The sequence below is a fragment of the Cajanus cajan genome, chromosome 9 (genome assembly GCF_000230855.2).
Source record: "Cajanus cajan strain Asha chromosome 9, NIPB_CcT2T_4, whole genome shotgun sequence".
In the NCBI taxonomy this organism is placed as follows: Eukaryota; Viridiplantae; Streptophyta; class Magnoliopsida; order Fabales; family Fabaceae; genus Cajanus; species Cajanus cajan.
This window is the reverse complement of record NC_138525.1, coordinates 6,093,181-6,163,948: the sequence shown is the minus strand read 5'-3', so window position 1 is coordinate 6,163,948 and position 70,768 is coordinate 6,093,181. Positions and strand designations below refer to the sequence as shown.

The 70,768-nt window shown below is 30.6% G+C and overlaps 9 protein-coding genes, 1 long non-coding RNA gene and 2 other non-coding genes across 15 annotated transcripts in view; 4 read left to right on the top strand and 8 right to left on the bottom strand.

The window, feature by feature from the left end:
- The window catches only part of LOC109792647 (Outer membrane OMP85 family protein), a 6,394-nt gene extending 1,219 nt beyond the window's left edge, over positions 1-5,175 (bottom strand). Inside the window, exons 1-2 of the mRNA XM_020352074.3 lie at positions 4,495-5,175; positions 3,735-4,220 (exon numbers count right to left, since the gene is read on the bottom strand). Coding sequence (XP_020207663.1) covers positions 3,735-4,220; positions 4,495-5,004 — 996 coding nt within the window. The 5' untranslated portion in view covers positions 5,005-5,175. The remainder of the gene's footprint in view (positions 1-3,734; positions 4,221-4,494) is intronic.
- Positions 5,176-13,317: 8,142 nt separating this feature from the next.
- On the bottom strand, positions 13,318-17,905 carry LOC109793375 (putative inactive receptor-like protein kinase At3g56050). The gene is made up of 9 exons (XM_020352839.3): positions 17,512-17,905; positions 17,267-17,405; positions 16,867-16,938; positions 16,626-16,769; positions 16,397-16,537; positions 15,837-16,237; positions 15,064-15,254; positions 14,833-14,965; positions 13,318-14,400 (listed from the first exon to the last, which is right to left on the bottom strand). The coding sequence occupies exons 1-9, from the start codon at positions 17,624-17,626 to the stop codon at positions 13,814-13,816; spliced, it is 1,923 nt and encodes a 640-aa protein (XP_020208428.1). The 5' UTR covers positions 17,627-17,905; the 3' UTR covers positions 13,318-13,813.
- An 11,103-nt stretch (positions 17,906-29,008) lies between these two features.
- On the bottom strand, positions 29,009-29,902 carry LOC109794668 (uncharacterized protein At3g28850). The gene has a single exon (XM_083063352.1). The coding sequence runs from the start codon at positions 29,900-29,902 to the stop codon at positions 29,108-29,110; it is 795 nt and encodes a 264-aa protein (XP_082919478.1). The 3' UTR covers positions 29,009-29,107.
- Positions 29,903-29,940: 38 nt separating this feature from the next.
- SYN1 (Rad21/Rec8-like family protein) lies at positions 29,941-39,908 on the bottom strand. 3 transcript variants are annotated; one of them, XM_083063351.1, is made up of 21 exons: positions 39,770-39,908; positions 39,178-39,274; positions 38,743-38,811; positions 38,535-38,593; positions 38,392-38,436; positions 38,273-38,292; positions 38,106-38,182; positions 37,908-38,028; positions 37,747-37,825; positions 37,579-37,657; positions 37,391-37,497; positions 36,441-36,655; positions 35,958-36,123; positions 35,786-35,865; positions 35,556-35,697; positions 35,381-35,456; positions 35,079-35,197; positions 34,919-35,000; positions 34,716-34,828; positions 34,530-34,617; positions 29,941-30,074 (listed from the first exon to the last, which is right to left on the bottom strand). In XM_083063351.1, the coding sequence occupies exons 2-20, from the start codon at positions 39,228-39,230 to the stop codon at positions 34,535-34,537; spliced, it is 1,785 nt and encodes a 594-aa protein (XP_082919477.1). In that variant the 5' UTR covers positions 39,231-39,274; positions 39,770-39,908; the 3' UTR covers positions 29,941-30,074; positions 34,530-34,534. The 3 variants fall into 3 exon arrangements, with proteins under 3 accessions (XP_082919477.1, XP_020204411.1, XP_082919476.1); XM_020348822.3 differs by lacking the exon at positions 29,941-30,074 and having other exon boundaries at positions 33,158-34,617; XM_083063350.1 differs by lacking the exons at positions 29,941-30,074; positions 39,770-39,908 and adding an exon at positions 39,379-39,669 and having other exon boundaries at positions 33,158-34,617.
- Positions 39,788-41,152, top strand: LOC109789795 (protein VAPYRIN-LIKE). The gene is made up of 2 exons (XM_020348828.3): positions 39,788-40,445; positions 40,531-41,152. Exons 1-2 carry the CDS (start codon positions 39,816-39,818, stop codon positions 40,951-40,953), a joined length of 1,053 nt encoding a protein of 350 aa, XP_020204417.1. The 5' UTR covers positions 39,788-39,815; the 3' UTR covers positions 40,954-41,152.
- A 2,157-nt stretch (positions 41,153-43,309) lies between these two features.
- Positions 43,310-48,191, top strand: LOC109807702 (putative methyltransferase PMT23). Its single transcript, XM_020370289.3, has 8 exons — positions 43,310-44,110; positions 44,548-44,697; positions 45,287-45,557; positions 45,683-45,793; positions 46,374-46,545; positions 46,777-47,031; positions 47,450-47,644; positions 47,782-48,191. Exons 1-8 carry the CDS (start codon positions 43,634-43,636, stop codon positions 47,972-47,974), a joined length of 1,824 nt encoding a protein of 607 aa, XP_020225878.1. The 5' UTR covers positions 43,310-43,633; the 3' UTR covers positions 47,975-48,191.
- A 301-nt stretch (positions 48,192-48,492) lies between these two features.
- Positions 48,493-50,872, bottom strand: LOC109807710 (Peptide-N4-(N-acetyl-beta-glucosaminyl)asparagine amidase A protein). The gene has a single exon (XM_020370301.3). It carries the CDS (start codon positions 50,607-50,609, stop codon positions 48,801-48,803), a length of 1,809 nt encoding a protein of 602 aa, XP_020225890.1. The 5' UTR covers positions 50,610-50,872; the 3' UTR covers positions 48,493-48,800.
- Positions 50,873-53,150: 2,278 nt separating this feature from the next.
- Positions 53,151-53,223, bottom strand: TRNAK-CUU (transfer RNA lysine (anticodon CUU)). Its single transcript has one exon. It is a non-coding gene; the product is annotated as a tRNA-Lys (tRNA).
- Positions 53,224-54,658, bottom strand: LOC109795145 (uncharacterized). The gene is made up of 2 exons (XR_014429892.1): positions 54,483-54,658; positions 53,224-53,592 (listed from the first exon to the last, which is right to left on the bottom strand). It is a non-coding gene; the product is annotated as an uncharacterized LOC109795145 (long non-coding RNA).
- On the bottom strand, positions 54,631-54,703 carry TRNAK-CUU (transfer RNA lysine (anticodon CUU)). The gene has a single exon. It is a non-coding gene; the product is annotated as a tRNA-Lys (tRNA).
- Positions 54,704-57,394: 2,691 nt separating this feature from the next.
- LOC109793449 (cell number regulator 13) lies at positions 57,395-63,988 on the top strand. 2 transcript variants are annotated; one of them, XM_020352924.3, is made up of 7 exons: positions 57,400-57,952; positions 61,803-62,137; positions 62,220-62,332; positions 63,009-63,080; positions 63,256-63,362; positions 63,454-63,547; positions 63,753-63,988. In XM_020352924.3, exons 1-7 carry the CDS (start codon positions 57,572-57,574, stop codon positions 63,803-63,805), a joined length of 1,155 nt encoding a protein of 384 aa, XP_020208513.1. In that variant the 5' UTR covers positions 57,400-57,571; the 3' UTR covers positions 63,806-63,988. The 2 variants fall into 2 exon arrangements, 1 of the variants encoding a protein (XP_020208513.1); XR_003805763.2 differs by lacking the exon at positions 63,753-63,988 and having other exon boundaries at positions 57,395-57,952; positions 63,009-63,091.
- Positions 63,989-66,637: 2,649 nt separating this feature from the next.
- Positions 66,638-68,983, top strand: LOC109795488 (small ribosomal subunit protein eS4z). The gene is made up of 5 exons (XM_020355012.3): positions 66,638-66,793; positions 67,271-67,348; positions 67,433-67,613; positions 68,045-68,142; positions 68,386-68,983. Exons 1-5 carry the CDS (start codon positions 66,791-66,793, stop codon positions 68,818-68,820), a joined length of 795 nt encoding a protein of 264 aa, XP_020210601.1. The 5' UTR covers positions 66,638-66,790; the 3' UTR covers positions 68,821-68,983.
- Positions 68,984-70,768: the final 1,785 nt, after the last annotated feature.

Sequence of the window (70,768 nt, the reverse complement as noted above, 5' to 3'; positions counted from 1 at the left end):
TTAGAACTTATAAAAGTTAAATGAGTTACTCGAGAAAAAATACTTTGAAGAAACAGAGCAAACAAAAGAAATATTAAAATGTAGAAGAGTTTTCTAAAACAGTTTTTTTTTATAGTAAAACCCCATTTTCATCCTTGAAATTGTAAAGCAATGTCATAATAGTACCTAGATTTAACTTTGGCAAAGTCCCCTAAATTGAATTTTGTTAGCAAAGTCAGTCCTTGTTAGTCAGCCACTTTGATAACCCGCGTCTAATATGACATGTTACCTATCATTTTGGCAGCCATGTGGAAGCCCAATAATTCTCCTTGTCGCAACCCGAAAATTTCCGATCTTGCGACCTATGGTTTAGACATCCTTTCGAAGATCTCATCAATTAAGGAATGCTCGGACACCAGACTAATCCTTAATCAATGATTTTGAAAATAGGTTCTATGGAGTCGCCACCAATATTTTACTCAAAACATTGGAAAAAGAAAAGATTTTTTGAAAGATCCAATAATGGCCTTGATAACCAGAATTGGGTTCGGGGGTCGGTTACGTGTAAGGAAGGTATTAAACACCCTTACAACGCCCTAAATCGGTACCCTATGATGAAGTTAATGCGATAATAAATAATAAATTAAATATTATATCCCCTTTTATTGATGATTATTTACATGATTTAAAATTAAATTACACGGTAAACTCCTAAAATATCTACATAATTACGTTTATAATAATAATATGTAAAATAAAATAAGAGAAAGATAAAACGAGAGATTGATGAGTAATACCTTGGAACAAGCTTTATTGGATCTTCAACTATGGAGGTTTTAGGTGCTTTGTGGAAACCTTTCACACTACAATAAGCCTCACAAAACTCAAGAAGTACAATAGGAGAGAGAGAGAGAAAAAAAAAAGGGAGAAATTTCGAGCTCTATGGAGCTTTGGACGAAATTTTGGAGGTCCTCAGAAATGTGCCCAAGCTCTCTATTTATAGGCTTCAGACAGGGTCTAGAACGGCCCGTTCTGGATATGGCCGTTATGTAGTATTTTCGTACCCTAGAACGGCCCGTTCTGAAATCAGAACGGCCCGTTCCGGGGAACCAGAACGGCCCGTTCTGATTTCAGAACGGCCCGTTCTGGGATACACATTTTAGGCCATTTGATTGGTTTGGAACAGCCCGTTCTGGTCTAGAACGGCCCGTTCCAACCTATATCTTTTTAGGCATTTTAGAAACCCAGAACGGCCCGTTCTGATCGAGAACGGCCCGTTCCGGACGGGAACGGCCCGTTCCGGACGGGAACGGCCCGTTCCGGGCCACTAAAAAAATTGGTTTGGGCCTTTGGGCCCTCTGATGTCCTATCTTGCTGTTTGTTTGCCCCCTGGACGAAATTGGGTGTCTACACTCCTTATGTGGAAGCCCAATAATTCCTGCATAAGGAGGGACCTATTTGAAAGAAATTTGTAGTATCAGTTACTTTTTCTTCTATACCTTGTTAGTTGTTTGGTGTCAACATAAACTATCATGGTTCTTCTGCTCACATCAATAACGGCGATGAATTCAGACAGCCACATTCTGTTGTTACACAAACCATGAACACCGACACCGTCATCTTCACCAAGCAACCAACCCCAACAGACCCTCTTCCAACCTCATCAAGAGTATGCCACGTTCACTAGGGCCTCTGAAAATACTCAGAAGCCATTGTTTGTCCACCACAACAGTTACCATTCTTTCATCAAATCAAACTGATATGACAACCCACCATGACCACCATCTTGCTGAAAATCAAACCAACCAAACAACCACAAACCACAATCACTACAACAATACATAATGACTCTCACTGCACCACAATGTCATCCCCTCAGAGTCATTATCTAATGCTATCTGAACCACCACATCACCACCCCAACCTTGCTTCTATTGTCGCCTACCTCATGCCACCACTCCACAAGCCTCCTCTTCCCATCCATGCACGACCTCACCACACCACTCATAAAGAGACACAACACATTGCATTGATTAACTCCTACTTTTGTATCAAACCCAAGTAAACAAATTTTCTATTCCCATCGCGGTTTCTTCGTCCTTGGTCTCCATCCCCCTCTCTTTGCAACCATAAAGCTTAAAACCTGATCCCCACTTGCAATGCTTCTTTGATCACCATTTCTAAGACTCTTGGCAAGACTCGCCATTGGATTGCAGCCATTAAGGTTCTCATGCTTTAGGTTCATTTTACTGTAAGTGTATATATATCGTGCAAAATACACAAGCACTTTATGCAAACGTACAATACAATTTCATGTCACATCAATGGATGAGCCTTCTCGAATGTATATACACAACACAAAATATCATAAGAACTTTACGTACATATATACCACACAAACACTACAAGTTAACATGTAGTGACACCAACCAGCTTCTTTATGTATATCATGCTTCTTTCCCACATTTTGTTGCAATGACACTAGAAGATAACAAACATGTGTTGGGCCCGATTGTCCACCTTTTGCACCACCATAGTATGATATTGTCCGCTTTGGGCCCAAGCCCGCACGGTTTTGTTTTTGGGCTCCTTCCCAAAAGGCCTCATACTATGTGGAATGGTGGACACTTATAAACTAGCCAATGTTCCTTCATTTTACCGATGTGGGACTTGGGATGAATCCCAACAAACCTCCCCTCAGACCAAGGACCACATGTCTCGTGATCTCCTCCCCTCAAGCGATAATCCGTCACCATCTTGTACCGCCGTTAACTCTACGGGACACGCCGCCTGAACACCACAATATCAGGAAGACTTTCGACACAAGGCACCAAGTTCGAATCTCCATCGCGAGGCACAACACTGAGGGTCTTCCCGCATCAAACCCAGACGAACCTGGCTCTGATACCACCGATTGTCCACCTTTTGCACCACCATAGTATGATATTGTCCGCTTTGGGCCCAAGCCCGCACGGTTTTGTTTTTGGGCTCCTTCCCAAAAGGCCTCATACTATGTGGAATGGTGGACACTTATAAACTAGCCAATGTTCCTTCATTTTACCGATGTGGGACTTGGGATGAATCCCAACAACATGTTGCAGGACTGTGTATCTGATCAACATATGCTATGAGAACCTTAAAACTAGGTTTGATTTCTTTGAGAACACGCTATTAAATGACATAGCTTAGACATTGTGCTAGGACTCTTATTATCATCATGAAAGGCTGAATTTCTCTCAACCTTTTGCAAAGTACACCATCCTTTAGATTTGAAATTTGCAATTCTTGATGATCTTGACTTCATCAAAGATCCCGAAAAAACACTAAATTTAACAAAATAATCTCAATAGTTAAATAAATACCAAATCTTTTGTAACATATAGATCTATGTTTTTAGTCAAGATCTCCGAAAATTGCAAATTTGAAATCTAAGGGACAATTGGCAAAAGTAGTTTACTTCCAAATGCACAAACTACTGGATTCTCTTTTAAGGGAAGAGATCTTATTTGACAAAGTAGATGGAATCCTTCCACATAAAAAAATCTATTGTTGTAACAGTAATTTACTTAATAATAACATCAAATCATTTAAAAATTTCTGATCACACCAATTTGGAAATTATAGTCACTCTCAATATTATTTGAATAATTCTTACACTAAAAATCATTTAACATAAATGTTAATATTTTTATGCATTGCACATTTATTTGCTGAGTAACATGTTAATTGAAGGATAATAAATGAATTAATCGCACCTGACGCAGAAACCGCAAGCTCCTGTGATCCGGTGTAAGGCCACCAATGTGGGTGGTGGAAAGAAAAGCATATCCTTTTGTTGGCCTAATAGGAGAATTTCTCCTATCAATTTTATACGTATACTTCAAAGAAGACACTAAACCATGCCCAAGCTGCCTCCTTATTGACCTGGATGACATCTGTGATGGATCCGTTAAGGTACGCCATCCAAGAGTGTATGCTAAGTCATGGTGCTTTGTCGAGATCAAGTCAAGAGACGCGCCCAGCAACCGTTCCTTGTAAGAGGATGACTCTTGCCAATCTTGCGAAAGCATTGATATTCGTGCCACAATAGGAGTTAACAATCCTTTAACGCGAGGGGCATACACCCCTACACTCACCTCGGTCGCTTGGTTGGCACCATAGGCCAACGAAGCATCCCATAGATCACCATATCCCAGCAAGTTCTTATACTTAAGAGTACCTTCAGCAGTCCAAGAACTAGTCTACAAACATCACATAAATAAAAAAAATTAGATTCCCTTGTCCTTGTTATCACCGAGGAAAAACATTATGATGTAGCTTGAGACCATTCAATCTGCCATAGAGTGTCAAGGAGGTTAGTTTTACTCAAATCAAAGCTTGAGTATCTATGTAATCAGAGTTAAATTTCCGACTTCAGTTGCATATACGTTTCTGTACAATGTAATGCCTCAAACCAAAGTAACATGTATGCAGTTCGAGTCAATGTATTATCAATTTGAGGAGAAGAGAGTGTACCGAGGGCTTGGTATAAACGCCGCATTCGCCGGAAACTTTGTTATCGGATTCGACAACGTGGACGATGACATTGGCGGTGTTAGGGAGTTCTGGTGGTCCTGCCTCGAGGCGAACATTGCAGGAATCGAAGATTTCGAGCGCTTGAAGCCTGGCAATGGCGATTTGCGAAGCTTGCATAAGCTCCTGCATGGTGGTGGCGTCCTCGATGCCTTTGAGCTCAGCTTCAATCACCCAATCCTTTGTCTTCGTGTTGCCGCTTACAACCACGTCGTGGACGCGGATAGGAACCAGCTCCGACGACAACCGTCGCGATAGGGTTTCCACCTTGAAACGCTGCTCCCGCAACTTGGACTCTGCGGATTGGGGAATTCCGCGATTCGATTCCTGAACGACGTCGTCGTCGTCGTCGTTGTCATCTTCAATGTCGTCATCATCGCGGGGTTCCTCATCGCTGCTGAGGGAGTGTTGTTGACTGCGAATGTTAGGGTTCGGAGGAGACGGTTCTGTCATCGAAATTGAGTGAGTTGAAGGCAAAAAAAGCACTTGGATTCGATTCAGTTCAGTTTGTCACACGATTTATGCTTTGCCTTCGTAATTGACCTTTCCTTTCCTTGTGACTTCCACGCCGCTTACAGTTACAGACTTACAGGTCAGGATTTTCATGTCAAATGAAGCAAACAAATTATGTTAAATGTATATGAATGGATACAATATTATAAAGTAAATTAATTTGCAAAATCTCTTACTATTTTTTTTTAATAAAAATTGCAAAAAAGCAATTGATTTTATTTTCAACTTTTACGCACTATCATATATTTATAAGATTGTGTTGCGACAATGCCATGGAACGAAAATCACTCTGAAGTGATTTTTTCAAAAAATATTATATATATTTTTTTTTATTTTTTTTAAAATAAAATTTTTAGTTTTATTTATTTTATATATATATATATATAGATTTTTTGTCTTTATCATTTACTTTTATTAATGTTATTCGTGTTATGATAACTTGACCAATATTATTTCGAAGTAACATTTTTAATACTAATTTTTTATTTATTTATTGAAGTTACTTTATATTATATACTTATAAAATTATGTTGCGATGTGATGAAAATCACTCCCATGTGAATTTTTTTTTAAAATATTATATATAAATATATATAATTTTATTTACTTTTTATAGTTTTATTTACTTTTTTTAATTTTTATAATTTAAAATATTTTTTTTCTTATATATAATTTTTTTTAATCCTTATCATTTATTTTCATTAATATTATTTGTGTGGTGGGTGATGACTTCACAAAGATTACTTCAAAGTAATATTTTTAACCGTCTTTTTTTATTATTTGTTGAAGTTACTTAATATCATATATTTATAAAATTATGTTGAGATGGGATGAAAATCACTTCGATGTGATTTTTAAAAATATATATTATGTATATAATTTTATTTACTTTTTTTTTATTTTTTTTTATTTCTTAGTTTCTATAATTTAAACAAGTTCTTTTTTATATGGTTTCTTTAATCTTTATCATTTATTTTTATTGATGTTATTTGTGTTGTAATGTCTTAACAAATACTACTTTGAAATAACATTTTTAACATTATTTTTTCTTATTTGTTGAAGTTACTTTATATCGGGTTTAATTGTCTATGATAGCTTTATATTTGATTTTAAACTAGATGTGTGACAGTCATTGTTATATTTTGGTTGTTCCTTTATTTTAAAGAGGGAGTCATGTCAAAGTCAAAAGTGTTGATAAGTTAAATGTATAAAAGATTTGAGTTGTGATTAATATAAGCATACATTATTTTCCTTCAATAAAGGAAGAAGAAAATTCAATGAATAATAGTAAAAGATCTTCTTCAATGATCACTTATGTATGCAAAAAAAAGGGTGAGATTGTATATCAAGAACTCAAAAAGTTGACAAAAATCACTAATGTTTCCTAATTAAAGAGTAATGCAAATTTGATTTGTGTTTGATTCAAGTATTATTGTAAGTGTTTTTATATTTTGTTACTATTTTTTTATTTAGATTCTTGATGCAGGAAGTTTGAAGTTGAGGATGCTTTAAATGAGTGGATGGAGCAACATTTAAACATGTCTCTTGCATGTCATTTGACTTCAAATGACATGTATGAAGTATGTTCAGATGTCACCCTATCCACCCATTTCAAGCTTCTTCGATTCCATACTTTCTGCATCAAGAATCTTAATGAAAAAATAGTAACCAAAAATTGAAAAACATCTACAACAATACTTGAATCAAACACTAATCCAAATTATATTACTCTATAATTAGGAAACACTAGTTATTTTTGCCCAAAATTTTAAGTTCTTAATGTATACAATATCACCCTTTTCATATGTACCAAAAGTGACCCTTCAAGAAGACCTCTTATACTATTACTCACTGAATTTTCTTCCTTTGAAGAAAAATGACTCATGTTTATGTTCACCACAACAAACACCTTGTATACAAATTATCACCTCCTTTAATTTTGATAATGTCCTTCATTACAATAAAGAACAACCAAAAAGTTTTAAAGGAAGTGAAGTTATTTTGATTGTTCTTTATTGCAATGAAAGGCATTGTCGAAATTAAAGGAGGTGATAACTTGTATACAAATGCAAATAATGTTAATGGGAAAAAAATGATAGAGGCTAAAAGAGAGAAAAAAACTACATGTAAGAATTAAAAAAGAAATATTTTAAATTATAAGTACTAAAATGATAAGTAAATAAAATTATAGAGAATAAAAACATACATAAATGCTGCATTGGAATGATCTCGTCATCGTGACACAAATAAAATTAATAAAAAAATAAATTATAGAGATTAAAAATAAATAAAAATATGTATAAAAATTTAAAATAAATATTTTAAACTATATAAAAAAAAATATATAGGATAAAAATGTATTTCCCAAATGCACATATTCCTAGATTCTCTTTCAAGAGAATTGATCTTATTTAACAAGGGAGGTGAGCTCCTCCCATATAAAATAAAGAAGGCTTAATTATGTTTTTGATTCCTCAAGTATTGCAATTGTACAATTTTGATCTTCAAAATTTTAATTGAGTAATTTTAGTCATTAAAAGATTATAATTATGTGATTTTAGTCCCTTAATTTTTAATTGAACAGTTTTAGTCCCTCAACTATTATAATTGTGCAATTTTAGTCTTTTTTATTAAAAATTTAGTAATTTAAATATATATATATATATATATATAATATTTTAAAGTTATATAATTGTTTGCTTATTTAAGTTAACGTATATTATAAATTTTGTTAATATATCAAATGATATATATTTATTATTATTAAATAAATAAATTTATATATTATTAGTATTTTAATATTATTGATAAATTAATATCAATAATATTTTTAGTATATTTATAGATAAACTAATAATTTGATAAATATGACTTAGTATATATTAATATATTTTTATAAAAATATAAATATATAAAGATATGTATATTTCTAATTAATATTTTTGTAAAAGTATATTAAGATATAATAATATATATTTATCAGATTATTAGTTTATTTATAAATATACTAATAATATTATTGATATTAATTTATCAGTAATATTATAAAAATAATAATATATAAATTTATTTATTTATTAAAAATAAATATATATCATTTGATACATTGAAAAAAATTATAATATGCGTTAATTTGAATAAACAAATAATTGTATAATTTTAAAATATTATATATATATATATATATATATTAAAATTATTAAATTTTTAATGGGAGAGACTAAAATTGCACAATTATGATATTTGAGAGACTAAAATTGTTCAATTAAAAATTGAAAGATCAAAATTGTTCAATTAAAAATTGAAAGACCAAAATCGCACAATTACAATCTTTTAGAGACTAAAATTACCTGATTAAAACTTTGAAAATCAAAATTGCACAATTACAATACTTAAGGGATTAAAAATGCAATTAAACTAAAAATATATATATATATATATATATATATATATATATATATATATATATATATATATATATATATATATATATTAACTGTAATCTTCTTCTTAATTCCATCAAGTCATTTTAAAATAATATTGGAAATTCTAGCCACTCCCAATATTATTTCACACACCAAAATCGTTTAACGTAAAAGTTAAAACGTTTTATCCATTATTGCACATAAATTTGCAAAGTTACAGATTAATTGAAAGGATATATATAAAAGGATGAGTTGCACCTGACGAAAAATCGCATGCTCCATGTGAAGCAGATCCATTTGTTGGCCTAATACGATTATTCCAAAGATGACACTAAACGGTTTCCAAACTGTCTCCTTATTGACCTGGTTGACATAGAAAGCACGAGAGCATCTGCCATAGACTATCAAGGTTAGTTTTACGTAAATCAAAGTTTGACTATTTATGTAAGATCAAACAACATAGTTAAATTTCTCACTTCACTTGCCTGTACAATGCAATGCCTCAAATCGTAGTAACATATATTTAATTTAAGTGGATGTATTATCAATCTGAGAAGAATTAAGTTTACCGAGTATTTGGCATAAACATCACATTCTTGGAAAATTTGTTATCGATTTCAGCAACGTCGATCCATGATGAGAATTGGCAGTGTTTGGGAGTTTTCATGGTCCTGCATTGAGACAAATCTTGCATAAATAGAAGATTTCGAGCCTTTGAAGCCTGGTAATAGTGATTTGCAAAGCCATCAGTGTTGAGTGTGATTGTTAGGATTCTAACAAGACTGTGTTTTAGATTATAGATCGAGTGTGACTTATTATTTACATATGCATCTTTTATAATAAAATATTAGGAAGTTTTGTGGTAGTTTTCTCCGCCCCAAAGGATATTTTAGGTAATTCAATCATAGTTATATTATTTTTATTCATTTAATACACTATATTAATTAATGACATATTTATTATAAGTAAAATTTAAATGCATATGTATTATCAAGTATTAAAGATTAATTTTAATAGTGCTATTATATATTAATGAGTATTTAAATTAATTCACGTATTTATTTATTAAATATTAATGTAATTTCTATAAAAAAAATAATTATAATTTTTATTTTTAGTCTCTCAAATATGAAGTAAATTTAGTTTTGGTTCTTAACTTAAATTTAAATTTAATGTTTTTAATCTTATGATTTGAAAAAAAAAATATTTTAGTAATTTCTTCAAACATTAGTAAATATGTCAAATATTTTTTTACTAATATCTTTATTAATAAAAATTACATCATATTAAATTTAATTGATGTTACATAATTATTTAATTAATCATTATTAATTAAGCTATTGGTGGTTGGAATGATAATGTGTAGGGTGCCGGTAAGGTCATATGGCACAAATCTTCGTACTCACATTTTAAATAATACTTGAATCTAGTCTCATATTTGTATGGGTAGCAATTATGATATTAATATCGTACACTACTTATATATAAAATTAATAATAATAAATTAATAAAAAAAATTTAATTAAGAGCATTACTATAATTATATTAAATATTTATTCTTAAATAATTCAAACATAATCTTAAAAACAAAAATCAAATACACATAATATTAAAAAATAATCAAATATAACATTGATTTGTTTAAACTCAAAATAAAAATAAACATTATAATGATAATCATTCAACATAACAATTGTCAAAATTAATGTTCTAATATTTAACAAAAACTTTCATTAAACTTACACATTACGTGGTGACAATATTCTTTGATGCAAATGAAAAAAAAAATATTGAAATTGATTAACTTATATTATAAATTTTAAAAAAACTAATAGATAATTATCAAAAAAAATTATGCGTTGATTTAAATGTATATAACAATATATTATATGGTTTCAAATTTTTAAAAAAATTGTAAACTTAATCTCACTATAAGAAATATAACATATAATAACATACAAAAAGTGTCATTGTAACTTATACCTACACTTTTTAACAATATATCAATATATATTGTATCTATACTAGTATAGGTAAAAATAATTTTATTGACAAATATTATGTCATTATAGAGTGTACGTCATTATATGATTTTTTTTTTTGCAATATCTATACATGAAAAACTTATAATTTAATGATTAGATCATTTAAATTTGATGTCAAATATGGATTATTATAAAAATTAGATAATTAATTCTTAGTTATATCATTTTCATTTATTTATTTATTAATGATATATCTTTTTTTTTTTAAGTAAAATTTAAATGTACATTTATCTTTTATAAGAATATAGTAGGAAGTTTTGTCATACTTTTTTTCTATCTAACTTACATACACTACAAGAAATATTACATACAACAATATATAAAAGTATCACTATAGATATAAATTATGTAGATATATATCTATTTGACATATAATTGCATATAATTTTATTGTTGATTTTGAATAAGATTTTACATCATATTTTATGTGCCATTAAAGTTTATACCCGCAATTTTTAATAATATACCATTATACATTACATTTATTGTATAGGTAAAAGTGATTTTAAGTAACACCTATTATATCATTATAACGTGTGTGTCACCATACAATAATTTTCTTATAGTGATAAGTTTTTTCATTAATATTTTAGGTAATTCATTCTTAGTGGTATTATTTTTACTTATTTAATACACTGTATTAATTAATGAGATATTTAATAAAATATATAAAATTGAAATATAAATTTATCTTTTATAGTGACATATTAGGAAGTTTTGCCATATTTTTCTTCACCTAAATTGTATAGTTTTCTCTACCTAAAAATTTATTTTAGGTAATTCATTCTCGGTTATATTATTTTATTTATTTAATAATTATTCTAAATTGATATATAAGTAAAAAAGTACTTAAATTTTTTAGACTTAAACATAAATAAATTTTAACTAAGTTAACTTTATTTTACTTTTAATTCAAAAATATCTTTAAGATAATAAATGAGAGCATTATCTCAAATAATTTTTATTAAGGATATTTCATCAAATGTAGTATATTTTACTACCTCCATTCATTTATAATAGTTGTTTAAAATTATTTTACACATACAAAGAAATGTAAAAGAATTTCTTATTTTTCATAAAATGATATTGATATTTTCTATTATACCTTCTTTCATTTTTATTTCATAATAAATGTATATTAATTGGCATGTGTAAAATAATTAAAAATTTAGTGAGAAGTAAAGGTTTGATTGCTAACACAACAATTAATGTTGTCTTGAAACTTAAAAATGACAAATAAATAGAAATAAAATTTTATTAAAGATCTGACAGATAAAAAGGAATAGAGGAAGTATACGATATTGTAAAAATTAAATACATTTAACTATGTTTCTTTATCTATGTAAAATTTATTTTTTTTTCTTAGGCTAAATTACAATTTAAGTCCCTCTATTTTTATTAATCTACAATTTTTGTCTTTCTATTTTAAAATGGAGATATTTAGTCTCTTTATTTTTAAAAATATGAAAGTTTAGTCTTACCTTCAAGTTGATGTTCATTGATCGATAAATTTTGACTTTTTTGATAATTTATCATCACTTAAGTAACATAATATTTAGTAATGTAATATGTTGGAATAAATTTTTTAAAACAACATAAAATATTTTTTTCTTTTATTTATTTTAACAAGTGATTGATATTTATTTTATTATTAAACCTTATTTATATATTTTTATATATTTTTAAATATTATGTTACTAAATATCACATTACTTAAGTATGTATAAACATTAATACTTAACGATTAATGATTATCATGATTGTCAATTTGATAGGAGAGTCAAAATTTTGTACTTTTAAAATTAAAGGAAATAAATATTTTTATTTTAAAATAAAAGAACAAAAATTATGGATTGACAAAAAAAAATAAAAAAATAAATCAAAAGTACAATTTAATCTTTCTTTATGTATAGGTCTAGAAGAAGTACACTATATTAATTAATGAGATATTTAATAAAATAAATAAATTTAAAATGTACATTTATCTTTTATAGTAATATAGTACAAAGTTTTAACATAATTTTCTCCACCTAAATTGCATAGTTTTCTTTGTCAGGAAAGATATTTTAGGAAATTCATTCCCAACTATATTATTTATAGGTTAAATGACTAGTTGATATCTATAGTTTTATCAAATTTTTAATTAGGTTCTTATAGTTAAAAACACTTTATATAGATCCTTAAATTTTAAAAATCTTATAATTATATCAATCACATATTAGCATTGTTAAAATAACGTTAATTTATACTAACTCGATATTGTGACATGAGATTATCTTTTAATATAATAACTAATTAATTTTTTTATTTGTTTTAAATATTTTTAATTAAAATTCTAATTTTAATTACACCAAAACATAGCATTCATTTCATGTTTATTTTTAAATTATATTTTGGCTTTTTAAACTCTTTGATTTTTTTTTCTTCTTCATTTTACATCTATTCATAAATACTAAGAATAAATATAGTTTAATTTTGAATGTAGGATAACCTTTTAGATGAATTGCTTTGTTTGTATAAAATGAATGCATTAGATATATATTAGATCATCACTAATATTACAATTTTAATGATTAACAGATGAAAATTTAGCAAGAAAATTAAAATTGTGAATTTTATAAATTTAAGAGATTAAAATTACAAAATTAAAAATTAGAAACCTAGATTACGTATTTAATATTAAAGAAGGATAAAAATACAATTTAACATAAAATTTAAAAGTTAGGCTTGTCAACATCATGTTAATTTCACATAATTAACCCTTAAATGTCTAAGAAGTAATATGAGGCCAGAAATTCTTGTGCATTATTTTCTTTTTTATCCAAAGGTATACATCATAGATCTTGCATAGAATTCTCTTAACAAAATTACAAAACGGTGTTGTTGAACCCAAACATCAACATATATATCCTTCACGTTGCTCGATCATTTTATTTTTTCAAGCTAACTTATCAATTAATTTCTGCATTTTTCTATTCAGCAAACTGTTATTTTACATTTGAAGAAATGAGAGAAGACTTGAACTTGTCTGGATTCACCACATAAACTGACATGAAAAAGTAAGTGATATACGAAAGCTAGGTGCAATTCCATAAGCTACAATTAAACGAAGCACCCGAAAAAACATCACTCACGCCATTGCGAATTGCGACCATGTCCTACAACAATAGAGACGTTAAGTGAGAACTTTTTAGTGCTTTGACTTCACCTAAGGAAAAAGGATCAATCACAATGCTTAAACCTCTCGAACAAACTTAATTACAATCTGCTTCACTTGTTTTAACGTGCTTCTGAAGAAGCAATCTCAAGCTCTGCCCACCAAAGTGGAGAAAGTTTCGGAACTGCTGATTCAGGTGTTATTTTTGTTATCTCTCTGAGTCTCTCACTGACATCTTTCATTGTTGGTCTCTGCTCTGGATCAGGGTCCACACAAGTTTTAATCAAAGCAGAAACTTGTTCTAGTTGATCCTCTTGGTAAGATACTAGAATTGGATCCACCATTTCTTTGAGGGGCTGGTCCCCTTGTAAATAGTGCGATGCCCAGTTTTCAAGTGAGTCCCTTTGTTCCACTGAATAGGGGATGCGACCAGTAACCATTTCAAACAACAAAACACCAAAGCTATAGACATTGCTTTCTGGACTTGCTATTGGCATGTCATTTGCTTTTGTCTCAGCTGAGGCTGTGTCGTTTGAGAAACTCAAATCTGAGAGTTTGGCAGCATAGTCATCTGTTAAGTAAACAGCTGAAGAATTCAGCTTCATAAGGGCCATAGGAGGGTCCAACTCGTGCATCTGTTGAAGGCAATAAGCCATACCCACTGCAACTCTAAGTCTTGTTCCCCAATCCAAGTGCTCAGCTTCTTTTACTGGAATTCACAAGAAGATCAAATACATCAACCATGTAACAACTCAAACAGGGATAATAAAAAATCAAATCCTTATAAGGAGAGTATCATTCTAGCTTCCAAAGAAAAAGGAAACAGTACTTTTTGTCCATGAATATGATCCATGTAATATTTTAAAGTTGATAATTACAGATTAATCTGCGTTCACAAAATATGAATTCTACTAACCAAACATTATTTTAACACCACAAGAAGGAATATAATGAAAATCCAAATTGAAACGCCTGTTCAAGGAGGCTAACTTTTTGGTCACACTTTCACCAACTGTTTCCTCAATAATGAGTCCAATGCATTGACTTAAGCCATTTAAGCGTATTAGATGGTGGGTAGGATTAGACAATTGTTAATAGAAACACTTGGTGTAATAATTACTCTAAGATGATAAGTACTCACTGTGTAAATGTTCAAATAGTGTTCCATTTGGGGCATATTCAAAAACCAACATTCTGGTGAAAGGCTCCTCTTCTTCACAATATCCAATAAGATTGACAAAATTCTTGTGGTTCACTTTCGATAATGTATCTAGCTGAAACCATCAAGCTTAAAAATTAGTTATAATTAAAATGCTTAAATTGCAAGTCTGCTGATAAGTTTGATGGTCTTTTTTGTCATGATAATTGATACCTTCTTTCTAAATTGAGCTTCTAAAGTCTTTGACCAATTCTTGGATGATGTCACCGGAACACAAGCTACAGCTATTTCAACGCCACTAGACAAAGTTCCTTTGTACAGCGGACCAACGGCTGAAGTACCAATTACATTGCTAAAATCTTCACATGCTGCTTCAAGATCTGTTCTCTTTAGCTTTTGCACACCTACAAATTTAAAACTCTGTTATTCATGTACATAGGCAGAAAATATACATATGAGCACAAGGATTACAACTCAGAGATGTAAATACAGTCTTTCGAAGCCAGACACACAGGATGACCAAAAGATATTGTGAAAACAAGTTAAATAAGTTCCAATTCTTTGTCATGTTTTAGGAATCCCGAGTCAGTATGAAGTATGCGATTTAGATCTTCTGTTTTTTTTAATAAAAAGGCATGGTCCTTCTAGGTAAGAGAAACACAATTTTTTAATACAATTAGTTGAACATACAACTAATAATGTAGGTCATGTATCATAAAAAAAGATAAAACTTAAATGCAGTGTCTTAAGTGATTTTTGTGTTGTTCTCCAACCAAAACTAAAGTTTTACTTTGATAATCTGCTTAATGAATGTTTGGTTTGAAGGTCAACATATATTACAGAAGTAAAACTCTAATTTTGATTGGCCAATAGCACCAAAAATACTTATGAAACTGTATCTAAATTTTGTTCCAATAAAAATTGTATTTTGTTTATAGCCATGATTCTACTTCTGTTAAATTGAGGAAAGAAATTGCTTATATTACCAGTTACAAATGCCTTCTGAAGCTGTCCACTTAGTCCCGTGGCCCAAGGTCTGACATTAGCTACTTTGGTTTTACAAAGATATATGCCAATGCTTGAAATAAGGAGAAACACAACACCACCTATTACTCCAGCCAAAATATGAATATTTGATGAGGTGCTTTTAGTTTTAGAATGAAAAGCCTTTTCCCTAGGGGGAGCTGGCTTTGTTGGCACTGGTGGTTTTGCTGAGGCTGGTGCGGAAGCAGGAGAATGGCTCTCAACAACTGGATTCTTGGCACGATTAAAAGCCTCTTTTTTATTAGAATGAAGTGGATTAGGCACACGACTAGGATGGGGAGGAAAAAGTGCTGATTTATCATTTCCTAGTAGGCCACGAGTACCTTTACCTTGACCAATATGCCTTCAAAAAAGATAAAATTATGTAATTTTGCTTTTTAGAAGAAAGAAATAGGATCATATAACAATAGCATAAAGACACAACTTAGAATACAAAATACATGCGCATAAAAAGGCCTATAATTCCAGAGATGGACAACTTTTCAATTAATTAGTAACATACCATGTGATGGCTCTTTCTGGACAAGCTGGCATATTAGCAGCATTAGTTAGCTGATTTTCATCTACTTGGCATTCAGAAAGCATCCTCAGCTCATTGATTTCGGGAGAGAAACCAACAAGAAATTCATTGTTATCCAGCAAACTGCAACAAGAAGAAAATGAGTACATGGTGGCAGAATTAAAGAAAAAAAAAGAAGTGAAATTGAACGGTCCTAAGAGTATCATCCTACAGGATTGCCAGTGAGATATTACTCCCAAGATCCGCAGGTAGATGTCCACTGAAGTTGTTGTATCCCAAATCCAAAACCTCCAATTCTTTTAAGTCTACAAATCCTTCAGGGATGGTCCCATAGAAAGAGTTGTTTCGCAAAATACTGCACCATATTCATCGTCATGCTATTAGAATAAAAGCCAAAATAGAAATATTAAGGAAAGGAACAGCCATGGTCAATGTAACAAACAATTACTTACATAGACTTTATGTGAACAAGGTTCACAATCTCGGGCCCGAGAGTTCCTCCAAGGCATAGATCCTTCAAATTCCTGAGCAAAGAAATAACTTCTCTACATTAAAACCCTCTCAAAGATTTAACATAAGAGACGAATGTTCAAAAATTGATATGACTATAGCCACTGTCTGTGGAGTTGATCACTTGAGAATAAGATTTTGCCAACGGACAAAAAAGTAAAAAATTCAAAACTTGGATCTCTCATTTGATGACCCAGATAAAGAGACAAAGAGAGAGGGATTAAAAAAAACACATGTATGTTCCTCTTCTTTTCTAGTCCTGCCTGTACCCACAAATTATACCACAGAATTGCTGAAATATAATCAGTTTCTAAGGAAATGGATAACAGAATCAGCACTTACAAGGTCACAACTTTGCCATCTGAGCACTCAACTCCGAACCAATTACAAGGGTCAACAGAGACTTCATCCTGAATCCAATTTGACAAAGCACCAAAAGGGTCACTCACTATTCTCTGCCTCAACTTCAAAAGAGCATTACCTGCAAAGAGAAACCATGTTTCACTTTCAGCATCTTCCAAGCAGCAACATAAGAGAATAAAAGACTCCACAAACTCAAAATTCCACTTCCACTCTAAGTCTACTACCTTCTTCATTTAAAGAAGAGCACAAATCCAAGTCCTGAAACAAGAAAAAAACCGCCACAAAGCGCAAAGCCATCGAAAGATCCTTGAAGCGACTGAATTTCCTGTTCTTGCCCATTCTTGTTGCAAGAACACCGTTTTTTTTTGTTTGCAAGAACAAACTATGGCATGGATAGAGGTTAATATCCCAGAAGCAAAGTTTGAAAACGTATTAATAGAAGAAAGAGACAAGTTGAAGAAATGGAGCAAAGAGTGTAATATCTAATCTAGATTGTGAACTTTAAGCATGGACTGGTTCTAAGATGTTGTGACATTTGCAAGTGAGATTGGTGAATGGACCCAGAAGACTTGAAAGCGCGTTTGCTGTCTCTGAGCTAACTAGTCATTATAGTAACGGTGGAAGAACAACAATATATTGACACACACACACCCTTGTTACACGTTAGTGTGATTTTGAGTGAAAAAAAAGTCTCTGTTAATTCTTTGAAGATTTTAATATTCAAATTCATTTTTTAAATACTGTTTATTGCTTAGTATTATTTTATCATCTCTTATTATGTTTATAAATTAAATTCTCACTCCTAAAAATTTACAACTTCTCGCTTTTTAAGTATGCTAGTAAAAAAGACGAACTTTATGTCTCTGCTACAAAATTAAAAGAAAAAAATTGTTCGATTAATTTTAAAAGAGTGAAATAGTTGAATAAATTAGTTAAGAAGATAAAAATATTTAAAAGAATATACAAATTCAGATATCTTTTCAATAATGTTATAGATTTCTATTTTTAGGTATTCCTTATTAATGTTATGAATTTCTATTTTCGTATTAAATGTAGAAATAAAATAATTACAGTATATATTATTAACTTTCTTTCTCTATATAAGATTCAATTTTATAATCTATCATATTGATAATCATGAATTATCTTTTTTATGTTTTTTTCTTTCTAAAACTATCTTTATATTACTTTTATTTCCTAATTAACACTCATATATCTTCTAGTCAATTAGAATTTATGTCTTATATGATTTATTTCTCCTAATAATATTGATTTTTCACTTAACTAGTTAGAGTATATGCTCTTTAAAGAGCTTATAATTAGTGCATTTATCAAATTAAGATTACACTCTTTAATTAGGGATATTTTTGTAACGATCTGCCAAGGTTATTATACTATGTAAGATCACTACCAATAGCAAAAACTAGTCTACTAAAATTATACAAGTTTAACTAATAAATATATGGACATACATAGAATATGAATATAAAAGTGTCACCGTCATACTAATATAAATCATATACATGTATATACAATAATCCCAAAGATAAACTACATAGCCTAATTTCGGTCGAACACACCTATACAAGCTACATGAAGTAGCACTAACACCAACAAAAGGGTCCCTCCACCTAACAATAATCGCACATCCGACCTAGCCTTGATCTGTTCTAATGCAACGTATGATCATTGTAGTCCAAACTACATGGAAACAAAATGGTAAGTTAAAAGTTCAAAAACATATAAACATAGAAATTAATTATATATCATACAACGTCATACCACAACCATATATGAAAGTTAAACACTCCAAAGTCAACATATATTTCATCCAAAACATGTCACACAAGACATCCAACAATGCATATTAACACACCACAACATATATCATATGTATACACCTCAAATAATGTATCTTTATGCATTTACCTATGAAAATTTTCTAACAATATGAGTAGTCTAAGTGACTTTACCATATCGAACCAACCCAATCATTTTTGCACCTAAAACGCCGACTCAATCATAGCAAAATGAGATAACAATCTTTTCTCTAATTGTAAAAAATAAATCCTATTACTTTAGTTACTATTTAAGATTCAATTTTTTATTATTTTTATTTATTTCCTTTGACCTAGTCACAATATGATTTTGTGCACGAGGTTGTAGCCTTGCACAAGTTGCATCAACTCTATATATTTTGCCTTCATGAATCAATAGAGACACACAATACACAACACTTCATTCATTTTTCCTCCTTAAAAATTATTTTTTATTATTAAACATATTTTGGAGTAGTTTTTTTTTTCGAAGCGCATTACAAAATAATCTACCAATGTAGTGGAAACATTTTCTCATTGAGGATAGCGTCAAACATGTTTCAACCCAAACTTCACTGAATCTTCTTATTTTATTTTAGTCATTGTTATTTAATTTTATCATTTGTGTAATGTTGAGCTCGATGTAATTTTAGTGAAAAATTGTAATGTAGTTAGTAGACTGGAACGGGACGTTCCCAAATTAGAACGAACCATTCCAAACTACTAAAACAAGGGTGATTTAGTAGTCTAAAATGGGTCGTTCCCAAACTAGAACGGACAGTCCCAAACTACTAAATAGACCTATAAATCCTAGTTCAGAATGAGTCGTTCCAAACATGGTCGTTGTGAGTTAAACTCAACTCTAGAACGGGCCATTCTGGTTTAAGAACGAGTCTTTCTACATATGAGTTTTACACATGATGAAGGGGTGCAGAACGGGCCGTTCCGGATTCGAAACGGGCCATTCTGACCACTCTAGACTCCTATAAATAGACCACATGCATGCAGTTGAGAAAAAAAAGGAAAGGAACTTAGAGAGAAGTTAGAGAGAAGTTTTAGAGAGAAGGACTCTAGACTAGGAAACTTGCTTTTGGAAGATTTAAGTTCCCGGGTTGAGCTTTGGAAGGAAATTTCGCTTCTTCTTAGCTCTTGGCTATTCTAAGCCAATCTTCAGGTTAGGGAAACTTTATGCATTATTTTTTCTTGAAATGGTTGAGTTGTTGGTGTGGATTGAGTTAAAAAGGTTGCGGTTTTTGCAAGTTTTGACAAAGTAGATGATGGAATTAGGACTTGATGTCTTTGTAACAGTTGTAGGAAATCTTCTTATCTTTCATATGAGATAAGGATGAGGTTGATAGGATTAGTATAACTCTCAAAATGTATTTTATGTAAAGGTTTTCATTTCACAATAAGTGATTTGGTTAAGTTGAAAGTTGTTTGGGTGCTTAAGTTAATTTATGTTGTTTACATTGTGTAAGTTGGCATGATAGATGAACTTTAAATATGTTGGTTGATTTGTAATTTGTGTTGAATATGTTGTATTTTGTTGAAGTTTTTTATAAGGTTGTAAAGTTGTTAAGTTGCCTGATGAAGATGAGTTGAGTAGTTGTTGGCTTAAGTTGTTTATATGTTGTGTGTTTGATGAAACTAAGTTGTTTACATGTTGTCTATCATTGAATTATTAATAATTTAAGATGTATAAATTGAAGTAGATTATTGTTGCAAAGTTGTTTAAAGTTGTTAAGTTTCATTAAGTTGATTTAAAGTATCAAGATGACTATTGTTGTCAAGTTGAATGAAGGGTGTCTATAGTTGTGAAGTCGTAAAGTTGATATTGTGATGACTATAGTTGCTCAAGTTATTTATTCAAGTTGATATAAAGATGTTTATTGTTGTCAAGTTGTATAAAGATGCTTATTATTGTAAAGTTATATAAAGATGCTTATTGTTGTGAAGTTGTATAAAGTTTCCTATTATTGTAACGTTGTAAAGTTGCCTATTGTTGTAAAGTTGAAAAGCTGGGGACATATGGTGAAGATATATGTCCTATGTTAAGATACATAGTACTAAGGTGATAAGTTGAAGGTTGTTTTAAAATTGAATCCCTTACTACTGTGTGGGAGACATGGAAGTAGTCGATCCATGTCATGGTTGGATGACCAATTTGAGTAAGGTATCTAGTTAGAGATGTAGTCTTTGACTAGGTACTGGAGGGTGCGTGGTACTTGGAGGCCAGTGGGTGGGCTAACTCCATATGTGGATTGGTTATGCAAGCCAAGGTCGTGGTAGGCCTATACCCAAACCCTTCTGCCTTGACAGTAGTACTGGACCTCCAAGTCTAAGTGGCACACTTGAGCAATCGCCTATTATTGTCTATACCTGGTTCTCTTCGGAGCTCCTAACGATGTCTTATACCTGACCTGGTTGAGATAGGTCAAACGTTGGATTCGGTAGGGTTTATGCCACCTAGACTACTCAACCTCAGTTATTGGAGATCTCCAAGTTGTATATGCATGACGACACATTAGTTGATGTTGCATGGGTTTTTGCATTCAAGTTGTATATAATGTTGTATGAATAAGTTGATAGTGGAGCTATTGTGATAAATACTATGTGATTATGTGTGATGATGAGTTGTTGATCACTAGGACTAGAGGAGAAGTTTTCAAAGTTGCTCATCTCATTGTGCAGATTGAGATAGTTGTGGTGCATTGAGAACCCAATTTATTTAAAAACCCTCATTGGAAAGTTGTCCCTTGGAGTGGATGATGTGTTGTTCTCTTTTAGGACTTAGTTGGTCCCGTGTGTGGGTAAGGTTGAGGCACACGTGTATGAAGCGACCACGGTATAGGGATCAGACCAAGCTATACCGATTACAAGCGGCCAATTTAAGTAAAGTACGATGTGTTGAAAATGTTGTTGCTATTAGATAATGTTGTATATCTATTGTTATAGGTATGTTGTTGCTTTAAGTTGCAAGTTGAAAGTAGAATTCTATTGTTGTTTACTATATGTTGATGCTATTTTTTTATGATTATTGTTATGAGCTTACCCTAACATGTTTTCCCTTGTGGTTGGGACTGCAATGACCATACCTTGATATGCGAGCAGATCAGGATTAGGTGCTTCGCTGGATTGGGTGAACTTCTTTTTGGTTGGGACTTAAGAGAAGGGCTAACGTTGTATTTAGTTGATTGGTAGCTTTTGACTACCTAATTGTTGTATAGGGTATTATTCCCTATTTTCAGTTATATATATTATGGGACTTTTTAGTTGTGTATTCTCAATATATATATAATTGTTTAGAAGTGATATTTTATTTTATACTTGTATTTGGACGCTATAGACAGTGTGAGACCTGGCAGGTCGTTACACTAATATATCTTTTATTTTCTATTTCTATGGTTCCAATAAAAACATCATATTAAATACAACTAATATTACATAATTATCTCAAGTATCACTTTCATATATATTATTGGTGAACTGAGAGACTAAAACAAAAAATTTTAAAATTACAAAGACTAAAATTAATAATTTTAAATTTAAGGAAAAAAAATAAATTGATCCTAAATTTAAAAAATTATAAAACATATTTAAGTTTTTTTTTTTCAGCAGATTCGATAAGATACTTTATCTTTATTAGATATACTTATTTTCTTTTATAATCTAATATCTGACAATTTCTAGTTTATTGTGTATTAATGTCAAACTTTTGTAATGCCTAGAAAAATAGTGTCCAAAAGAGATTGTATAAATCATTTTCTACATTAGAGATTATGAGCCATGTAAGTAGCAGACGTTGAATTATCAACTCAGTAATGAATGACTGCGTTTTGATGATGATATGTGAGAGATATTAATGGTAAGTTTTGGTGCTATGTATGTTTATGCTTCGATGACTTGACTTAAATAAGTGATCATATCAAGTCATTGTGTCTCTGTCTCCCTCGTAGAATTGTGCAAAATACATCACTGTCAATTCTATAGACAAACAACTAGTATTAGTATAATACTTTTCTCAATATACTTTGTTATTAAAAAATATTTATGCGAATATTATAGAGAAGATAGTTGATTAACGAGTTCTTTGATAATTTTTTTATTTATATTACATACTTTGTGTTATAAAATTAAGTTTTAAACAAATTTTTAATCCTAGAAATATTAATTTAGTTTTAACCTTTAAGAAATGTTAATTATGATTCTCATAAATTTTATTTTTTAAATTCTCTTTATGTTTTGGTTGAATTAGAAGTGAAAATGAGATTATATGAATAGAGGAGAAATGAAATGGTTAAAATCCGTTGTTTGAATGAATGGAATTATGAAGGAATAAATAAGAGAAAATTATATCTGCTTGTTTGGATGAGTAGAAAAAAATGAAAAGAAATAATGAATTATATAAAAAAAATATACTAATTAAAAAATATTTTTAATATAATATTTTTTAACATAAAATTATTTATTATATTATGATTTAAAAATTAAAAAAAAATGAAAAAGTCATTCTTCTTCTATTTTAGGGGGAAATATTTTTTGTGAGATCCACGCTAATAATTTTTCTCCTTCCTAATTTTCTTCTCAAACAAATGATAAAAATTTAGTATTTTTATCATAGTCTTCTCCTCCCAATTTCTTTCCATAACATTTTTATCCGGACAAACAAGAGGTTAATAATGACATTAATTATAATACATTTTTTATGTATTGACTTTTAATTTTATGTTATTTATTTATTTGATATTTATGTTATCTAAGGATGGAAATAAATTGATTTACACTTAGCCTACATTAGGCCCAGACCAGATTAGACATTTTTTAAATAAAAAAAATTAGTCAAGATTTTTATTAAAACATTTTTTTTAAAAAGACAAAATCTAGGTCATTTAAAAATTCTTATAAGCCTAATAGATCGATGTATTTGAATAAAATAAATATTTATCATTATATAAAAAAAATTTAATGTAGTCTGATCTTTATATAATAATAATAATACTTATTATTATTATTATTATTATAATATTATTATTATATTATTATTATTATTATTATTGTAAAGTATAATCTAATCTATTTTTACTTCTAATATTAATATATTTATTTTATTAATATATTTATATGATATTCGCATTAGTGGTATTAATGATATGAGTTATATATGTATTAATATATGTGATTGTTGGTGTGAAAAATCGTCCACATTTGTGTAAGCTAATACTAAATTGATTTCCGAGTAAATTATTGACTCGAGGAAGGGATTTCCAAGTAAAATTACATACATTAGCATTCCGTTTATATTTTTATAGAGTATTAACGAGGGTACAAAATGTAATTAAGTCTAATATATAATACGATTAAATTAAGGCTAGTATATTTTATTAAAATTAATTAACCAACTTCTTCAATTAAATGTTTGGACTTAATAATATTGTTTGACCGATTAAAAGCTCTTACATTAAATATTTATGAAAATTGTTAACATATTCATTTATACTTTTAAAATAGATTTAAGTAATGAAATAAGTGCATAATTATGTTAACTCTATCATGTTTTTATATAGTAATCAATAAATCAATTTCCTATATTAATTAACTGGTATATTTTGTGATAATTAAATATTTTTATTTTTATTTATGTTTTTTGAATGAGTAATAAATAATTTTTTTTTGTTTAATAAATATCGTCTTAAATTATTTTTTATATATACTAAGAAAAATTAATATATAAATAAAAGAGAATAATGACTTTACAAAATTAATTTTATTATTAATCTTCTTTATTAAAAATAATTTTCTATGTAATATTATTGGGAGAATAAATATTTAAAAAAAAAAAGCTTAATGCTACATTGAAAAAGTTAAAATTGATTGTTTATTGATTGTTGATGTTATATGTGCTTGAATTCATTTAGATTTAGTTATGTGTGAATAGATTGGAATGCAAATATGTTTTGGTGAGCCTCGGACATTTTGATGGATGTTGAAGTGATTTTGGTGATTCTACCATATTTGTTATCATATGTTGTGATTCTAGTTGGACTTAGTTGTTTGAAGTGTCTATATATGCTAATACATATTGTATATTTAATTTTTTCTGAGTTTCAGGTGGAATCGAGCAAGTTTGTGAATCTATCAAATGTAGAATTCACTATCATGTTAAGCATGCCTTCATGACTCAAATTAAGGACCATTTGTCTTATTTGTGTTAGGTGCAAGATTGGTGACGTCAAGCATGAGAAAAGAAAATTATCTCTAACTTTGTCACATTAGATGTTAAGTTGAATAGTGTTAGATATAAGAAAAGAAAATCGACTTTGTCTAAATTGACATCAAATATACTCATTTTCTTGTATTTTTTCAATATATTATATGGATTTTATTTTTTATAACATTGTCTTAATCGCACTTTTTATTTCCAAAATTTATAATTTCTTAAATTTTGTTATAAAACTTCTTAAATTATATATTTTGTCATTAAAATTGTAAACTTTTATATATTTTGCTGTCCACATTATTGATCAGTTAATAAGTGACAAAAGTGTAAAAATTTAAAAGTTAAGTAATTAAATGTACAACTTTAAAAGTTATATAACAAAATTCACGAAATGATAAAATTTTAGTAGTAAAAAATATAATTAATCATATATTTTTTTAGAATTTTCAATAATTTAAAATTTTTCTTCAAATTTATCCTATCTTTTTAGCTTCTCAAGCTATAAATTTAAGTAAAACAAGATAAGATTATCTTATTATATCTTGCTTATCTTGATGGCTGAATTAAACTTCGAAAATTGTTGGCATACTATATGCAGGAAATTAGAAACAATTATAGTCTGACTATGACACGGGGAACAAGTATACAACTTGTGGCCCGCATGATGGAGTAATTAATTTGGATAATTTTACTTATTCAAATTGTTTAGCCTATCTGACACAACCTGATCTATGTACCTCTTATAATAAAATATTGTTTAAACTTTTTTTCTACCTTTACACTCGAGTTCTATGCATAATATAATTTTCTGATAATAAGAAAAATCAAAGGGAAAATAAAATAAACACTACGTGTTGCATGTACACTTGTAGTCTTTTAAACATTTTCTTCAAAAAAAAAATTAATATTATCATTTTTTATATAAAAAAGGTTTTGAAATAGTTAATTTAATATATGAACAATTGATTGATCGATCTTCTACGTCTATATGTACAAGTTTTGTAAGGCAAACACACATGTGGAGACACTAATTTGAATATTTGATGATTACGAGTGGATGTTTAATTTAAAACTTAATTAAAGGATGTTCTTTAGATAAGGAAAATCCAGGCCACCGCTAATGATGTTTACATACCTCTCTCTTGATTAGGACATAAGAACTACTAAGTATTAGACGGTGACCTTTTCATGTTCATGATTATTCCTATACATTATTGATTTGCATAAACTCTAAAGCATAAGTGGCTATTGACTAAAATAGTCAACTCCGGTGCATCTTAAAATGGTATACTTAAATTTTATATAAAATTGCATTATAATTTACGCAGAGTAATATATAACTTCGGAATGTAATCTATATTTTAAAACTAACTAAAGTTTTAGAATGAAAAATAAACATTTCATTTTTTTTATAAATAAAAAAAAAGAGGGTGAATGTCTTCTCATTTCTCTAACATCTCATCAAAATTAATTGGTTAAGATAACTTTGATCTTTTTCAAATTAACTTTTGCGCAAAATTAAACCATTTCATTCACAATCGACTTTTTTTTTAAGTAATCTAAACACTATAACAAGTATGAGAGAAAAATTATGTTTTAGGTTGGGTAGGTCAAATACCCTCTTATTAAATATGCATAACTTAAACTTTATATGTTTAACAGGTCAAACGAATACTTCTTAATCTAAAATAACACAGCTCGATGTAATTTTTGGAGCGTTTTTTTTTTCCGTAGAGTAATTTTCGTTACATTAATTGTCCTTATTTTTGCCCTATCTTTATCTATTTTTTTTCCACTTTATTAGGTAAAAATGATGATTAAAAATATATTTTAATCTAAATATTATTAAATATTAATTAGCATGTCATCTATTTAATGAATTGTGTATTTAATGTAAAATCATAATGTTACGATCTTATTAATCAACAAATAAACATTTATCTGTTAGATCAAAATTGCAGTTTTCACAAAATTATGGGATTAAAATTACAAAATTAAAAAGAAACCAAACTTGGAAATTAAATATTATAGAAGATAAAAGGTAAAATTTAACATTATGAAAAAAGTTGCAAGTGTTATGACTTATGCATGTAAACAGAAAAACATACTTTTATTCGATCAAAAAGGAATTTAAAACTACCATTCAATCTGCAGAAGACTAAGGTTTTTAAAATATCAAAGACTATGAAAAAGGGTTCTATTGGCCATGTTTTAAAGAGACCTTGTTTGCCAGTTATTATATCTAAGCTACTACTTTTATTTGAAAGTCTAAACACAAACGATGGCGAGATGTATCTACTACAATTCTATTAGGCCCATATAAATACATCGTAATTTTTACTTTTCCAATACCATATTTAAATGTGTTAGGAAAAGAAAAATACAAAACGTTGTGTTCACAAAACTATTTTAAACTAAATTTTTTAAATAACTAAATTAAACTAAACTAAAATAAACTAAATTATTTTTTAATAGTTTAAATTAAACTATTAGTTTTAATGTAGTTTATAAAGTTAAACTATTAAAATTAATAGTTCAGTTCACTAAAGAAAACTGAAGCACATTTGTGTTCGGACTTGCGGAGACCGGGATTGCATTTTATCTCTAATAGTCTGGCTAATAGTTTTGTTTTTATCATTGGTGGGCCTTTCATTTATTTTTCCAGTAGAGATGAGATTTTGGGCTTAAACAATATAAATAGAAGTTTTGGGCTCCTGGTCGAGTTATAACCCATGCATGCATAGCTTGTATATTATTAGGCTCCTTATGATAATTTAAAATTTGGCACTGTATATTTTAAATTTAATTTATAATTAATATCAATGATTTGGTAACTTAATTTAAAAATGATTTTAAATTTATTTTTTTAATGTAATTTAATTTAGTTTATAATTAATAATAGTTTAATTTAGTTGATATTATAGTTTAGTTCAAACTCCTAGAACTATAGTGTACTAATCTAGATAATAGTTTAGTTTAATCAATACATTATTTGACCTTTCTTTCTGTACTCCTCACCTCATTCTCTATTTGTAGATGCCAAGCCTAAGATTGTCCTCTTCAGTCATAAAATTAGTACACTCACAAGGAACTACAAGCATCTAATACATGTAAATTTTAGAATATAAAGATAAATAATACTTAAACAAAGACTAATTTTTTAAAACAAAAATGGATATATATTAAAGAAGTAAAATTATTTTAAGTGAGAAAATGAAGAGACAAAGGTAGGGTCATTGTTAACGTGAGCGACATGAGAAAGAAATTGGCGGTAGAAAAGAAGTGGGCCAAGCAATCAACAGCACCCCAGAAAAGCAGGAAAATAGAAAATGGGCCAGACCCAAAACGAGGTCCAATCCAACACACGCGGTTCCCACCTCCTAAGACAATTGTCCATGATCTGCCCCAACGCATGAGCAAGAACAAAAATTGAATCGAAAACGGTGGGAATAGTTTGGATCCTTTGGAATGGCATCAACCACCAGACAAAAATAATTTCAAATTTCGTGCCCTGCCCAAGGAACCTCCCACAAAGATCATAAGTGCAGTGTGTGCTGTCAGTACATGACGACTCCATGTGAATCATTAAATGTTGAGAAGCCATTACAACAAATCAAATCTCCCTCCTAACACCATATAATAAAATACTACTAGTAATACCAATGAATAATAGTACTAATATGAGACTATTCAAATCGGAACGGAATTAATATATGTAACATAGTTTAAATTAAATTAAACCGATAAACTCTTTATTTATCAACATAATTGATTAATTTAATTTCATCAGAGTTGTTTGTGAGCTGTAACTAACTGAGGAGGTAGCGATTTGGTGTGACGCGGAAGCACGAAGAAGCATGCAGGACACCTGATCAAGCCGTTGGCGTTGCAAGATGAACAGCTTCGGAAACCTGTTTTTTCAGTGAACACTTTGTGGCTTCCGTTGCACTCATCGCACATGAGGAATCTGAATCCACCGCAGCAATCGCAACCGATCTGATTCGACCGCGGAAGGCGTTCAATGAGGCGCTGCAGCTCGCCGCTCTCGTGGAGCTGCCGGACCTCGTCGGCGCCGCCGATGTAGACGCCGCCGATGAAGACGCGCGGCAGCGCAACGCTGCGGCGGCCGAGGATCCCGTGGAGCTCGTCGCGGAAGCGGTCGTCGATGGAGACGTCGCGCTCGTCGACGGCGACGCGGAGGCCGCGGAGGATGGATCGTACGGCGCGGCAGTCGTCGAAGGTGCGGCGGACGACGCGGAGGGAGGTGAAGTAGACGACGACGCCTTGGTCGAGGCCGGGCGGCAATGCGGCGGGGGAGGCGGCGCGTGAGGCGCCGAGGGCGCGGAGGACGGCGGTGGAGATCCGGACGCGGCGGAAGAGCGACGGGGATTTGGGAGCGGCGGGCTCGGGCTTGTCTTGGAGGAGGCTCTGGATGTCTTTGAAGGAGGAGCAAGAGAAGTTGAAGGAGCGAGATCGAGAATGTGACGGCGAATGTAACGGTAACGGAGACTGTGACGGCGAAGGTGACGGCGGTGGAGTGTTGCGGAACCGGTTGGGTGAATTGAGCCACGGTGGCCACATGAGGGAAAGGGGAAAGGGTTTTGAGGGTAGCGAAGAGGAGAGGGTGGTGGGCGAATAGAAGGAGGTGAAGCGAATGGGGGTGGGGTTATAAATGGAAAACGGGTTATTATTAAAGGTTATTGTTATCCATGATGCGTCATCATCAATTGGTCATCCCTCATCATAACCCTACCTAGAGGAGCATGTGCGCTTTTTTTTAATGCCTTTTTAAAAAATGTTTTTATTGGAAAAAATATTTTATAGGAATAAATAATTAATAAAGAATAATAAAAAAGAATAATGCTTTTAAAAAAAAAATAGTATATACATTGATTTACATTTTCATCGCGTTATATATTATTAATTATGATAGATTTATTAATTTTGATAATATTTGCGTTAAAAATTATACCAATCATGATTTCTAACTACTATTTTTATTTTAGTTTGTGCAACCTATTAATTAAATTATATTAAATAAATATTTTTATTATATATTTTATTATAATTAAAGTTTTCAATTAGTAAATAACTTTTAATATATAAATTATATTTTAATTGTATGATAAATAATTTATAATGTGATGTAAAATTATTTTTAATTATTGATAAAATTTTGAAAATATTAAAAAGAATAATAGATTTAAAGAGATAAAAGTTAAAAAATATTAACATAGATATAAAAATGATATATTTAAATAGGTAATAAGTTAAAAATAGAAAAATAAATATAAAAATAATAAGAAAGTATAATATTTGATTTTAGAAAATAAAATATTTTATTTTAATGTTCAATTACTACTTATTTTATAATAGATAGTACCTTTGATATTAAAAGATACAAAAGACATGTGTATGTTAAAAGAGTAAAGTTCACCTTTTCATGGGAAAAGTATTCAAATAATGATGAATAAAATATTCATAAAATAAAAATTATTCTAATATATATATATATATATATATGTGTAATAATTAATTTGTAATATAAAGACTTGCGCATTGAAGATGTAAATAATTTATATTACATTTTTAATTAATAAAAATATATAAATAATTTTTTAAAAGATAATTATTATGAAAATTAATATATATGACATTAATAACGATCTATAATTAGATGAGTAAAAGTATTTAAACTATTTACTCTTACCCTAACGAGAAAGAATGAGATATAAAAAGTTATAATGTGTAAAATGTAAGGTATGAAAAAAATTCTTTATTAGTTGGGTTAGTCTATTTCTTTTATAGACAGACAAAATTAGTCTATTGTTCATAATAAATATTTTTTACAGGTCTTATTTTCATAACTAGAAATAAATTTGACATTTTTAATTATAATAATTAAAAAATATATAATACTTTTTTTTCTATTAGAATTATATTGATGATTCTAAAGTTCAAACTTAAGATTTAATGTTTGCTAGTGTAATTTTTACCACTACTTTCCTTATGTCAATGTATTGGTTCAAGTTTGACTATATTTGAATCTTTTAAATAGGATTTTGGGTTCAAATTTTGTAAATAAAAAAATGTAGTTAATAAAAGAAATTCTACTAAAATATTTAATAGAGATTAATTATTGAAATAATATTTCACACTAACATATTAAAAAAAAGTCTAAACTCCATGCATTGACAAAAAATTATTAGTTTAAGTGGTTGGATATTTATATTATTTAACTAAAAATTAGAATTCGATCCTTCACTTCGACATGAAAATGCCATTAAAAGTGTCACTGTACATCTATAAGGGTCAATTCCTAAGAAAAATGAGTTATTTCTCCTCATATAACAAAAAAAGAAAATCTTTCAAATGAATGGTAAAATCAAAGTAAACTTATTTGAAAACTAAGAACTAATAAAGTTTGTGTAATTTTAATTTGTATTAAGTTTTAATTCACAATTTATTATTATCTTATATAAAAGACCATATTAAATATATGTTAATGTTATTCTCTTGTTCTAATTATCTTTTCTCATATGTATTCTTATATAGATGCAATTCTATTGAAAGAACTATTAAATATTAAATATAAATGCATTTTTTAGTCAAAGGTTAATTTATGGCAATAAAACATTTCAATTTTCACACAGCTATATGAAGTAACAAAAATAATTATACCATTATTGGCCTATTTAAGTTATATATATATATATATATATATATAATTAGTATTATAATATTATTGATAAATTAATATCAATAGTATTATTAGTATATTTATAAATATATTAATAGTTCCATAAAAATATAAATTAGTATATATTAATATATTTTTAAAATATATAAATATATTATAAGAAAATTAATTAAAAATATGATAAATCATGTCGCACAATTACATTGTATCAAGAAAAAATAATATATTTTTAATGAGAGAAAATAAAATTGCTCAATTAAAGATGAGAGACCAAACTCACACAATTATAATTAAGGAATTAAAATTATTTAATTAAAATTTGGGAACTAAAATCACACAGGTGCAATACTTGAAGAACTAAAAATGCATTTAAGATAATTTATATATATATATACAATATAAAAATATTGTATATAATTCTTATAAATAAAAAATATATAAATACATTGGGTAAAAAATCAATATTACGTTTGATCTTTTATATAAGAAATAAATATTTTTTGTCATAATTATAATTTTTAATAACTAGAGTGCTAGACCATTTTTGTTTGCTTAGTTTTGATGTGTCTATTTTTTACAATGCATTTATTTTATATTGATTTTTAGTACACTCTTAATAAAAAGAATATTTTATAGAAAATATTGTTAATATACTTTTACTGTTAATTTTAATAAATTATTAATACAATTCTTAATTTTTTTATGTTATTGATTCTTAAAAATATACTATTGAGAGAAAAATAATAAATGACGTCAAATTAAGCCGTTAAAAATAATTTTAACTAGATGTAATTTTTTGGATAAAGTAAAACTTTAGATTAGAACAAGGCAACTATTAAAAGGTAAAGTCAACTATCAATCTTTTTAAGAATTTTTAATTATTTTATTTCTAGTACATATTTTCATAAAAAGAAGTCGAATTTAATCTCAAACTTACTTGATAAGAGGAAAGGGAGTTAATTAACTATTTATACTATTATGTGACATGAATTTATGTAAAACAAAATAACAAATTCAAATTATAAAAAATTATGTTTAAAATGTTTTTTTATTGATTTAATAATTTATCGTAAATATTTTTTAGTATATTTATTCCCCATTAAAACTAATAATATTAGTTGTCAAAATTTTTGAACTAATTGATAGAGAAATATAATATTTAATTATTTGATAAAAAAATTGAATTTGATAATTATATATGTTCAAATATTCTTTTTCTTCATATTTTTATTATTTACCAAAGGGACAATAAAATTTTTAATTCCATTTTCATTTATAAATATTTTCATTATATGCAATAAAATGAAATAAAAAATAAAAGCATGTTATTATTTAATGATTTTATATTATAGAGAATTATTTTACCATTTTATTAAATATTTCTCAACATATTAATATTTTTTGCTTTCAAAGTAGAAAATGTTGTGATACTTATTCATTTTTTATATTTTATGAAGTGTTTATAACTTTTTCAACATAAAAAATACATTTTAAAAGTAGAGTATTTTTTAAATTAAAAATATTTTTCTATTTTTGTATAAATAATTTGAAATAATATTCCTTTGAAAAAGTTGATTACCGCTCCTTTGGAAGTTTAACTTTCAATAAAAATATGTTGCTATAAATTAGAATAAACAGTATGATAATTAAAATATATAGCATACTGTTGAAATAATGATCTAAAAAGGTACTTTGAGTGAAAGATTCTAGATTTTCAACCCATCAAAATCAACATTTCATATGACTTTTTAAAATACTCCTTCCATGCTATTTTATTTAACGTATAAGGTTTTGCTATAAAACTTAAGAAATATTATGTTTAATTTCACTAGATAAATAAATTATGTAACTTTTCAATATATTTTTAAACTTTTTATATCGCAAATAGTTAAATAATACATTAATAATAATTAAATATATAATAGGAAAAATATATTTAATACTGTATTAATATTATTAAAAAAAAAATAGTCAAATTGAAATAGATAATAATCATTCAAACATCAAATAAAATAAGACAAAGTGAATAGTAATTATTGTATAAGTCAGCAAACTTACAATAAATGATAATTTGTGATTGAATGAAAACTTAAAACTGATTGACTTTGTTAATATATACTTTTTGTTTTTCTTTATTAAAATAAGCCATTTCATTAAATAAGTCTATTTTGTTTAAACAAAAATTTTAACTAATAAAATAATTTTCAATTAACCTGAATGTTGAAAGTGATGCCAAGCAGTGACAATTTGGATAAACTAGAAATGGAGAACAGTGGACAGAGGAATGGAGAACTCATAATTTCATGGAAATTTCATTGGACATTGTTGGAGAGGGAAAAAAAAAATCTTCTAATATTTTTTTTTTTTTAATCCTAGCAATGACTATTTGCATTTTGGAAAATCCAGACACGTTGCGTATATTTTGAATAATGATTGCATTTCCTAAATTAAACATCAATACCGGTTGCTGATAAAGAAAACAAGCTGCATAAGGAAGGGGAACCAAACCTTCATCACATCTTTGATCCTCTAGTGAACAGAATCTCCCCATAAAACACCTTTTGCTCAACTTTCAGTGCATCGCGGGAAGCAAGAACTATGCATGAAAGAATTGCAACAGTCCTTGGAACTTGTTTCGATATATGTATTAATTATTAAAAATTGAAAGTAAATAACAGGATGATAAATAAATACCACAAATTTGATAAAAAAGTTTTGCTGCTGATGCCCGGGTCATTCCAGCGGCTAGGTTATCAAGTGATTCAACTGGATGGGCTCCAGGCGTGTCAAAATGTGCCTTCATCTGTCTGTTCAAGTTCAAATGCAGAGAATATTTAATATTATTAGTGAAAATTGTCTTTAATGAAAGTAAATAAATTACTCAAAAAGATTCATACGCTTGGATGGAATCGGTTATCTTGTCACTAGGTTGATTGATGTCTACTTGTGTTTGCGTGCGTCCTGTTTCCACAAGGAGTTCTGAAAAGAAACTTGAGAGTTATAAGGTTGACATACTTGTTAAGTAAATATAAATATACCATTACAAGTAATATATACCTTGATCAGGTGTGGGACCATCTTCATACAGCCTATCTAACTTGAAATTCACATCCTCAGCTAGAGGCTCAAGGCCTCCACTGCTGTTTCCAGATGATGAATACCTCTTCTTTTTGAATCTGTTAACAGTTCTGAAGCATCAAACCACCACAAATCTATCTTGTTTAACAATATAAAAAAAGACACCTCTATTGGTCCTTCACATATCAAAATGCAATGAACATTTGAAACTATAAAGAGCAATTTACAGAGTTTTTTCGTTCGTAATTGAACAACAATCATTGGTTTATAAATTGAACTACCTTCCCGAATCAAAGTCTGAAAGTGAGGAAGGACCATGTTCAGACGCTGGTCTTGGAAAGGAATGTCCACCATCTCCTAGAATATTGCTCCGAAAAACAATTATTTCGTATTTTCTTAGTCAAAGGCATACATTAGAGAATTAAAAGATCCAACAAATAAATCAATGAAACATACCAGCTTTCACTGATGAAACCTGTGGAGTAGCTTCAGGCCCTCTCAAAAGGCTACCCGTCAGTTCATCCATGAGGATATTTTTTCGTTGCTTCTCTACTGGAGGTGCCTGGTTGTCTAGCCCACTGTCAAAATCTTCAAAAGCCTTCACATTTGAACATTTTATCAGATATAAGCTATATATCCTCCAAAAATAAAGAAAAGAAAACCAAAATATGGTGTATAAGACTAACAAATTGCATGAAATCTTCATTCTGTACTACTGGAGGCGATGAAAATGATGGTTCTGGAGGATGATGTGCTGAAATCCTTTCTGCATCAAATTGAGTTTGTTACTTTCTACTTAACCCTTTTTCATATAAAGGTCGATTAGTTTCTCAATAACAACTAATCCTTTATGCTGACCTGAAGGTGAATCATGGGGCGCTTGATTGCTCTTAATCCATAAGTCAAGAATAGGTTTTGGATAATATATATCATTATTTTCACGAGTAAATAAATCACCAATTAGCACAACGGGTGGAAGCTTCATGAGGTTGGCTATCTTTGTTGCAGACATGACATTAGGTTGCTGCAAAAGAGAGAAGTAATGTTTAGTTGGCAAGTGTTTTGCTGAAAATATAATATAATTGGATAACTAATTTTATCCTTTTCTGTTTTATTTTCTTATTTTTTAGTAAGATATTAGACTTTCTGTGCAAATTTTTCAAAAAATTATCTAGTTCACATGATATCACTTAAATGATTTATATGGAAAACAAAATAACTAAAGATGCATTAAATTAATGATAAGCTTCTTGGGTATCCGGTTCATTGATAACTTACATGTATATGCATTTCATTCAAAATACATGATTGTTAGATGCATAATGGATATCAAATGAAAACCTTTTTCTTTCTTCTTCTTTGTGAGACAATATCAGAGGCATTCTGAAGCCAATGTTGATATATGTGAACAGGAATAATAGTTTGCTCATAATCCATTACAAAAGCCGGTGGTTGTCCTCTTTTCCTTTTATTCGGTCCTCGCCTTCTAGGTATCATGTCTTTATTACATTGCTCATTGACCGGGTGTCCAGGAAGATGGACTTCATTTGTATCGGCTGCATCAAAATAGTTATATGTTAGCAAACAATTCCTTTCGATAGTTTTCCTATTTTAGTTGACAATATATGTTTCATTATTTCTATAAGACTGCTGTATATTAATATTTGTTTGACTTTAAAGAAAAGGCTATATCTTAGATTATTTTCACAATTGAAATGTAGTCAAATAATAATAATAATAATATGCAAAGATGCGTTATCAAATCACAAATAAACTTTTAGTAACATGAAATTATAATTGCTCACCTCCTCAATCCCCTCAGGTAAGAAAGGTAGAGCAGGACGGCGAGATACACAGGTTGCATATTATGCAATGCAGTATGGACACTCCATTACTCCCCTACAATCCTTAAGTTATATTATGTACAACCCTAGGAATATGACACTCCATTACTCCCCTACAATCCTTAAGCTATATGTACACCTCTAGTTGTAGCCAAGCTAAGTGAGATCAGAACTCTCCAAGCTTATAAGTTACGAGGAGCAATGGAATTTGATGTAGTTGTCAAATCAGTGAGTTCAGGTCATGTTTGAATGTAGCCTGGACAACGACAATTCTCTCTTCCACCAGAATCCTAGTATTGGAATAAGCTACATCCGCAGGGTACAGACCAGGGAAATGTGGGCAAAGAAAAAGAAATGCAATTAACCTAGAAGAAACGACATGTTTTCATATCCTACCAATACTTTAAATGACAGAATGTTAAAAACAATTACAACTTTCCTAATCACCTCTTGTGGGTTCATCTTGATGAGGTGGAGAGGGTATAAGCATGGTTGGAATTTGATCTTCTGATGTCAGGTTTACCTGTGTTTCCTCATCTCCTTCAATATCAAATCTGACACACCGTTCACAAAATAAATGAAATATTCTTAAAAAGAAAATTAAGTATACAAAATAAGGATGACTAAAACTAAACCTCTCAAAGCGATTGAATGGATCTGCAGTAGCTTGGAATGTTTCAAAGCGATCGAATAAGGTAATGTTCTCCGCTTCAGCTGAGAATGGTTAAGAATTAAAACTTTCCAAAGGAACATTTACACGGACTACACACATATCTGTCAAACAAAATTAAAGGACAAAAAACCTTGATGGAGAAATACTGAAGGATCTTCATCCTCTCTTGCTCCGTTACTAGTGAAGGGTTCGTCCACCGTATCAAGTCGCTGCAATAAACAAAAGAGTTAGGATTAGTATCAAATTGTATATGAGTTTTTTGCGTACACTGCAATGGGATCAGCTACACACCATAGTAAAATAAGCGTTATGTTGGAATCCGTTTGTGGTGCCTGTGTTGGAAAACTGAAGGGACTGTTCCATATGTGCCATGTTTACCTCACTGTTCTCTGGCAGAGTAACAGCCTCTCTCCTTTTAAAAAGAAAGAAAAAAGTTAGCACACGGAAGTAACAAATAGAAAATAATTAAACAGAGCAAATGCGACTAACTTGGCTTTAGATTTTTTCTTGGGGAGCAATGTAGGATCTGGGACAGCCTTTACCTTCGAGGCTTCATTTATCTCAACCTTGCGTAGTAAAAAATAGTAAGAATAGTGTAAAAAGATAAACGAACTTTGATTAAAACAGTTGAAATGTTAAAAGTTAAAACTCTATACCAGAAAGCGCGTAACGTCATCTGCGTCGTGAAGAAGAAAGGTAAAATTACAAATAAAATGAGAATTCTGAAGCGAACTTTAAAATCTTAATATTATGAAAACAAGGATTTGAAGTTTACCATAGAGGATCTTCACTTTTCTCTCATAGACAATCACTACTCCTCCTGATAAAAAAAACAACCATTAAACAGAGATTCCAACCTATAAATTGAAAGGAAGGATGAAATTAAAAATAGCAAAGAAACAAAATGAGAGAGTGCACCCATGAGAATTCCAGAGAGTCTAAGAGCCATAGGAATCGATGGGTTCAGAATCTCTTCGCTGTAAGCAAGCAAAAGAAATATAATAATATTATGCAAAATAATGTAATATACATAAAAAATATATATATATCATAAGAAAAATATGCATAAACATCATTCTATATCATTATTATCATAAGAAAAATACGCATATAAGTAATCCATTACCAAATTTTGATGATGTTGAGCTTGTCCAGCTTTCTTCGGTTTATCTTTGCGTGCATAGTCGCAGCCATCCTTCATCAAAGGCAATCACAAAGTAATTACGATTCTCATTTCTACTTTTAAAAATTAACGTAAAAATTGAAATCCAGAATCACCAATAAGGCATGGTCCGCATGGAGCATAAAATACAAAATAAACGAAGCATTCCTAAATTCAAACAATGATTTATTTAGTTTGCACAAGATCATGTCAGCACTGAAGTTCCACATTCTATATTGTTTTTAGAAAGAGTAGTTATATTAAATGCTTTGACATGCATGGCGACCAAAATTTGAAACCAGTGATGTCACAGAAAACAGAGTGCGATTTGAGTTAAAATATATCCAAAATAGAAAAAAGAGCGCAATGCTATCCGTGAAATGAATAGAAAATTTGCACCATATTTGACCGAGTGAAGCCTTTCGAGCAAGAAGCTGATGAGAGTAAAACATGTTCGTGCCAGAGAAAAATTCAGTTCAAGTTCTAGTTCAATTATCTGCATTCACCAAATAACAAGGAGCAAAAGCTGACTCAGTTCATGTTAATTTCAAAATTTTCAGAGAGAAAAAAAAAAGCATTCCTCGCAAAAAAGAAACTCACCACTCTCTTCTCTCTACTCTACACCTCCCTAATGCAATGCAATATGTAATGTAATGCAGCACATCCCGGTGGTAATGAACTAATGCAGCAAACAAAGCACTATCGGAGGGTGCAATATGCAATGTAATGCAGCAATCAACAAACACGCTGCTGGTAACAAACTGATGTAACCAACCAAGCACTACCCGAGGGGGCACCGAATCTCCCAGTGCTACAAAGCATGACTAAAGCATGACTATAACACGTGTCTAAGGGAGTGGGAATGTTTTGTAGCACCGGTGTTGTTTAGCGCATTTGTGGTTGTTATAGTGGGGTCCATATAATTTTTTATTTTTTTATTTTTTTATTTTAATTTTAATTTTTTTTCGTCGTAACGTGTCACGTGACTCACTCCATTTATCTGTAGCAATGAGAGAGGAAGAGTTGAGGGTTGGTAGATGGAGGCACTGGTGGAAGTGTGCGAGCCATCAGAGGTGCGGATAGAGTTCGCGCTGAACTGCAAATGTCGAGCCACGGTGCGGCTTCGATCCCTAACGGCAACCACATCGGTGGCCTTCAAGATCCAAACATCTTCCCCGAACAAATTCCTGGTTAACCCGCCGAGTGGACTCATTCCCCCTTCGTCCTTCGCCACTTTCCAAGTTATCCTAAAGCCGCAGTCCCATTTCCCACGCTCCTACCCTCGCTCCCCCGCGGACCGTTTCCTAATCAAAACCGCCGAGTTTAGCCCCAACTCGTCCGGTCCCACTCACCCCGAGTCCATCAACTCGTGGTTCGCCTCTCGCCCCTACGGCTTCTCCACGCGGGACCTCAAACTCAAGGTGACCTTCGTTGGCCCCCTCCTCCTCCGCCACGCCGTCACTCACGGCGATTTAGACGCCGTCAGGAACTTGATTAAACGACAGCGTTCAATCCTCGCGGATTTCTCACCCACCCAAGCCGAGTCGCTTCTCAGCGACGCCACGCAGTTGGACAACCCGGACGACATGGTTCACCTCCTACTGGAAGCCGGCTTGAGAATAATCCACAACCCCAAGGACCCTCACGAGGCAGATACAAACACAAACGTGAGTAAAGCCAAAGCCCATCCCAAAAGCCCAAATTAATAGGCCCATCATGTTTGATATATTTTTTTAAAATTTTTAATTTCAGGAAGAGGTGGTGGTGGAGGTGGGAGAAGAAGTGTTTGAGGCTTCGAGGCGTGGAGACGCAACGCGAGTGGAGGCGCTGTTGCGGGGTGGTGGGAGTGTGAAGTACCGTGACCGGTACGGTTTGACGGCGCTTCATGCCGCGGCATTTAAAGGGCACAAGGATGTGGTTGGGGTGCTTTGTGAGTTGGCGGGGTTGGACTTGGATTGTGAGGACGAGGAAGGTCACGTGCCGCTGCACATGGCGGTGGAGGGTGGCGATGTTGGAACCGTGCGAGTGTTGGTTGAGAAGGGTGTCAACGTTAATGCTGTCAATAAGAGGGGTGCTACTCCTTTGTACATGGCTAGGATTTGGGGACATGATGATATTTGTGAGTTGCTTGTTAGCAGGGGAGCCGTGTATTCTGTAACTTCCACTTTGGATTGAAAATGTATTTCTTATCATAGATTGTTACCAAATTGAGCAATAAGCTAATAACACATTTATGATCATGATTCATGATGTTCACCACACAATCGTTGATGTTGTTACTTGTAATAGTGATGATTAGGAGTTTCACTTCATATGTATAATTTTCTTCTTATTTTTTTTATTTGAATAAATTCGTTATGCCATGTTTTGACAATATGATAGAGTTAGGAAAAATGTATTGGGGTCTTCTTTAATTCTGCTGGGCTATGATATATTTTTGTAAAACTTTCCTGGTGATAGCTGTGGAGTTACTATATTTTTCAAGACTAATTCCAGATATTTTTTTATCCAACGTGCAAGTTTGTTTCGACAGATTATCTTTACACTTATAAGCACAAAACATATTTATAGTGGAAACTATTTTAATGGATTTAAAAAAATACTAATCCATTAAGTCTTGTGGAGCACAAATTTAAGCTATATTTTCACTCTATTTATAATGGAAATAAATTTTTCTATTTTTTTATTTTTCATCACCTTATTTCTTAATAATCAAACAACTTAACTTATTTTCATTCTATTTTTTCATCCCTAACCTATTTTTGATGTACCAAATAAAGGCTGCATGAAAGAATTATTTTTATTTTTCTGGAATTGTGGTTTTAGGCCCCGGTTCAAATCCTTACTACATGAAAAATTGCATGCCAACGGCCTTTTTTAAAATTATGTTATAACTTTTTTTTAAAGTTATTTTTGATAATTATTTTTGACTAATATCATGATAGACTCACATTCAAATTATTTTAGCTTAACAAAAATATTAGACTTTCTAGTTTAAGTAGCAAAATTTGAGAAATCATGTTGTGTTGTAGATTTTATCTAAATTAATTATTGAAAAGATCAAGTTGTTAGTTTGATAAAGTCAAGTCATTTATACTACTCACTTATATTGTAGAAAATCTCATAGTTAAAATATGTGACGACGCATATAGTTGAGTTGTGTGATGCATGTTTAGTTGTAGTATTATATATATGTTGATTAGTTGATAAACTGTGTTGATTACATGATGTGTTGATTACATTATATTGTTTATATACTGCATTGTTAGTTGTAGGTTAATGTTATGTTGAAACATGTTGACTTGATTATGTTGATAGTATAATAGGATTACTTTTATACTATTTATGTTGATTTCTTTTGAATTCTGACTCACCCTTCCATGTTTTTGTATGGTTGAACTGTAATAATTATATTTGGTATGAGAGTGGAACAGAAATAAGCACGTGGAAGAGTTTTCTCCTAAGACCATATTAGAAGATGACAAAGTTGACCTTTTTAGACTATTATGATGTCATTGATGTAGTATGTTGCTTAACTGACAACTAGGGTTTATTTCCATACTATAATCAGGATTAATGTGTGTGTATATGTATATCTGTCAATTTGAATTAATGAAACGAAGTATCAAATAATTTTTAATTTTTTTAAAAATTTGCAGATTTATCTAAGTATTAAGAACTTTAAATTCAAAGGTTGGATAGTTAAGATTTAATATAGAGCATAAGTTATTAAACAGAATAAGTTTAAATAGACTTATTCTCGAAGTAAACAGACCTTATATATATATATATATATATATATATATATATATAGACACATACTCACACATTTATTATATGATTTAGTTGTTGATAAACTCTTATTGTATGTATATTATGTCATATATTCAGGTTTCGTAAATATATAAATTCTTTATAATTGAGTTTTATTTTATTTTCATGGCTAGTAGTAATCTATTGAGTGTAATAACTTGATTGCGTTATATACATAATTTATCCACGTCATTTTCTTATAAAAAATTTTTAAAAAAATAGTCACGTCATTTTTCATTATTTCTTAATTTAAATAATTTTTTTCATTTTTGAAGTATTTTTAAAAACACCTTAGGGTTCTAAACATGAAATTAAAAAGATTGTATGTAAATTTGTTTTTTATTCTTATATTCCCTTTCCCTTATTTGTTTTTCTCACAAATCTTAATTAGTAAATTCAGCAAATGTTAAATGATTTTATTTCTTTTTAAGATATTAATTGTATTTAATTTTTATTTTAATATTTTTAAATTACTAGGATAATATTGCTATGTAAAAAATATACTGTATATAATTGCTCTTTTCTAAATCCTTTGGGGTCTTCAGATTCCTCTTACTAACATGTCTAAATCAGGGTTCGGTCTTCGGATTTTGCAGATGTGAGACACGACATTGTTCTAGAGTCGACAACTGGACATTATAAAAAGATTTTAACATGTTGGGTAGCAGTATTTAAAGCCTAAGTTACTGTAGACGTGTTTTTTCTTTAAAAATTGTGTTTAATCATATATCATGAACCGGGGTGGGTACCTTGGTAAGAATTAAGATCCTGCGAAAGCGAAACAAAACAAAGCAGAACGGTGCTAGTGTCAGTGTCAACGCGTCGCTTGGAAAGTGCAAGAACCTAGGATAGAGTTGAAGCTGCGTTCTGAATTCTGATTCTGACCACCAAAGTACACAGTCTCTAGGATCCGAAGGATAGCCACACGATCCAGAGATTTCCACCCTTTGATCTCATCCTCATTACAAAATGTTTCCTTCTACATCGTAAACCTTTCTATCTTTATCTCTGTCTCCCTCGAGAGTGAAAAAAGAAAAAAAGAATGGCACTAGTTGAAGACTTCTTCAAGGAAAGGAAATACCCTTTCATTTTCACTCTCTTTATCTTACTCATTTGCGTCACGCTCTTCCTCTTCACCAATTCCACCTCAAACCCTGTCGCTTTCTACTCTGTTATCCAAGAGCAACCACCCCTCGGCACTTCTCAAGCACCTCCTGAGTACACTGCAAATCCAAAAGAGCAAAAGCTACCCACAAACGTGACCAATGTCTCAACCGAGAAGGACCAAATTTTGCCCCAAAATGAGGAGTCAGAGAAGATCGAGTGGAAGCTATGTGAAGACCCTGTGAATGTTGATTTTATTCCCTGTTTGGATAATTTTATGGCGATTAAGGCTCTGAAGTCGAGGAGGCACATGGAGCACCGGGAAAGGCATTGTCCTGAGACTAGTCTGCATTGTTTGCTGCCCCTTCCTAAAGGGTATAAAGTCCCAGTTCCCTGGCCTAAGAGCAGGGACAAGGTGAGATTGATAAAAATTGAATAAATTGTAGCACTCTACTCGTGAATCAGTTGCATATTCTGTAGGTTATAGAATTGTACTCTTAACTGTACCTATATTCTGAATAGGTTTTGCTTTATGATTTGTCACATACCAATTTCTTCTTATATACTTATGGAAGTTGTGTTTAATGGTTATTGTTATCTTATGGTTTGGATACACTTTTCCATCAAAAGAAAATATGAAGAAAAATGAAATTAATTTCTCAATAAACTAAAATTAACTTGTGTGAAAATTAATTTGTATAACCCTCTTACTGTTAAACTAATTTTATTTTTTCTTCCTATTTTCTTCTATAAGTATTACGGGTGAAGTTTATCCAAATAGACCTAAGTATTTGATTTTACTTTTATCTAGGCATGAAATCAGGAAGGAATTTATATTTCCTTTATTTTCAGATTTGGTATGATAACGTCCCCTATCCGAAGCTGGTGGAGTACAAGAAAGACCAACACTGGGTAGTCAAGTCTGGGAAATATCTGGTCTTTCCTGGTGGTGGTACTCAATTCAAAGATGGAGTTGATCATTATATTGAGTTCATAGAGAAGGTATGCTGTCGTGTCATCTGGATTCACATAATTTACCATAATTATGTTATGTGCTTTTTTAATCTGTTTTCTCCATGTATGACTGTTGGAGATACCATAAACTCTATTGAGAAAGACTAAAAAATGTAAAAGAAAACATGAATTGGGAGGAGATGGAGAGTGACTGGGAAGGAATTTTACTTCTCTTATGGATTATTCCTTTAACAATACATCTAAGAACCAAGGCATTTGAATCTTGCTTGGACTACAAATTAATAGTATTAGGCAGGAACAGCAGGTATATGTATATCTGAGAGAATAGTGGGGCTGAAATTTTAATTTTTGCTTAGTGCAGTTAGATGTAGTACTCATTGCTTCTCTCAAGAAGGAGTTTGTATTACAGCGGTTGGCATCCATTTATTGTTTTATCCAATAAAAATTAATGACATTTTGTTAAATTTTGTTTTATCAATGAGTGCCGAGTAATAATGTTTCATTTTGATATATGCATGACTTGAACCAGTATATTACATATGGTATGCTGGTAGGACTAATTTTTGAGTTCTCACTTCATTTTGTGGTTTGCTGGTTATTTTTTGTTTTACACTAGACTTTACCAGCAATAAAATGGGGAAAGCATACCAGGGTTGTTCTAGATGTTGGCTGTGGAGTTGCTAGCTTCGGTGGCTATCTGCTGGACAAAAATGTTATTACTATGTCATTTGCCCCAAAAGATGAACATGAAGCTCAGATACAATTTGCTTTGGAACGAGGAATTCCTGCAACTCTTTCTGTCATTGGAACACAAAAGTTGACTTTTCCTGATAATGGATTTGATATGATCCATTGTGCACGATGCAGGGTTCACTGGGATGCAGATGGTACTTGTCTTTTCTTATTTACATATCAGAAACAGAACAGTATTCCATAACTGAATTTCATGTTCCATTTATATCAATATATTTCTGATAGAAATGTCTATTCACAAATTTGGTCACAACTTTAGGTGGGAAGCCCTTGTATGAGCTCAATAGGGTTCTTAGACCTGGTGGTTTCTTTGCATGGTCTGCAACACCAGTTTACCGTGATGATGAAAGAGATCAACAAGTATGGAATGGTTTGTCTTTCTCTTTTTCTCACACCTTCATTCTCTGTGTCTATTTGTGTCATTGTCTCTCCTTCCTCTGTAGTTAATTGTTTTTTTTTTTCATCTGTCTCAACAATGTATCTTGTTTAATTTAATACATGGACATGTTGAATTTCTGTATGACCCAATCACAATTCCCCAAATATGCAAACAAATTAGGTTTAATGTACTAAATAGGCACCTGGACAAGTTGGGAATTTTAAATACATCCTTAAACTAAAAAAAAATGATAATTGGGTGCTTGATCATGAAAAAAAATAATTTGAGTCCCTAAGATTTTTAAAATCTCCAAAAATTGTCATTTTTTGACAGTTTAAAGCTGCCAAAAACTAACATCAGGGACCTACTTTTTTAGTTTCGGAACACAATTAAAAAAAAGAGAGAAAAAAAAAACAGTTTAGGGACTTGTCTAAAATTTTTCAAATAATTCAGAGACTTAGTAACGTAATCAACAAAATTTTAATACGTAGGATGATAGGAGATCATTGTTCTATCTTCTTTGCTCTTATGTTTAAGAATTAAGAAAAATATTTGTTTTTCCAAACTGCAGCCATGGTGGCTATAACAAAAGCTATGTGCTGGAAGGTTGTGGCTAAGGCTAGTGATTCATCCGGAATTGGGCTTGTTATATACCAGAAGCCTACCTCATCTTCTTGCTATAAGAAACGTAAAGAGAACAATCCACCTTTATGTGAAAATCAGGATGGGAAGAATAGCTCATGGTATTCTCTCTTTCTTCTTGGGGTGTTATTTTATTTCTAGAATGTTTATATTTCCATCAATTTATATTTTTTTTCCGCAATGCCAACATGAAAGAAATGAATATTGTTCCATAAAAAAAAAGGCCAGAGAAAATGTATGTGGACCATTGCAAGCAATACTAGATAAGTAGATATTATTATTCTTAGTTTAGTTTCTACCTTTGTTGATTGTCTCTGCTTGCTTATATTCAGGTATGCCAGACTCAATAGCTGCCTTACTCCTCTTCCGGTTGATGGAATGGGTAACATTCAAAGTTGGCCCAAGCCTTGGCCCCAGAGGCTTACCAGTAAGCCCCCTAGTTTACCTTCTGATTCAGATGCGAAAGACAAGTTCTTTAAGGACAGCAAACACTGGTCTGAATTAGTTTCAAATGTTTATTTGGATGGTCTTCCTATAAAGTGGTCGAGTCTTCGAAATGTAATGGACATGAATGCTGGTTATGCAGGGTAAAGTAATTCTGTTACAGTTCTTTTTCTTGCTCTTTTTCCCTTCACATTCTTTAGTAGAATATGGACCATTTTGAGGGCCTTGGTACATCCATTTATCCATATAATCATGATATTAGTGTGGAGCATCTGCTAGTTTTATTAATGATTAATCTCTGTTAAAAAATTTGTCTAATCATTTTTAATCCTAACCATGTTTTTTCATTTATAAAACATAAAAACAAGATCTTATTTAAGAAAACTAATATATATATATATAATATGTATGTATGTATATATAGCTGATCTGTCTTTCGGACCTACATATGATATTATAATGGCATGCCATCTATGTACATTTACATCATTTATTACTGCATTAACATAAATTGGTCAGTTTCCTTTCTTTGAAACTTATACCAAGTCTGTTATTTTCCAGATTTGCCGCGGCTCTCGTTGATCTACCAATCTGGGTGATGAATGTAGTACCTATTGATGTGCCAGATACTCTTTCTATTATAATGGACAGAGGGCTAATAGGAATGTATCATGATTGGTGCGAGTCCTTTAACACCTATCCTCGCACATACGATCTTCTTCATTCTAGCTTTCTTTTCAAATATCTTGAGCGAAGGTATGCATATTGAAGAAACTAATACCTATAGATCATGTTTTCTCCTATTATTAATATTACCCTAGAACTCTGTCAACTTTACTCGTAACAGGTATTTTTTATGATATATGATTCTGACAATGAGTTTTTCTTGTCAGATGTGACATTGTAGATGTGGCTGTGGAGATTGATCGCATATTGAGACCAAATGGATATCTCGTGGTTCACGATTCTACGGAAATACTTAACAAGCTCGTTCCGATCTTGAGTTCACTTAACTGGTCTGTAACGTTGCATCAGGATCAGTTTCTTGTGGGTAGGAAGGGTTTCTGGCGTCCTATGAGTTCTTGAAACAGAATGTATTCTTCAATCACACACGGATCAGTATAGGATGGATAAAAAAAGAAATAGTAGTTGCAACTTACAAATGTATTTTAAGAAAGGAATATTTATTCGACATGTAATCTTGTCCAAGTGTGAAGTTTGTTAACGAGACATTTATTTAGTCATACAGAGAATTTTGTTTTTCTAATATAATTTCATTCTGTATTATGAGTTTTTACCATAACTTGTGCATGCAGCAGTTAATACTTAATATAATTTCGTTCCTCTGCTTGCTGAGCAGCGCAAGAACCAATTTAGCATTCAGAAATGTCTAACATTTTTTGCTTTATTCATTGTTTTCAAAAGTTTGGATGTAAAATAGTGAAAAACAGCTTTGTATTATTTTATATTTTCATTTTCATTATTTCTAAACTTTTCAAAATATGAAACAAAGTAAAAATAGAAAATGAAAATAGATTTTCTTAAAAGCCAAGCAGCCCTCAGGCTTTGGTTTAAGACTAGCAAGGATGGTCTCACACTGAAGATGATCGTCAGTAAGCTCTCTTCTACTAGAAGCCATGCTTTCATGATACTTGCCTTCACAAGTACTGAATCTTGTTTATTAACCGTGACAGATTTTTAAGATTCACAGGCTTGTGTTTCTTTGGTGTCTAGATCCCGGGCACAGTAGTACATAACAACTACCTATGGAAAGTGGGAAATACATACATGTAGATTCAAAATATACTACTACTACACATTCTTCCCCCTAGTAGAAAAAATAAAACTAAAACCCTACATGGGAAACTACTACACAAATAGGTGTACGTAAAAAAGAAACTACAAAGAATTTTCACAGTTCGCACACAAAAGTCGAATTATCCGTTACAATGATGCCATTAGCTGCTGCAACATTCCGCGAGTAGCAAATAACCCTATCAACATAACTATAATTCTGCGTGGTGCTAGCTTGACCCGACAAAACAGAGTGACCCTTAACCTCCATCCACCCCTTCGAGTTTTGAACATTGTTAATCGATTTCACAAAGCACCCACTAACGTACTTCTCCTTAACAGAATGAGAAACATCAGTGACAACACGATACGTCCCATCCTGAAACTGCTGAGTGTTGGTGACAACACGCAGGGGGTACCTTCGCCGAACCTTCAACCTCGTAATCGATTCCCCTCTGCCATCGATCACCTTCACCTTCTTCTTCGCCTTGAACTTCTGCTTAACCGTTTTCAAAGACCCTTTACGTTGGAACTTAATGAAATTCTTAAACGAGAAACCCTGCGACACCGTGGTGGTGATGTTACCAGCACTGGTTATAACCCACCCTGTAATCTGCGTTTCCTTCTCCGCGTCAACGTCAAAAGCCCCATCAAGCCCTCTAAACTCTTCTTGCCGTTCGATTGAAGTTTCGGGACTGTAATGAACCACAGGGTTTGCATGAACCACAGTGGAATCATGATCCAACCAAAGGTGCAAATTTGCGTTCACCAACCAATAAGAGATTCCCTTCACCACCCCTATTCCGAACACGTGGTCCTTCCCGTCGAGAATCTTCCCCAAAAACGGCGTCAAATCGATGTCGTATGAGGGAAGGTTAAAAGCGCCGATCGCCACCATTGGTTCCCAAAACAAAGGGTTTATCCCACCGCTGAATATCACCGGAAACGGAACCTCCGACCCCACAATGCGCCCGTCGATCGTCACGTACACTTCCCTGTACGCGCCGTTACCACGCTCCGTGTCCAGACCGTTCGCCGTTATGTAAGAATTCGGAGGATTCGAGTACCAAAACTCATCGTTTCCGTGAAAAGAAACGTAGAGTTCAAGCACCGCTCTGTAAGTGTTCCGCGGAATTCGAATTTTCCGCGAACACGAACGCTTTTCCTCCTCCACCTTGAACCAAAACCCCCGCCGTCCGTCGTCGGAGATCGGAATAATCAAATCCGCCGGCGATTCTGTCACACCGCTGAAACCAGGTTCCTGAATAAGAGATCTCGATCTGGATTTCGACTCGATTGGGTTCAAATTGAGAGCCTCGGGGCAAGGTACAAAAGGAACCCTAACGGGAGCGTTAACGTAGTATTGGTTGTAGAAGAGGAGTGTAACGGTAACGTGGTAGATTCCAGTGAAGTCACGATTGACGATGTTTTCGAGCATCATGGTGAGGTCGAGGTCGGGCTTGAGGAAGAGGGAGGAGTATTTTGTAACGTCCTTGCGGACGTTCCAGAAGATACCGGCGGCGGTGGGCTCGGCGGTGCTGGTGCGGAGGAGCTCGACGCCGGCGAGCCATATAGCGGCGATGCGGTCGTACTGCTCGCCCTTGCAGCGGGCGTGGAAATCGAGGACCACGCGCGACCACGGGGCAGGGCAGCGCGTGGGAGGCGCGTAGGGGGTGGTGTACGGAGGGGAATCGATGGTGTGGGCGAAGGAGTGGTGGAGGATTCGGTGCGTGCACGAGGGTGTGGGCTCGTGCGAGGGTGGAGGGTAACTCACCTCGAAGTATTCTTGGCGGGCCCCACCCAAAGGCCTCGTGAAACGCTCCGGTTGAGAGTGTGATAAAGGTGTGAACGTGAAAATCAGTAGGAAACAGAGGAAACAGAGGAAGGTGGCCATCTTGTTGTGTGTTGAATGGCACCCAAGTAACATAACTGTCACAATATGTTTTTAGACCGCGTTTCTCTCAGTGTTCATGTTGTGAAGTGAAGTGAAGCTGTTTCGGGTTAAAAACTTAAAACCCTTAGGATTCCTGTGGATTGCTTCATTTGCAATTCTTATAATGGCGGCATATGTATAAATAGACTTGAGTACTTCTATCTAAGGAAATTTCTTGGTCGTATTTTTCTTATCTGTATCCTACCCAACAGTGAATTCCGCGTTCATGTTGGAGTATTCCCTTCTTCTATCCAATTGTAACTGTTGCAATGTCGAAAATGAGAAAGTGAATTTTAATTATAGATTTTTTTAACCGGATTAACCTGATTTAATATTTAACTATTTATTGGTCTAATTTTATGTCATATTAATAGTAAGAGACAAAAGTGGGGAAAAATATTTTTGTTAATGTTTTTCTGCCAAAAGATGTACGAGAGGGAGAATGTATTTTAAATTTATGAATACAGTGTTTATGGTAATTCTTTAAAATTATGAGTGCCAATGACTATACTACCAGACAGATAAAACAGACAATATAATTTGGCTGTCAACTCAAGACCGAAGAATACTGAACACACTCTTGCGAAGACTTTCTAATCGTTTGTTTAACTGAAGTTTGCACTATAGAATAGAATACTGAATGCATTCAAAAAGGATAGATTGAAAAGAATCAACAACCCGCCTCAAAAAAATAAGTAACGGATGTGCTCTTTTTTTTTCTTATTCACTCTACCCAAAAGCTTGTCAATCTGTGATCCCAGAACTCTGGTTTTGCACATCAAATTCTCCCATTCCGGTCTTCTTCCTCACTGTCTTTGCCACCACTCACCTCCTCGTTGTCTTCGCATAGCTTTGCCATGTGTTCAGCATGCAAAATATTATCACGTTCAGTCACCGAATTACAATGTAGTGTCAACTATCAAACCTCCAAAGAGTATATCTAGAGTATGTCAAAGATAGAAGAGAAAATGACAGGTGGACTATTTGTGTAATGGCAAAACCAGTTATCAGAATCTTGCAATTCATAATCAAATATGCGATTCTCCTAACTATAATGCAATTTCTTATCACTGACATGAATAATATAATTCAATGATTCAAAAAAAAAAATTTGTCTACTTTTATTTCATCAATTCTCATGAAAAGGAATTGAAAGTTAACTTTTGAATCTATACGAATTGATTATTCCAGTATTTTGTTTGTTACTTACTCATTCAATGCAAGCACTCTAGTTGTTTCATTGCTTCATTTCCATTCTTTCAAAATAGAGGATATTGTAAAATCATATATTTTAGAATTTAGAAAATGAAATTCAAGCAAATATAGAAAACATTGACACTCACTGCACTCGGTGCCTCCTGCACAAGTTTATCCTTATGTTGTTCTATTGATTCGGTGCAAGCAGCAACAACATTGTTAGGAACAAGTATTCATTGCAACTGTCAAGAGTACAGACATAAAAAATTTACAATTTACATTCAATAACAAAAAGTTACCGCTTAAACTTGTCGATGAAATTCTACAAGACCACAACTGCCTACTTAATAGTGGATATGATATAAGATTTAGTTGGAAAAGAGATAGAAAGAGGGAAGAAGAACATAACAGAAGGATAGAAAAAGACAGATAGATCAAAGAACTGAGTGGTGCACACTTTTTTATTATTGTTCCAACCTGTATAAAATACAACCACCATGCTTTATTTATAGGCAACTACCTAACAGCTAAAAAATCCAAACTAACAGTAGCCAAGTAACTAACCAACATTCTGTATTTCTTTTCCTAGTTAGATTTACATAATAACAGGATCTAGTGTCTATTGTCTAATGGTTGGAATTGTCAGAAGGACATATCCTCCAATAATATAGTGCAATTACAAATTTATAATTTCTCTGCAAAGGTGGCATTTGCTTAAGTAACCACAGCTTTTATAGTTATCAGCAATAGGACATGAGAGTGAAATTTTTTGATCCAGTACAAATAAATCTTCAGTAGCTAGATACCAAGGGATACCATATCAACAACATACTCTGTGTTAGCAACAACTAGACAGATTCTATATTAATAATAAGGGTATTTTAAACAAAAAATTCTAAGTTAAGAGTAGCAATAGACACTCCTGAGTACAAACAATGACTTCTCATTAGACAGTCCAGAGTCGATTCTCACAAGATTTAACCAATAGATTGTATTGGATGTTATAAAACTCTATACCATTTGATAGAAGAAAATGGCTTTGAGCGATTCATGCAGCTGACCTCATGTAGATAGGATAGATAACACTTGTATTGATTTTCCCATCAATGACTCTCAACTCCACACTTGTCTCTCTGAAACTGTCCAGTACACTTTAAAGTATCCAAATCCATTATACAATGCAACCTTTTGTAGTCTCACCAGATGTATGGTTTATATGGAAATGGTAAACAAACCAAAAAACTAATAGCTAACTTAGTTGCATAACCAAAATGCTCCCAAACACAGTATTAAAAAGGGTTTTTTGGGGAGGAAAGGAAAAAAGAAAAAAAGCATACTCGCCCACCGTGGGGCTCGAACCCACGACCACAAGGTTAAGAGCCTTGCGCTCTACCGACTGAGCTAGACGGGCTTGTTGATAAAAAAAATTATTAATCAATAAGTAATTATGTGGATTGAGCGTATACTTATTTCGGGATAAAGAACTGCTACAACTCAAAAGAAGTACAGATTTGAGGGGTTCTTTTTTATAGCAAGGAACTAAGGTTAAATTTTACAATGAATAAAAATAAGATAATCCTTCATATTTTTCTTACCCCTAATCCCCTATTGCTTCGTAACCATAAAAAACGTTGGTTATCTGTGAAATCAGAACCCTGGTTTTGCACATCAATCCATTCCTATCTTCTTTCTCACTATCTTCGCCATCACTTACCTCCTCATTGTCTTGGGATAGCTTTGCCATGTGTTTAGCATGCAAAATATCACCACGTTCACTCACCTGAATTACAAACAGCCATATGTTTGAATTCTGAATGCACACTCCCCTCCCCTGGGGAGATTTTCTTTTTCTTTGCTAACTTTTGAAAACAAGCAAAAACTAAACAATAATTTCACAATTAGCAACACATTGGCTTCAAATTAAACAAGAATTAAGAGATAAAGAAGAAAAATCAGGATCCTCTATGTACAAAGTGCACTTTAGACAGTAGCGTACAAGGGGTGAGTCTATCACCACTCCAAGATGTCTATTCTAACTCCAATTTAAGTAAAAATTATCTAAAATACTCATTCATATTTGTTAATTAAATTGATAATAAGGGTGTTTTTAAACAAAAAATTCTCAAATAGGAGCGGCAACAAACACTCCCGAGTACAAGCAATGACTTCTCATTAGACAATCCACAATGGATTCTCACAAATCTATGACTTTGTTGATTTAACCAATAGATTGTATTTGATGTTATAAAAAATCTAAACAATTGGGTAGAAGAAAATGGTTTTGATTAATTGATTGATTCATGCAGCTGACCCCATGTAGTAGGATAGATAACACTAGTACTGATTTTCCCATCAGTGATTCTCAACTCCACACTTTTCTTTCTGAACAGCCCCCATATACTTTAGTGTATCCAAATCTATTACACAAAGCACCCTTTTGTGCTCTCGCGAGATGTATCGTCTATATGGTAATGGTAAAAAAATCGCTAACCTAGTTGCATAAGCAAAATGCTCCCAAACACAATCTACGAAATAAAGATTGGTACCATATTCATACCTCCGAAAAATTATATAAACTTAAAGCCAACAAAGGTTCAGTGTGGAAAAATGGACTCGATACGATCAAAAAGCCAGATACCAAACATAAATTATGCGAAGAATTGCTCTAACCTTGTCAAGGGTGCAAATGGTACTGAGAACATTCACTCCGCATTCAAACGAGAGAAGTACAAGAGGAGAAAAGAGGGTTAACCATCTCCAGAACAGGGGTAAATAAAGGCTCCTTCTTTTTGAAAAAAATAAAAGAAAAATATTTAATCGCCCACCGTGGGGCTCGAACCCACGACCACAAGGTTAAGAGCCTTGCGCTCTACCGACTGAGCTAGACGGGCTTGTTGAATAAGTTTTATTAATTATTTTACATAACCAAAGATTTTAAATTGAGGATATCTTAGATTTTTTTTCCTTTTCTGGTAAAAGAACTGGGAGTTGCAGGGAATAAAGATTTGAAAAATTAGATGTGGGTATTCAACAAAATATAGAAAAATCAATGACTTTACTTTAAAAAGTGGAAATTAGATTTGTGGGTATTTAATTTTGACCATAAATTTTAGATATTTGAACTTATAAATAAATAAACAATTAACTGTGAATAAAAATAAGATAATATTTACATAATAATTCGTTTAATTTTGTTTTATTTCATCTGATAACAATTAAGTGACTGTATATCTTTTCTGGTATAGTAACTCAAATCACGTTTATTAAATAAATAAATTGAATGGAGTTAACTAATTATGTTATTGTACAAGTATCTGTCAATTTTAAAATCATGTGAAGTTAAATGTGCACCTGCCAAAAAAAAAATATATAAATATTTTGTTAGTTAGTATTTGTAATTATTTATAGATATAGTGGTGAAATTAAGAAGAAAAAAATAAATTACACTTTCAATCTTTACCTTTAATATGTAACTTTAGTGCTTTAAATTTTTTAATTTCATAATTTTAGTTTTTAAATTTTACAAGATCTATAATTTTGATTTTATCACTAAAATTATAATATTAGTTCTAATATTAAGTAAATAATATGATAATTAATTTTAAATAATATTATTAAATCATACTTTTAATTTCAACTTTTATTTAATTTTATTCTTATTTTTTATATTACTTTATGAGAAAAATAAAACTATTCAATCGAATATTATTTAAAGTAAATTACATTTTGATATAATTTATTTTTATGATTAAATTAAATTATTAAAACTTACATAGATATTACACAATTAATAATTTAAATCCATTTAATGTCGTTAGTATAAGGATTCACATTTATTGTACAGTACCTTGCAATAAAAAACATGTTAGTAATGACTTGTTATGATTATTACACTAGATGAAATCACTGTAACTAATAACAAAAGTTAGATTACTAAAACATACAATATTAAAGGAGAGAATATGACATGCATATATATAAAAGTAGAATACTTGTAATAGTATAGACAAGTTATATATATATATATATATGGTGATTGTTAACATACTCTCACCTATTTTTTAGTTGGAGTATGTTAACAACCTACACCAAAATTTTAGGACAAGAAAATCACTCATTTCTTTTGATTTGGTTAATTTGTATAAAGGATATTATAATAATTTAATTTAATTTTAAAAGAAAATAAAATATTTTCTCTCTCTTATTAACTTCATTTCTCTCTTTTATTAATTAATTTTTATTTGTTAAAAGAGAGTTGAGATCGTGAGAGGTGAGAGAGAAATGAGTTGAAAAATAAATTTAATAGGAGAGAAAACTGAGCTAGAGAATGAAGTTTCACGTTAACATTGACAATGTAGCCATAATACCTTAAGAACCCAATAAGCTAAGAGCAACTCCAATGGGAGTTGTTTGGCCCATCAAACAACTCCAACCTCAATTTCTTACCATTGGAGGAGTGTGACGTGGTAGCAGGAGTTTCTTGTAAAAAAGAGAGGGTTGCTTAGTGAAACAACCGTTCCTTAACTTTGTGAACGGAAGGAGACGTAGTGGTTGGACGGCGGAGGCGCGGGGTTGGACGGTGGAGGTGCGTGGTTGGACGTTCTGCCGTAGGAGCTGATCGAAGCGAAATGGATTTAAGTCGGTCGTCGTCGACGGCAATGGATGTTTTATCGCAGGACCTAGCTTGTTGCGACGTGGAATGCTTCCTGAGCTTTGCGAGCCTCAGCCTGGACCTGGCGCACGCGACGGAGGCGGCAAAAGGGTTTAGGTAGTCATGGAGGAACGGAGAATGCAGTGGCGCGTCGGAAGAGGAGTTGAAGAAAAAGAAGTGTGAAGAAAAAGGAAAAACACTCTCAGAAGAAAAAGAGATGTTGGGTTAAAGAAATAAGAAATAAAATAAAAAATATAAAAAAATAAAAATAATTATAAAAAAATTCTAAAAGTTGAATTTCTTAAAGTTTCTTACCATTAGAGTAAATTTCTGTTTGAGTTACATAATGCTAACATGACACATTAAGGACCACTTTTTTCATTTTTCAATGCATGAAACAACTTAAATGAGTTGTTTCCATTGAAGATGTCCTAAGAACCTATAAAGTCACGAACAATACCACTAAATCTATAATGTCTTGAGTTATCTTGATAGCCGTCATCAACATTAAGTTTGATCGTTATTATAAGAGAAGGGGACTAAGAGATGTTTTTCATCTAATGAGAAGTAATAATAGACTTCGAAGTGAAAATAATGAAATTATAAAAATCACATATGTTGTTAAGGGTGAACCAAAGAGGACAAACTTTATCATCAAAAATCTTTCCATAATTGTCAAGATGCACATGCAAAGAAGAAACCCCATGGACATTGAATAAAAGAGAAAATAATGTTGAATGTTTGATGAGAGGTAATATGATAAGCTTATTATTATTTTTTTATAATAAATACTTTTTATATAAATATTTTTTTAACTTGAGTTAACTTTTGTATATTTTTAATATGATAATATTTTATAGTTTTATTTACTTTGGGAATTTCTAAGATCATTATTATTCACCCAAAAATTAATCGATCTGATCAACGGCAACAACACCTCTCCGGTCTCCGTATATAACTGTCCCTCCAAAGGCAATAGTACGCACCATTTCTGTGCAACTGTCCAAACTCGAATGAAAGTGTCTCTTTCACTCGCTTCAAAAACTCCACAGGCCAAAGCAAAGCCTAATAAAATAAAAGTTGGATCTCACTGTAGAAAGGAGAGAAGATGGAGAACCTAGCGCAGGTGGCGGGGCTGAACGGCGCAAGCGTGGCGAACATGGTGATAGCGGCGGCGCACAACGCGAGGGCGCACCGGCGGAACTGCGAGCGCATGGCGGCGCAGGTGAGAATGATAGGGAACTTGCTGGAGACGCTGAAATCGACGGAGGTGGCGACGTTGCCGGCGACGAAGGAACCGTTGGACGGTCTTGAAGAGGCTCTACGGAAAGCCGTGGATTTGGTAGAGAGTTGCAAAGACAAGAGTTACCTATACATGCTTGCCATGGGTTGGAGCGTAGTGAATCAGTTCCGTCAAGTCCAGACTCAGATCGATCGCTACCTTCAACTCGTGCCCCTCGTTTCCATTGTTCATGAATTTCGTATGCAGGTTAGTGCATTTTTTTTTTAATTTAAATTTTCTCTTATCATAACGTCACATTATCCATCATATTTCTGAGTTTTTATTTTTGCATCTCCCTTCCTTTCACTTTCATTTCGTACATTCAAAGAGGTCTGCAAGTAGCGCTTTTTTCAAACTCTCACAAGTAATGTTCCGTGGATTACTAATAAATAAGATAAATTATACTTATAGTTTTATTATTTTTATAGATATATAATTTTGATCTTTTAAAATTGAGATATTTAATTTTTTATTTTAAAATATTAAAATTTAATTTTATTATTGATTTAATATTTATTAATTATTAATTTTTGATATTTTACTATTTAAATGACTTAATATTTATAGAAGTGACATATAAAGATAAAAATAAAAAATAATATATAAAAGATATACATTTGTATCTATTTTTATAAAAGATTGATATTTATTTTATTAAAAAAAATTTATTTATATATATATATATATTTTTAATTTTTATTTTTAAATATCATATTATTGAAGTATAAATGAATACTAAAACTTAATAATTAATAAATGTTAATTTAATATAAAGATCAAAATTTTATATTTTCTAAATTAGAGATATTAAATATTTATATTTTAAAATAAAAAATTAAAAAGTACAACTTAATCTAATAAATAAATAAAATTTATTGAATGTTTCATAATTATTTTAATCTATTATTATTAATTATGGTATTGATAATATGGGGCATTAAAGTAATATTTTTAAATTATAAAAATCAGAAAATTAAATTTGAGAGAAAAAACAAATAATAAATTTATTTTAAATAAGAGCTAGAAATATTTTTTAAGTCGATATATCGACATTTTCTAACTTTACGTATTTTTATACAAATCTACCATCACTCGATTGACGAGAAGAGACCAGTTTTTTCAACGTATCAGAAAAAAGTTAAAATAAGTTAACGTTAAATTAATTTTTATATAGTAAATATAAACTTTTATTTATGAGAAAATTTGTCTTTAATAATAAGATTTTTTAGCTATTTATATAATTTAACTTTTTATTTATTTATAATTATTTTAAAAATAAATTTTTAAACAAATTATCACTAAATAATTTTTTTATAATATAAATATTTATCATAAATTTAAAATATAATTTATATCATTAAAAATATCTATTCATATAAATTTTAAATATGATTTATTTATTTAAACATAATATTTATTTATATATATAATTTATTATAATATTTAATTATATATAATAAATATTTAGTATGTAAATTGCACCCGATAAAATACTAGTAGTCATAATATTTATTGTTTTTAAGCATAGAATATTTATTTTGGTGTTTTTTTAAATGTTCAATAAATTTGTGAATTAATAGTATTAAATTTTATTAGAATATATATATATATATATATATATATATATATATATATATATATATATATATATATATATATATATATATATATATATGGAATTAAATTATAGATGAAATTTAAAAATAAAATCAACTAAAACAATGCTAAAATTTCAGTCTCCTCAAGTTTGGTGGAAAGACTGTCGGTGCAAATAAAATACTATAATACTTATATCAATGTTTTCATTTTTTGATTAATGAATAAATATAAATTTATACCCACTCTTTCTTTCATTTCTTTTGTCCTTTTTTTTTTATCTCTTTTTTGTTATATCACTTACATGAATCATTATCGTCTTTATCTGTTTTTTTCTCCTTCCACTTTCCAGACTCGGGTATACATTTACTGTTAGGCATGGTTAGTTTTGGACAAAGTCACTAAAAACTCTCGAGGGTCAAACTTCACTGTTTACTTTTTGAAAAGGGAAGACGAAAACGAAGACTCTAGGGTCATAAAATTGCTGTCTCCTACCTTTGGGAATAACATGTATACAACACCGGTCTAACATAAAATCAAGGAAGTCCTTACTTTAAGTCTCTCTCAAAAAAGAAAAGTATTTATATTATTTTTATTATTAATTGATTTAGTATAATAATATTTAGAATGTATTTTTTCTTAATAAATAGAGTTTGAACATTGTTGAAAAATTTTATTTATTTTTTCTATAAGCACCTAATTTTTTTAAAATTATTTTAATTACTTTTATAAGAGTTTCATATTAAAATTTGTTTTAAGTCCAAAAATATATTGGGCCGATACTGTACGGATATCCTACCATTAAAGTTGTTCACTGAATGGTTTAGTTTAATTTTTTCTTCAAAAATGATTCGAATCAAAATGAAAATATGATAGATTTGGTTTAGTTTAAATACACTATAAAATCTAAATCAAACCAAATCAATCTTTTCTTATTTGATTGGTTTGGTTTAATTTTTGTGATTTAAAAAATTTATTATTATTAAAAATCAACTAAAAATATTTGATATTATATTATTTATTTAAAATTGTATATAAAAATAAAATAAAAAATATACACATATTAAAATATTTCGATCACATAATATATTTAATATGAATTCTTATCTTATTATTTTAATATAAATTTTTCTTAAATACAATTATAATTATCATATTAAATAACTTTTGTCATATTATTTATATATATATATATATATATATAATTTGTCATTTAAAAAAATTAATTTTGAACATTATAAATAAATCATAATTTTTACTCTAAAACTCACTTTAGTAACTTGCAATTTTATATTAAAAAAAATTAAATATTTTATTGTATATTTGGAGAAAAAATATTTTTTAGTAAATTACAATTTTATAAAAATACCCTTTATATTGGGTCAATTTTGTATACATATACTATGCATTTTGAAATTATTTTTTTTACAAATAAGTGTAATTTGACTTATTTTAAAGTGATTTCAAATTTCAATTCGAAAATTAAAACAAACCATTTTAGAAATTTAAAAACCAAATAAGTGTCGATTATTGGTTTTTTATTTATTTATCAATATATGATTTTATTTTATCAATATATGATTTTTACCAAAACGAACCCTTTATCAATACATCGAACCACTGTTTAAATATTTGGAAGTTGGAATATTTGATTATCAATTAAGTTATTTTTTAAATTATATAAATATTATTTTAATTCTTAAAATTGTTAATGTTAATAGTTTTTGTTTTTATTTTTTATAATTTTAAAAGTAAAATGATCATTATTAATTTAAAATTTAGAATACTTTTCGTTAATGTTTTTAAATTAAAAATAGCTTAAAAATTAATCTTTGTTATTAACTAGTAAGTCTCCGCTAGCTTACGAGAGACATGGATATAACAGGATATATGTAACTGATGCAAGTCTATTTGAATAATAGTTCCTGCTTCTTTAAAAGCAAGAGAATTATATGTCAAGTTAAAAAGCATTTACGATGGAACGACTCACTTTTGGCTCCTGCGATATTTTCAACAATCAAAATATTACATGCAGAACTCCATATATATTGTTCATATACCCTTTTAACATGTCATTTATCAATTTTTAAGCTAAGCAGTAATAGTAAGTACTGATTTAAAATACGTATAGTTTGAGTGATAGTTTTTCTAGGTCATACGGTTTGGGAAATTTCATATTTACTACAAGCCAATGCATGTAAAACGCATTATATATTATGTGCAAGGTTTTTAGTCACAACAGGTTTGGAAATAAGTGGAGAAGAAAAAGAAAGGAAAACGCACAAATTTCTCTAAGAAATCACTTTATTTGATTTCTTAGTTTTTTAAGATTTTCCTGACTTGCAAGTAAATTTTACCTATGCACTAATTTATTTACATGAACAAATTTTAGTTTAATCATGTTTAATTAATTGCTTCAATTTTCACCCATAGGTCATCTCATATATTTGGAATATTGCAGCATTTCAGCGAAGATGTTAAAAGGGAATACACTCTGGATAAAGAAGAAATGGAGACCCAAAATGTGATACTAAAGACTAATCGATCGATTAAGGATGCAGGCATATTGGAAAAGTCCTTATCTCGTAGGTACCCAGATTTGGGGTTTTACGAGGCTCTCAAAGAGGAGAAAGAAAAACTACATGTTGAACTGCATAGATCAAGAACCAATAATGACCCTGAACAATGCAGGGTAATTGAACATCTTATTGAAGTCACAAAAAATGTGGTCAATGTGTCACCTAACGAAAAGGTTACAAAAATTGTTTTCAATGAATCAACTGATTTGATTTCAAGGTAATTTTAAGATACAATTCAAATATTTTATCAGGTAAAGCATCTTGTTAATAAATGCTTATTTATATGTATCATGGTCTAGGCATATGACCAAACAAGCAATAGCCTCTGGGGACCTTGAGTTGGAATCTAGAGATAAAAGTCAATCAGAATGGAAGACTGATCTCTTTGGTTGCTGTAGTGAGCCTTGCTTATGTAAATACCTGAACCCCATCTTGAATAGATTCTATTTACATTTTTAAGAAAAGGTAAATGATAAACCTGTTGGGTCGTGGCTTGCAATTCAACAATAATGGCCTCTGTTTTTTACTTTCTTGTGTAGTAAAACTTTTTCCACCAAGACAGTTGGCAGATGATAGTTGCATTTAAAGCAACGGATACAAGACTCCAATAAACAATAGGTAGAAGAGCTTCAAAGTGAGTGAGAAAGAATTAGGGTTTGTGAGGAAATTCTAAAGAGTGTAGTGTGGACACTTGGGATTTGGGGTACTATTAGTTCTCTCTAAACTACAACAGTAATAGGAGAGAGTTTCATTTTATTAGGGAACATTAAATTATTAGACATCTTCTTTAAAAGAGTGTAAAAAGAGGATTTGTAATTATCGTTATCGTAGTAGATTATGTTTTTAGAGATTTTTCCGTGATTTTTTTTTCTACATTATTTAAAATGGTTTTACATGTTAAATTTTGGTGTTATTTCTTGGTTTATTTGTTAGTGTGAAACTGTGAATAATGACAAGTGGGTCATGCTACCATGTGCTCTTGACAAGCCAAAAAAATTACTAGTTTTTCTTCATTATTTTTGTGCAAGATGCCCTGATGTTTCTAATTTGGATTTCCTTGCAAAACCAAATTATCTTGTTCATTGTAGGCCTGAAGACATGCTTCTTCCCCTGTAGAACATTTTCTTGGATAGCTAATGTGGTTACTAGAGGAGAAACTTGTAAGTTAATTGTGAGTCATGTGGTTTTAGTGGATATGACACTTCATTCTTTACCCAAACATGAAGTTTTGAAATGAACTATAAGTTATAACTGAAACACAACAGTCCAAACTATGATTGATGCAATGCTATTGTGAATCCCGTTACTTATTGATGCCTCTTGAAATTGTTACAGCTCGAAAACGTGCAATGACTAATTTAGTGGCTTATTGCATCTTTTGTGGGTGTTGTTGTTATTCTTGTTGCATGAGAAGGAAATTGCGTAGTCAATTTAACATTGAGGTTGGTTTCCGTTCCACCCCATTATATATCAAACAACTGAGAACTGTAGATACAAAATTATATCCTATTTTTAACCCTTTTGTTTCTGTAGGGAGGTCTGTGTGATGACTTCTTAACGCATCTAATGTGTTGCTGTTGTGCAATGGTTCAAGAATGGCGTGAGCTTGAGCTAAGGGGTTTTGGAGGTAAAGATGTTACCTAAAAAAGCTCACAATATTAATTTAAACATATATTTTCTTATCCCAATTAAGTTTCACTACCTAACGCACATAAAATAAAAGGGATATCAAAAATCTCATTGCTTAAACCTTGTGGTTAATATGTGTGAACTCATTGGGTTAAATTTTTTCCCGACTACTCCTTGTTAAATGTAATCTACCACTTTCGCAGATTGCCAGGAAAGAAAGATGTTTCCCCCTCCGAGCCAGCACATGCAGCTGTGATTTTCCTCTCTCTTTCTCGTGTGTTTATATAGTCACTGAGTGCAAATTAAATCACACGTTTAAGCAGTCACTATTATTACAAGAAAATTGCATCAGTCAGATTTTGTTCTTAACATAGGTGTTTATGAAAATGACACATTACTGATACTAGTAGTATATATGCAGCATTGTGATTTGTGGATACATGGAAAGCAAGGAATTAGAAAGTCAAGGAATATGTGTTGCATACTGATATATAGTATAAATTATAAAATACCATTACGGTCTATTTAATATAAGATCAGGGTGGTTTTAAAACTGTATCTCCAACTATTTAATTTCTAAAGTATTCTTCTAAGGTTTTAAAATATTAGACAATTTATAAAAATACTCTATTTTGTTTTGGTTTTGCGGATTTTGTGAAATATTATAATTATTATATTAAAAATCAAGAAAACATCACAAACTAAAAACAATAAAAATATTAATACAGAAAAATATAATTTAATTAAATATAGTATTGCGACTGAGTAGCATAATACAACAATGAATATAAGCAGACAATAAACCATATCATTCTTCATTCTTTGCATATTACATTGTATGTATGTTTGATTTTAAATTTTGATCTGAGATATTGAGTAAAATACTTGAATTAAAATGGTTAAAAGTGCATTCTTTTCTTGACAAAGTAAGAACATGCGTTGCATTATTTATTATAATGGAGTTGAGTCACTCTATATTTTTATATTTTATTTAATAAAAATATTTTAAAATTATTAATATTTATTGAATCAATTAGTGTTATGATTAATTTTTAAAATCTTGAATTTAAGTTTTGTATTTATCAAAGATAATTAATTTTTAATATTATTTTTAATTATTTAAATTTTTTAGGATAAAACTATCTAAAACAAAATATGGAAACGAAAAAATGATTATATATATAATTATTATTTTTATATATAGATATAAATGACTAGTTAAAAATGATGAGTTAAATGTTGAGAATATCATCTATTTAAGACCTTCACATAATGAATTTTCTTAATTTATTCACTCATCCTGTCACTTTCCTCATCTAGGTAAATCAATTATTCACGTAAATTAAATATATAAGTCAATAGCAGAATAAAAATTTCATTTATTTAGTATATTTAACATAACATAATAATTTATTATCATCATAATATTATAAACTATTATAAATATTAAAATAATGATAATAAATATCAAACACGAATATGATCACAATGATACTGATAATAATAATACTTATTTAATTAACAATTTATTATTATTATTATTATTATTATTATTATTATTATTATTATTATAGTTATAATACATGTTTAAGGTAAATTATTATAAAATTGTGATAACAAAAATAACATAATTTATAAAATGAAATAAGTCAATAAATATTTTATAAAATAAAAATTCATTTAAGGTTTGATGATTAAATTGATTAATTTAATAAAAGATATAAAAGTACACTTAAATTTTATAGTAAATATATGTTAAATTATAAATTTAGTTTTTTTTATTATTTTAAAATTATTTCTAATAATTTGTTTGTTAAAAGTTATTTTAATCTTTTAATTAAAAATTTAGATTAGTCTTTATAAAATAGTGATTATTTTTATTTTGATATATATTTTTGAATAGATTTTTGATTGATTTAAAAACGTAAATTTTGCTTAATTCAATGTTGTTAAAAAAAAAAACTATAGGCTTTGAATATTTTCACTTTTTCACTTTGAATATTTTCATTTTACGGGTTCGAATTTAAAAACCTCACCCTAAAAATGAACTCACACAAGTTTTGACCAAAATATGCTCAAATGATTATTCAATTTGAGTGAGTCGATTATTGTCAAATTGGAAGTTTTTGCAGGTTGGTTTGATTGGTTAGACTAATATTTGTTTTAAATTTTTTGAAAAACGTACTAGATATTTGATCATTTTTTAACAATTATTCTGGCCCAAATATATTTTTTAAAGAAATTTAATTAAAATCTAATAAAATTACAATTATTTGATGAGTAATTAACTTTACAATATATTTTGTGATGAATAAAGTTAATTTAAAAAAGAGTAACTTTTTCAAACTTAATAGAAACATCTACTAGCTATTAAAAGTTTTACCAAAAGTTGCACCTTTTTATAAACTAATAAACTAAACTTATACAAAATAGGAATATACAGGCATTATAAAAATTTAAAAATAGAAATATGTCATAATTATGTAATTAGATAATTTTATATTTAAATTTTCAGTTCTAATGGCCAAAGAGTCAAATACTTACTCTATTTTTTTTTTTTAAATTATGATTCAAAGATTATATTAAATTAATTTTTTCATTATAAAATTTAAATCTTACATTTACTATTTAATTTACAAATTTTATTTTAATTATAATATCTTTTACTTTATATAATATTATTATAATTTTAATAAATATTTTTTTACTTAATGTGGGTAGATAAAGTTTTGAGAAGAATAAATTTTAAAATTGAATTCATTCACTCAAACTCGTAGCTGTATGAAATTTCGATTCATATTAACCGTAAACAGCTCATATGTTAATATGTTCGAAACAACTCAAACAAAATTCCTACATGTGAGTATCTCGATCACTTGAGAGAAAAAATAAGAAAAAAAAATAAGAAAAAAAATAAAAGTAAAAATAAAAAATACGTAAAACATATAAAAAAGAATGAAGGAAGAGTGAATGAAAAATATATTATTATTTAAAAAAAAAATAAAAGTACAATTAACATTTTTTAAAAATAAAATAGAAAAGGGAGTGTATCTATTAAAAATGGAAGGTGTACATATCATTTGCTAAAACAGAAATATGGGCCATAAGGCCCATGATCCAGAATAAGACCACAAATTAGGGTTTTGTGAACTACCTCCCTTCATAAGTGCGCGGCGACTCCATTAGTTTCTTCAGTTTGGTGTGGTAGGGTTTGGAGCACTAGCTTGTTCGGAACACCAAAATGGTACGTCTTTTCTTCCTGATTTTGATGCATTCTCAATCTCATCTCATGATAGTTTTCTTCATCGTCCTTTATTCATTATACTCGAATTAAATCTTCATTTTTCATGAAATGGTTGTGTTATATTTGAATTCAATGTTTGGTGCTTTGTAATCGTAGGGTAACTATGTGTTCGATTTATGCTTCAGATAACATGTTTCAAATCACGATATTATGGCTATTCGTTTTATAATGGGGTTATATTATGCCTTTGAAGGGTGTACATTAGGCTTTTTTAGATTTCACTCTGCACGATTTTCTGCATTTTTGTGACTCAACATGAGGTTTAGGGTTTTGAATATGATCTGTACTTTGTGTATCAGTAAATATTTTTTTGCTGCTTTCGGATCCATTGATACTACCCTCGGCTTTGAATCCCGTTTTTAATCTGTGTTTTAGTTTTAATTTTTAATTTTAATTTAATTCTTATGTGTTTTACAGGCTAGGGGATTGAAGAAACATTTGAAGAGGCTCAATGCTCCTAAGCATTGGATGCTTGACAAACTGGGTGGTGCATTTGTAAGTGATAGTCTCATTATTTTTTTGTCCAGTTTTGATAGCATTATTTTGAAGACAGATGCTAACCTTTCTCATTCTTTATAGGCTCCTAAGCCCTCATCAGGACCTCACAAGTCCAGGGAGTGCCTTCCTCTTATACTCATCCTGCGAAACCGGCTGAAGTACGCTCTGACTTACCGTGAAGTCATTGCTATTCTGATGCAGCGTCATGTTCTTGTTGATGGCAAAGTTAGGACAGACAAGACCTACCCTTCTGGTTTTATGGGTATGTTTGTGGCATGCCAATTTTTAGAATAACTGCTTGTTACATGTTATCTGACTAAAATATGTTACGGTATTTGTTTGGGGTTGGTGTTAATAATATGCCATAGTAGTTTATTCTTATTGATTTCTGAGCTTGATGAATTTTGAGTCTGACTCTTTCAGCAAACACTCTTGAAGTCTGTCTAGGTTGATATCATGTTCTAAGATATAGTTTGTTTCACTGGGTTACAATAACACTGTAAATGTTTGCCAGTGTTTCTAATTTGGTCCAGTGGCTTGTGAATTTATCTTAATAAATTGTGAGCTTTTAACCTGCCTCACTCTTTGTCCCTTTCAAAAAGGAAGTCTTTGTCACTCTCAATATTTGTTTCTATAATTCTATTGATTTGGCTGGAGGCATGATTTCATTTTAAAATTTACATCTCTTTCCAGATGTTGTATCAATCCCCAAGACAAATGAGAACTTTCGTCTGCTCTATGACACTAAGGGCCGATTCCGTCTCCATTCAGTCAGGGATGATGAGGCGAAGGTATTTTTATATGTTTATACTGAATATTTTTATTCATCCATTCCTCTAGTCATACTTATTATATTATTATTCTATTGTTTTATACAATTGCAGATTCTGAATTCTCTTTGTTAAGTTATTGTAAATGTCGAGTTCCAGATTTGTGTAGTTGCTTGTTTGAGTTAATAAGTTGCAGCCTAGTAAATATTTGATCTGTCCCTACTTATTGACCATTGTTTCACTTGTATTATTTGTATATGGCAGTTCAAGCTCTGCAAGGTTAGGTCAGTGCAGTTTGGCCAGAAGGGTATCCCATATCTGAATACCTATGATGGTCGTACCATCCGTTACCCAGACCCCGTCATCAGGGCCAATGATACCATTAAGCTAGATCTGGAGGAAAACAAGATTGTTGATTTTATCAAATTTGATGTTGGGAATGTAGTTATGGTGACAGGTGGAAGAAACAGGGGGCGTGTTGGAGTGATCAAGAGCAGGGAGAAACATAAGGGAAGCTTTGAGACAATCCACTTGCAGGATGCCACTGGCCATGAATTCACAACCCGTATGGGCAATGTGTTCACCATTGGCAAGGGAACTAAACCATGGGTATCACTGCCCAAGGGTAAGGGTATTAAGCTATCAATCATTGAGGAAGCTCGGAAAAGGATTGCTGCCCAGCAAGCCACTGCTGCATAAACCCCTTTCGGATGAATAGACTTGAGTGCTTTGGTAGTTTTATTTAATGTTTTTGGTTTCTAAGTTCTTTTGTCTGAGATATTTTATCCGTTGAATTTTGACTCATGCACTATACAACTTTATTGTGGCTGCTATATTCATGAAGTAATTTTTCCATTTCGTAGTTTTGACTTGGGCTGTGGTAGTCTAAAATAACTAGATCAAGTCCCACCCTAAAAAAATGCTGTGGTATTTGGAGTGGGATCCTGTAACTATTGAAATATGTTTTATGATTGTTTGCGTGTTTTTTATTAAATACTTAAATGCACAAGTCATTGTAGTAGTAAGGAGATGTGTTTTGCTGCGACTACTTATATATCATTGATTTGCCAGAATTTTCTGCATTTCTCAGATGTTATAAATAATACGCCAATTTGATCTATATTAGTTCCAGATAATGAACTTTTTCACACGTAGCTGTTATGACGGAATGTACTTGTTTCTCATTGAAACTTATTGTATAAAGGATTAATTAAGAAATGTTTTTTTTTATAAATATTTTGCAAGGGTGAATTTTAATTCTTAAATTTTATTGTATCAACCGTAGGGGATACTACGGTTATTATATTGAATAGTTAATATCCTTTCATACGGTTTTTGTTTAATGCTTTCATGAGATTGTGACGTAAGTTTTCAGTGGCAGAAATGTGGCAAACTGGCAACGATGTTTTTCAATATGAATTTTGGCTATTTACCCAATTGATTGCAAAAATAATTTTTTCTAATAACTATTTAGATTAGCCAGTTTATTAATTTCTCATTGAAATTTTATCCTAGAATCAGTTGTATCAAAGATAAAACGTATTGTTTTTTGCAAGGATGAATTTTAAGTAAATTAAGTTGTATCAACTGTAGATGTTATTACGATTGTCGTATTGAATTGTTAATACCTTTTCATTTGAGACTGAGGTAACTTTACAATGTCAGAAATGTTGTGGCAAATTGGCAATGGTTTTTTTTTTTTCAATATATTTTTTAGCCACTTACCCAATTAATTGCAAAAATAATATATCTAGTAACAATGGTTATTTAGATTAACCAATTTATTAATCTTTGTTGTATTAAGTAAATAGATTGGTCGAATTAATACGAAATTAGGTAGGTTGGTTGACGTATAAATAAATTGTCCTTATTTATTCTTAAGTGCTCAAAATACCTAAATGTGATATAAGAGTAGAATAAAAAATTGCTTAGTTGTTTAAATTATTTAGATTTCGATTAAAATAAAATGACAATAGATTGTAGAAGGAATTCGCTTTCAATTTCATTTAAAATTTTATTATCTGATAATTTGAAAAGTACTCAACAAAATTATGGTATAATATCATGTTTATTATGAATTGTCTTAATTTAAAATCGTTGTCTTTTTACGATACATCCACTTATTCACTAACCTCTTACTCGGAATGTAACTAATTCTTCATGATATTCTAATTAATTATTTTTATGCATCAGATCAATTTTTTTTATTAACATTTTGTATCGAGAATTTTCACAAATTTCAAATATTATTTCATTTTTTTAAATTATGTGCTTATCTTCGACATTTATATCCCCACTACATTAATGATCTAAAATAATCCAAAAGTATCTAATGAATTCTAAATCGAAAAAGGTGTATTACTTTTGACTTAATTTAAAAATGTTAAAAAAAATAAATTAAGTGAATAGAATAAAATGATAACCAAACGACATTAAATAACCCGAGCGATATTTTATGTTGATAAGTAAAAAAATATTACACATGTTAAAAATAATTATATACTACACGAAATTACCTCGAGAAATAAATTATCTCAACAAAACATAGATATTGATATATTTCTATTAATTATAATTTTACTAATGATGAATAATTATAAAAAAAATGGTTTAATCAGCAAAATGCAATAGTTCATCATTATACAAT

Bases quoted from the DNA above. Each gene is read 5' to 3' on its own strand.
- LOC109793375 (XM_020352839.3), bottom strand. From the start codon at position 17,626: ATGGGCAAGAACAGGAAATTCAGTCGCTTCAAGGATCTTTCGATGGCT. The intron at 17,406-17,511 runs GTAGTAGACTTA...TTCTCTTTGCAG, and splicing joins CTCTTCTTTAAATGAAGAAG to GTAATGCTCTTTTGAAGTTG. The intron at 16,538-16,625 runs GTAGGATGATAC...TTCTTGTTGCAG, and splicing joins AATATCTCACTGGCAATCCT to TTTGCTGGATAACAATGAAT.
- LOC109794668 (XM_083063352.1), bottom strand. From the start codon at position 29,902: ATGTGGCCACCGTGGCTCAATTCACCCAACCGGTTCCGCAACACTCCA.
- SYN1 (XM_083063351.1), bottom strand. From the start codon at position 39,230: ATGTTTTACTCTCATCAGCTTCTTGCTCGAAAGGCTTCACTCGGTCAA. The intron at 36,656-37,390 runs GTGATTAGGAAA...ATTTTGATGCAG, and splicing joins TCAAGATGAACCCACAAGAG to CCGATACAAATGAAGTCCAT. The intron at 35,198-35,380 runs GTAGTTCAATTT...AACTGTTAACAG, and splicing joins TCAGACTTTGATTCGGGAAG to ATTCAAAAAGAAGAGGTATT.
- LOC109789795 (XM_020348828.3), top strand. From the start codon at position 39,816: ATGGAGGCACTGGTGGAAGTGTGCGAGCCATCAGAGGTGCGGATAGAG. The intron at 40,446-40,530 runs GTGAGTAAAGCC...TTTTAATTTCAG, and splicing joins AGGCAGATACAAACACAAAC to GAAGAGGTGGTGGTGGAGGT.
- LOC109807702 (XM_020370289.3), top strand. From the start codon at position 43,634: ATGGCACTAGTTGAAGACTTCTTCAAGGAAAGGAAATACCCTTTCATT. The intron at 45,558-45,682 runs GTACTTGTCTTT...TCACAACTTTAG, and splicing joins GGTTCACTGGGATGCAGATG to GTGGGAAGCCCTTGTATGAG. The intron at 45,794-46,373 runs GTTTGTCTTTCT...TCCAAACTGCAG, and splicing joins AGATCAACAAGTATGGAATG to CCATGGTGGCTATAACAAAA.
- LOC109807710 (XM_020370301.3), bottom strand. From the start codon at position 50,609: ATGTTACTTGGGTGCCATTCAACACACAACAAGATGGCCACCTTCCTC.
- LOC109793449 (XM_020352924.3), top strand. From the start codon at position 57,572: ATGGAGAACCTAGCGCAGGTGGCGGGGCTGAACGGCGCAAGCGTGGCG. The intron at 57,953-61,802 runs GTTAGTGCATTT...GGAATATTGCAG, and splicing joins TTCATGAATTTCGTATGCAG to CATTTCAGCGAAGATGTTAA. The intron at 62,138-62,219 runs GTAATTTTAAGA...ATCATGGTCTAG, and splicing joins TCAACTGATTTGATTTCAAG to GCATATGACCAAACAAGCAA.
- LOC109795488 (XM_020355012.3), top strand. The intron at 67,349-67,432 runs GTAAGTGATAGT...CATTCTTTATAG, and splicing joins ACAAACTGGGTGGTGCATTT to GCTCCTAAGCCCTCATCAGG. The intron at 67,614-68,044 runs GTATGTTTGTGG...ATCTCTTTCCAG, and splicing joins CTACCCTTCTGGTTTTATGG to ATGTTGTATCAATCCCCAAG.